Source organism: Elaeis guineensis, chromosome 3 (genome assembly GCF_000442705.2).
Source record: "Elaeis guineensis isolate ETL-2024a chromosome 3, EG11, whole genome shotgun sequence".
NCBI classification, from domain to species: Eukaryota; Viridiplantae; Streptophyta; class Magnoliopsida; order Arecales; family Arecaceae; genus Elaeis; species Elaeis guineensis.
The window spans coordinates 15,459,493-15,531,581 of record NC_025995.2 but is presented as its reverse complement, the minus strand read 5'-3'; the positions used below and the strand labels follow the sequence as shown (position 1 = coordinate 15,531,581).

Here is a 72,089-nt window from a genome sequence, read left to right as displayed (position 1 = left end):
CGATAAAATATAAAGGCTACTATTGATTTATAACAAATTTGATGTGGTATCACCGTTGCAATGAATATTTTTTCGTTTAATTCCAACACAGCAACCCATTCAATCCAAGTATTAGACCGCACCATGTCTTTTCCCTTGGTTGAGTGCTTTATCTCCATGCCAGATCAGATGATAGGGACCACGTCAACAATCCACATTTCCTGCTTCTTGGCCACATCAGTGGTCCATGTGGCCATTTCTCATTTTTGATCCTGTGGAGAGAAAAAAAAAAAAAAGGGAAAAGGATGTTGGCTGGATGGTTCACAGGTGCCTCTTATCTTATTACTAGGAGAGAGGAATATGATCAAGAGGCATTTGAATGGGAAAAGAAAAACCATTGTTAATAGGACAATTTATATGATTTTGTTTGAATAAAAGATATACCCTCTGATCTCGGGGAAAAGGTTAGGAATGAGAAGGCCGAAAGGTTGCTTCCCGATCTTTTCTATATGGGGATTGGATTTTTTATATTGAGCCATGCATAGTATAGTCGGAGTATAAGGTAGTCTGAGGTATGCATATCTGAGGAGCATGGAGCCAGCCCGGATGGGGGGAGGATAAAGGTCATTGTGCATAGCAACTAAAGCGGTGGGAGCAGTTCATAAGGTAAGAAAATATTTTTTTTTGTTTCTCATTAGTTTTTTTTTTTTTTTTTTGGAGGTGGGGGCGCTGGAGGTTGCTGCCTTGGAGGGTGCAACCATCCAATCCCCTATAACATCATATGAGCAAACATGATTTTCTCATTAGTTGCATGGGAGATTGCAACCTGGATTCCACATGTCTTCCACATCCAATTAAGCACATTATTTGAGGGATATGTTGAGCGAGTTGCTGCTTCACACGCAACAGCTTTCCGCTCCAAAGAAAAAAAAAAAAGAAAAGGAAAATGTAAAAAAAATGGTGTGATCCAGGTTCAGGTTGGAGGGAAAGAGGGGAACAAAGAAAAAGGACCGGGAATAAAGGATCTGGATTCAGGTTGAAGGGAAATAGGAGAGGAAAAGAGAAAAAAATCAAATCAAAAATATCATAAACATGTTAACAGATTAAGGCGTTTGAATCATGCAACTATGGGGTTTAGGTTAACAGATTTATGTTAGTGAATATAAGTTATTGGGTGTGGGTTGATGGATGTGGGTTTAAGGATGTGAGTTAATGAGGACGCGATAATGGTTTGTGGGTTAACAGGTCTCGAGTGCATGTTAATGAGTTTGGATTGTTGGGTTAGACAGTTGGGTATTGGGTTAATGGGCAATAAAATTGGATGAGTGGTAGCATTGAAAATGGGTTAGATTTTATCCAATTGTATCCGTATCTGCATCCAATTTAGGTTAGATTTGGACATACTTTGTTAACTCCGATCAGATGTGGATACATAGACAGAAAAATACCTAGATACAGATTCAGATATGGATTTTGCTCATTTTTTCAAATTCAGATCCGGATATCTGCATGATATAATGATATCTTCTGCTCTGCTATTTACATTCGTGAATCCGAAACCTGTTACTAAATAATCTCGTAACTTTCCTTCCCATCACGATATTCCCTCCTTCAGCCTTTCCGCTCTTTGACTTTGAGTCTTTTTTTCCCCATCCTGATGGCTAGTGTTTTGTTTTCCTCCTCCCTACACCACCATAAGGAATCCCGACCAACGACCGACAGTCAGTGATCAGCATCCTTCTCGACAGGTGACTGATAACCAGTCTCTTTTCTAGTCAATGTTTGATGACAAGCATTGTTTCCAAATCCCAACTAGTATTTGACAGCAAGGGTTCTTCTTGGCTTCACTACTACAATAAGGGGCAATGCCAGCTCTTACTACGGCAGCGGTTCCAAAACCACTGCCGTAGTATCTATGGCAGTGGTTAGTGAACCGCTGCCATATATTGGATCTATAGCAGCAATTATAGTAACCACTGCCATAGGTAGCCTATGGCAGTAGTTATTGGTGATCACTATCATAGGTCTAACCTATGGAAGCGGTTAGCGATAACCGCTGTCATAGATTCGAGCTATGGCAGCGGTTCTATCTAGTCGCTGCCATAAGTTCAAGATATGGCAGCGATGGAATCGTGTTACAATATGCGGTTGCGCAACCGCTACTATAGATCCTATAGCAGCGGTTATTCTTCAACTACTGCTATAGAGGCAAAATATAAATTTTTTCTATTTTTCTCTAAATATGCTATAATTTTAAAATTTAAAGTCTATCTTCACTGTTTATTATCTAAATAATTATCGTTAGAGTATCATCACAAAAGACCGTCTCGATCCCACAGTCCTAAGTTTGTCGATCATTAAAATTTGATTTCGACGATCACGAACAACCGCATGATGATCTGATAGATAGAGACCATTGATGGGTCCGAAAATATGCAATGATGATCTTGATGATATTTATATTATACTATCAAAATTTCACTTTAATCGGACATCATTATCATGATCTATTTAGCACGGGATAATTTCAACCGTTAAATAAAAAAATGAGTAATCAAAAGATCAAATTACATCCGATTAAGATGATTTTTTACATAAATGATCTTTGCTACTATTTTAATTATTTATACAGTGATGATCATAAAATTTGAACCACATATATATGAACCATCCACATTAAGCAGATCTTATAAAAGCACAAGTATAATTACTTAAGGACTTTAAGAATGAGAATCAAGAGACATATAGTTTTAGACCATTCATATACACGCGGTTTGAATTTTATGATTACCACCATATAAATAATCAAAGTAGTGATAAAAATTATTTATCTAAAAAATCGTCTTATAATCAAACGCCGTTTGGCCTTTTGATCACTTATTTTTCATTTAACGGCCTAAATCATTCCATGCTAAATTGACCATGATGATGATATCTGATTGAAGTAAAATTTTGATAGTATAATACAAATATTACTGACATCGTCATTGAAAGTTTTTAGATCCATTGGTGATCTCTATCTATCAGATCATCATGCGACTATTTGTAACCGTCGAAATCAAATTTTAACAATCGACATACCTAGGGCTACCGGATCGAGGCGGTCTTTTGTGATAACACTCTAACGATAATTATTTAGATAATGAATGGTGAAGATGAATTTTAAATTTTAAAATTATATCATATTCAGAGAAAAATATGAAAAAAATTATATTCTGCCTCTATAATAGCGGTTATTATTGCATAATAATCACTGCGATAGGTCTATGTCAGTGGTTTACTAATGGCTGTCATATCTCAAACTTATGGCAGTGGTTAGGTATAGTCGCTGCCATATTTCTATCTATGGCAACGGTTATCACCAACTGCCGCCATAGATGACCTACGGTAGCGGTTACCGATAATCGCTGCCATTGATCAGCCTATGGCAGTGGTTACCTATAACCGCTACGATAGGTCTAATATATGGTTGATTGTAATAATCCCACATCGATTGTAGAAAAAATGAATGACCTGTATATAATGACTTAAATAGTCAATTAGCAACAGTTTGGGCTTAAGCATTTTGCGATCTCTCTCTCTCTATCCGAACCCTGCGGCCGTGCTGTGGCTCCACTGCGGCCCCGCCATCCACCGTCACCACCGCGGCTGTGCCGCCACAAGCCGCGGTCGCGCCACCACCCCCTGCCTCACCATCCTCTGCCACGGCCGCTGCATCGCGCAGTCAGGCCCCGCCATTGCCAGCTGCCACCGACAGCCAGTCCACCGACCGATCTCTCTAGTCCCTGCCATATGGCTGCACTTAGATAACCACTGCTATAGCTAATACGATCGCGGTTGGACAACCGCTCAATAGCTTTGCTATAGCAGTGGTTGGACAACCGCTGCTGCCATAGCTTCTATGGCAGCGGTTGTCCAACCACTGCCAACTACTGCCATAGAAACTATGGCAGCGGTTGGACAACCGCTGCGATAATTTTTCTACAGCAGCAGTTACAGAACTGCTGCCATACCTTGTCTATGGTAGCGATTGACCCAACTGCTGCAATAATCGTTGTTATAGACCTATGGCGATGGCCACAGTAGTAGCGATTGTCTAACCACTATCGTAGGCTATGACAGCGATTTTTTAGACTACGGTAGCGATTGTAAACTGCTGTCGTAGCCTCATTTTGTAGTAGTACTTTTTGATTGGCTTTCGATGACAAGATTCCTTTCTGACAGGCATCCAGTAACGAGTATCCTTTCCAACCAGTGGCTAGAACAAAAGTTTGTTAGATTTGTTTTTCATTTGACACAACAAGTATCATCCCCAGATCTCAAGGCTTTTCCCGATTTCTTTTAAAGTTTTTCCTTGATGCATAACTAGATTTCAATCGTCCACATAAAATTAGTCAATTTATTGGTGAATAGTAGGCTATCTTACATACACACATATACGCATTTGAGATTGGGTTTACACACGATATTTTTAAGTTGGCAATTTATGATATCTGTCAAAGCACCCAAAACACACTATCATTGTACAAGTCAAAAGGTTTTGATGCACCTTATATTTGCATCTTTAGCTGGCTGTTGAATCTTCTTCATATATCATAATATGTAAAACAAGATGCAAGTTATAGATTTTTTTTTTTCCAATTTTGACACATCTTAGACCCAATGCATTAATTTTGGCAAAGTGTACATGATGCAAATATCTGGTGAAGCATGATCCAATATTCTATTGAATGTTTACTCATCCACAACAAACTAAGTTGTAGCTAATACGCTGAGAGTAAAGTTTGTAACTGAACAAAAGGTGTGCGGTAGTATGAGTAATAAGATAAGCCAAAAATCTGAAATAGAGATAGGTGGCCTCCATCCGAAGATTTTGCATGATTTTTACAATAGATGCAGATATAAATAAAGAAGCTGCATATAACCTATAATGAGTAACATAAGAGTGCCGAAACAAAAAAGTTGAACAACATTGTTCTGGATAATTAGGTGTAGAATGAAGCATATATTGACCTTCCACTTTGCATACAACCAAGAATGTTGTCAGCAAAGTAATGAGAGAACCAATAGCCCGGTAAATCCACGAACAATGTATAGAACAGGAAAGATCAGAACAAATCAACCTCTATGAAAAGATTTTGGTGCCATATCGATTTCAAAGAACACATGAGAAACATGAGTAATTTTTTTAGTTTCTTCCTATTTCCTAATATCTTTGAGTATAGGTAGTTCTTGCATTGCATTCATACCATCTCTAATCCATCTTATCACCTTAGTTGAATCCCCTTCTAACCAAATATTTTGAGCTTAAATTTCATTAATGTTAGCAGCTTAGTTGTATTAATATGGTTTACATGTGCATGAAGATGCTTTCCTTGCTCGCAGCTTAGTTGTATTAGAGACCTCTTATTGCATAACAATAATATTGTTTGATGTTATTATTTTAATATTGTTACAAAGGGTTTTCTACATGTTCCCATATCTTAGTTCAACCATTCATATTGGCTGTTCTAAAATGATATTGCTTGGAGTACACAGTGAAAGAGCCCGTTGGTGAATTCAAAAACAAGACAAGAATCCAAAAAAATATATATTAGATTTGTCCTTGTGTTTTATGGTTTTTGTTAATGTGTCATATGTACTTTGTGTTCTTCTTAGAATTACATAATTTATTATATTTTATTAGTTAAAAACTTATACATAGATATTTTAATCTTTTTCTAAAAATTACTCTTTGCTTTGTTTGATCACAACTATATGCATAAGATAAATTTTTTGTATTTTTAATGCATGCAGTTATTATACATCATGTCTTCTAGTGGGATAATTGAAGATGTAAATAGTAAATCGGTTGAGCCTACAAATTAAATAGAGAGATAAAAAAAAAGAAAAAGCTAACATCTAAAATTTGAGATGATTTTATAAAGTATAAATTATAAAAAGAAGTAGATGAAAAAATTATTAAAAAAGAAAAGGCAAGATATAATCATTGCAAAAGAATATTTAATGAAGCCAGTAGCCAGGGACAATACATTTACAAAATTATCTTGATAAGTGTCATCCATTTTTGAAGAATGCTATCGCTAAAAGCCAACAAATATTGCAAGCTTCATTGAAAAAAGAGAATGATATATATATATGATGAAAAAGTTAGCCGTAAGAAATTTATACAAATATTTATTATACATGAATATCTATATCTATAGTTGAGCATGATAAATTTATTGAATTTATTAAATTTTTAAGATCATCTTTCACATTAAAAAGTCTCATAACTCTTAGAAAGAGGATTATGGAGGCATATTTAGAGAAAAAAAGTCTATGATATATTTGGTCTATTTTCTTATTGGATAAGTACAACTATAGATCTATAGACTTTTAGACAAAATAAGTTTTATTTGTGTGTGACAGCAATAAAATGATGATTGGAATTTAAAAAAAAAAATAATTAACTTGATGCATATGAGAGGAAGACATGCGAGAGTCAATTTGTGTAATATATTTATTAAAAATATGATATATTGAAATATTGATCATAAGTTATTTGTATTAATATTGAACAATGATCATGTCAATGATGTTTATAATTGAGAAATTATGGAAAGACTTCAAATAGCACTTGTATGTAATAGTCAGTTCTTTCGTGTGAGATATGCGATACATATATATTATTAATTTAGTTGTACAAGATAGACTAAAAAAAAATTAATATGATAACTAACAATATTTAAGAAATGGTGAAGATTGTTTGAAGCTCTCCACTATAATTAGAGGAGCTTGAAAAGAGGGCTAAAGAATGTAATTTGGAGACATGCATGGATTTGTCACTTGATATTTCTACATGGTAGAACTCTATGTATATAATACTTAAGAATGCTTGTTATTATAAGGAGGCTTTCAAGAGAGTGTAGTGTATTGATCGATATAAATTCGATATGTGTCCAACACATGAGTGATAGAAAAAGGTAAAAATATTTTATCAAGCTTTAAAAAGCTTCTATAACATCATCAAACTCCTTTTAAGCACAACATATTCAACTGTAAATCTCTTTTTTAAAAAAATTTATAAAATTTAATTGCAAATTGAATTTTGGTACATAGATCCTAAGAATTAACTTTTTCTCCTTATGGCATTATCAATGAATGAGAAATTTGATAAATATTGACAATAATCAAATCTTATGCTAGCAATAGGCTCATTTCTAGATCCTCATTATAAAATCAAGATAGTAGAATTTTATTACTCCTAAATTCTATTATTTAAATAAAGAAAAAGAGATCAATAATGTTCATAATATCATTTGAAAGCTTTATAGTGAGTATGAAAGAAAATTTTCTTCCTCCTTTATTCTACTTATGATATTGGCTCATTGAGGGATAGCAGATGAGTTCAATCATGAGATGGAATGAAGAAAAAGAAGATTTGCATAATTTATGAAGAAAAATACATAGCAGTAACAAATTAGAACAGATTTGGATATATACATGGAGGAGCCTATTTGGTCATGGGTTGAAGGTGATGTTTTTGATATTTTAGACCGATAGAAATCTGATAATCCAAAGTGTCCTATCTTGTCTCATATTACAAAAGATATTTTGGCAATATCAGTATCTACTATAGCTTCAGAATCAATATTTAGTGCAGGTGGATGAGTGATTGATGTATTCTGAAATTTATTAAATCCTGATATTGTTAAAGTTGTGATTTATTTTCAAGATTGGCTAAAATATGAGAAAAAAGATAACTTATTATTTTTATATAATATTTTTATTAAGCTTAACTTATTTATAAAATTTTACTAATTATTTTTTTATTTTATTTTAAATCTTATTACTTCTGTTGTTCATGATCTCGATTCTCCTATTGCATAAGGTAGCTATTCTATCTCTATTGAAGACTCAAACAAATCAACATCAATTTATATATTATAATTAAATAAATGAATATAACATATAGTTTTAAAAAAATTAGTTATTATTTTTATTTATATACTAATATCATCATTTTTATTTCAAGATAATTGTTGATTGATGTATTGAAGACTGTCACATAATATTATTCAACTAAAATGAACTATTTTACTTGATAGTTTATGAAACTTTTCTAAAGATATTTGAGTTTATGGGGATATAGATATTTATCTTTGAATGAGATTAACTATGGTGGATGATGGTTGTATTTTTGAAACTATTTATGCATTTAAATCTTTACTTTTATATCATTTATCTTATGTAGATTATGCTACTTATTTGAATCATTTATCATTTGAATTCTTGCTCTTTTAATAATTGGATGTTATGGATCTAAAACAATACTATGGTTCTTATTATGATAAAGTCGAAATATAGGAGCTCTATTAAGAAAGTAAGTATATATATATATATATTTGAATATTATTGTTTTGGAATATTGATGCCTCATAATTAATTTTTTTATTTTTTTTATTTGTATTTAGATACTTTTATTATGAGTATGGATAAACATACATTTATATTAACTAAAGAGAGTGTTGGTCACCATTTGGATTCTTAATATAAGGTACATATTATCTCTATTTCTGAATATTTTAGATTTATATGATCTACTTTTTGCTTTCAATAGAGCTTTGGATCATAATTATGTTTCTTGCATATAATTATGATTATCTTGAATTATGATTATGATTATCTTAGATTCTCTATGATCATATCATTATATCTAGTTTTTATTATTTGAATTTTATTTGAAATTTGATTAATATCTAAAATAATATCTAATTTATATTCGTATCTGGATAAATATGGATATGCTTAATATCTGACTTGTATCTGTATCCATTTATAATAAATACAATGCTTAATATTTAATTCATATCTATATCTGTTTATAACAAATATGGATATGCTTGATATCTAATTCATATCTATATCTATTTATAACAAATATGGATATATTTGATATCTGATTCATATCCATATCTATTTAGAACAAATATGGATATTAATTTTGATATCCATTTAATATCTATATTTATATCTATATTCATTAAAAAATATGAATACAAATATGAACACAAATATGAACATACCACTATCTGTTCCATATCCAATCTATTTTTCGTCCTAGTGAGTGGGTTAGAGTTAGGATTGGATTAGGTTGGAGTTAGAATTAGGATGAGGTTGGGTTGGGGTTGGGATTAGAGTTACGGTTAGTATTTAAATAACAGAGGAGATTGTGGTGGAGAAGATGAGCATAAAAGGAAAGAAACTAAAGAAAATTAGTAAGGATAGAAAAAAGGATGAAAAAAATTTAAAAAAAATATCTAAAAACTTACCTATGCATTTGATTAAGATCCATAGCTTAGCTTTTCGAAAATGATCTAAAGCGGAGATGGACATCAGAGATCAAGATCGAAGAAGATGGAGAGAGAAAGAGAGAGAGAAGATTTATGGGGAGGTGGACCGCTGGAGGTGAGGAAGACGGGGAAGAGAAGTGAAGGGAGGAGAGAATTGAAGGAATCGTCGAATGATGGAATGGGTTGGGGGGGAAGAAAAGTGAAGGAAAGGGAGATCAGGGGAAATATGGCCAACCATGAGACTAGAGAGTTGAGTAGGAGAGGAAAAAAATAGAGAAAAAAAGGGAGAGAGAAGATTTGTGATGAGGTGGATGGAGTGGCTAGCTGAATGCTGGAGAGGGGGTAGAGGGAGAAAAGTGAAGGGAAGGGAGATGACGAGAGATATAGCCGACTATGGGACTTAGGTGGGAGAGGGAGAAGACAGAGAGAAAGAGGGAGAGAAAAATGGTAGCAAGGTGGACAATCGATTGCGAGAGAGATGGTGGAGAGAAGCGGAAGGGAGAAGAAATCAGAGAAGGAGAGGTCGAATAGTGGAATTGGGAGGTGGAAGATGGGAGATATTAGGATTTAGATTTTAACATGGGTTGCTAGCTGAATGGTCTGGATTATGATACATATCAGTCAGTAACAATCCGATTTGCATGCAACATAAGAAAATATAGGATCGGGCGTATAGAATAAAAAAAAGGATAATTGTGAGGATATCTTCAAAATTTTTTTATAAGGGATTATACATAGACAAATTATGGGGATGCATGCATAGAAGATAGATTCATTTTTGATGGGGTGATTCCTATATAGTTTTCTATACAGCAAGTTCACATAAATTTTATATAGGGAGCAGATGCATGCAAAAGAAAGTGCTTTTTCTATCGAGCTATTTGCATACCATTTTTTTATAAATCAACTAGTGAAAAAAAGGGAACCATCTTTTTTTTCTCTCTAGATTTGCATGAGAATTAATGGGATTATGTTCCAAAAATTTAGCCCTCATAGTTTGAGTCGATTTGGTATTTTGTGTGGAAAATATTTTGTGATCCTTTTAATTTTTTTATTTGGATACATTTTTATTTATTTTTAAAATAATATATATTTGTATATGAATGAATTTTTTGTGGGTTAAACTGTAATTATAACAATGTTGTTTTTGTATTAGACATCGCTTATATATATAATTTTACATTAGGCTTTGTAAATTTGGTGGCCAATTTGTTTTGTAATGTATTAGATTGATTTATGATTAAATATGATATTATATATGGCTTCTTAACTACATATATGTTTTTTGCCAGATTTTTGTATAAATTATTTGATTTAATTTTAAAAACTATCACATATTACATATCACTACAAAAATAAATAAATAAATCCACACCAGGTGATTTAACTTTGGTGATTTTTTCATATTATTAGTGATATTTTTGTCATAAAGTGGTATATATTGATAATTCCATAAAAATGGTACTTCAATATATATTTTTCATTTTTACAGCATGATAAAAAAGCCGATATCCGAGGAATATTAACATTCAGGTAGATTTCTAAGTCATAATTATAATCCCACAACTTTTCAGTTTAAAAATGATTTATAGTATCCAGATTATTTAATCTATATTTCTTCAGCTCTGTTGCACAGCACAGGTCCCACGCTAGTGATGAGTGATACGGTAGTATCCACACACACACATACACACACATATGTGTATATATGTATGTATGTATATGTATGCATCTTATCAACCAAATACTGCTTGTTTTATTTTTTTGTTTAACCTATCAAAAAAACTGCAGCGTAGTGCAGCCATCTTGTTAGCATATATGAAAATAAAATGGTTTAATCTTGAATTTAAGTTTGAAACTAAGATCTCTTTCTTGATGAGAGAAGGAACCAACCGGTGAATTTTATGGACTACCCAAGGATAATGAGTTTGATACCTACAAGCTCAATAAGTATACAAATGAGTCCACTCAAAATATTAAATTTATATAAGATGGAAACCAAAATTTAGTTTTACTATATGGCATGATAGTTGTTTGAGGAGCTCGAGTAGCTCAAATCAAGCTTGAACTAAGCTCAATTTGAACGAATTCTGATTCAAAGTTGAACTTAGTTCATAAGCACGAAATCAATTTCTAATCAAGCTTAAAAAAATCTAACTCTATCAACTTTGGGTTGACAAGGCGTGAAACTAATACAATACATTATGATATATATTGATAAATATATAATTATATATTAAAATGGAGGCATCAGCCTCCATCCATCATGTGTCAAAATTCCCATCGTCATGTGTTCTAAACTTGATTATCATCAAAAAATTTGGATATCTTTCTGTTTCAAATTGCACAGTTAAGATAGCATTTGGGCCTACTACAAAAGTGCTGCTAATTGGACCAACACCAGTTTTTTAACATTCGACCCCAACCATGGTGATCTGGCCCTTTTCACTTGATTATGGGCCGTTTGCTTCCATGCTCAGCCCATAACTAATTGAATAACATCCTAATTCACCACCATAAGCCCAGACGGGGCCAGAAATTTGATTGGGCCAAGAAAATCTGATTGGGCCAAGACATTGGACCGAGCCAAGTTACAGATATTTCACCAATACAGTAAATAAGTTGCCCTCACTAAGTTTAGAACCGTCCAAATCCGAGTTAATCTAGTCAGGAGATTTACACCGTGCCATCTTTGATAGTTTCTCCTGGCCATCTGAGTAAGTTTGCTCAATTATATATATCAAAATAAAAATTATATATATCAAAAATTTATCAGATAACTTATAATATATGCTATATAAAAAATATAAATTTTTAATTATTTTTAAAATATATATAATGTAATAGATAAATAAAATTAAATATCATTTTAAAAAAAATCACATTTCATGTATTGCATAAGATTATAAGCTAGTATATAATTAAGTTCTAGATTTCCTCCCACGGCTCATCTTTGGTGTAGTTAGCATCAACTATCAATTCACACTTGATTAAGTTTGAAGTGAGCTCCTATCAAGCTTAAATCGTGATTGTTTAAACTTAAACTAGATTTTAACAAAGTTCGAAGGAAGCTCAATCCTTGTCCAATATAAGAGTTGATCTCAACTCAGATGAATGTTATTGAGCTACTAAAATAGGGTCACGTTTTGCTCGATTCAAAATTGAGCTCGAATCCACTCAAATCAAATAATAAACAAGCCAAGCTTAATCTCAATTTTTAAACTCAAATTAATTTCAAATCAAAATTGATCGGGTCTAAATTTATCCAGTTTAGCTCAATTGCATCCCGACTTGCTCTTGATTTTTGATAAAGTGTGTGGGGTAGCGACCATGCTAGCGTACAGCTACGTTGGATTCCATTGGATCTCCATAGCTAAAGTAGGGCTGGCAAAATATGATTCGACCTATCAATCCGATCGGTATTCGATTTGCCATAAATAGATTTGGATTTAGGCTAAATGAATTCGGATCATAAATAGATCGGACCGTTTAATCTGTTTAATAAGTGGGTCGGATATGGATTTTAGATATCTGACCTGTTTAACCTGTTTAATCCGTTTAATATTGAGGTTGGATTGAGTCAGATAACCCATTTAACCTGTTTAACCAATTTCTGACCCATTTAACCCGACTTATTTAATCTGTTTAACTCATTTAAGATCCATTTAATCTATTTAAAATATTTTTAAACTATTTTTAATCCATTTAACTTGACTCGTTTAACCTAATTTGATCTATTTAATAAATAGGTTAAATAGATCGGATCGGATTATCTGTTTAATAAACAGGTCGGGTTCAGATTTGAATTTTTGATCCATTTAATAAACAGATCGAATTTGAGTTGATTATTTTTTGATCCAATCCATTTATGAACCGACTTATGACCAATCCAATCCGTTTGCCATCTCTAAGCCAAAGTGCCTGGAAGTCCTCCTTCTTCCCTCACTAAAAAATATAAAAAAAAAAAAAAAAAAAAAAAAAAATGCTGAGAGACCGAAATCCGCATTGGTTTACAAAGCCGACTATTTCAGACGGGTTTGGATCCGTTAGCGGGTCCTGCCCGACGTTCTCTGCATTCCCTCACGACCAAGAAACCCTTCTTGGCATTCCTTCCTGACCTTCTCTGCATTCCCTCACCAACAAGAAACCCTTCTTGGCATTCGACCTCCCGCAGAGCCCGATCAGCGTGTTCCTCTGATCTCTACTCGTCCCAAACTATTTCCGGCTGCAGGGTTGTGGCGATGAAGCTCGATACTAGCGGTTTCGAATCATTTGCCCCTCTAAGCGGGTCAATCGACGACGTCTGCTCTGATCTCTCAGCGCACCAATTTTTCGATCTCCCTAACTGTTCCGATGTGATTTCTTGGACCATTTTTACTCGTTTTATTTTGTTTTATGGAATATGTTGGAGTGTCAGATGCTAAGAATTGGGTCTTTCTTGGTTGCTTTCGGGTTCAGTTTGATGGATTTCAGAAGAACGCGATTCAGATGGTGAAGCCGGCGAAAGGGACGACTACTCTTGCTTTCGTCTTCAAGGAAGGAGTCATCGTCGCAGCCGATTCTCGAGCTAGCATGGGTGGATATATCTGTGAGTATTACTTTCTTGTAGGCTCTTCTTCTTCTCTTTTTTTCCTTTTTACCCCCTTTTTGGTGCATAATGTTCTTGGTTTTATATTATTGGTGGATGAAAATTAATATTGTGGCGTTGTCTGGTTTGGAGTGACATCCAGAAACTGAAGATGAAATGCTTTCTTCAAATTGTTATCGGTAGTTGAGGAACTTAAAATTGGGCTGTAATGTCAAAAAGAATGTATGGAGTTACTTTATTTTACAAAATTTCAGGTGAAATTGTGTATTCAGATGGAAGGATTAATAGGACATGGAGGGCATAAGATGAAAAGATGATTTTCCTTGTGTGGAATTTAGTTCATCATTGTGGGTTAATATCATCAAAAATAGAATCATTATCTTCCTTGGTGGATTATATTTTTTTAAAAAGACATTGCGGACAGCATAAGCAGATATTTGCCCATGCATTCTTCTGTTAGTTGTCCTTGCACCTCTTGTTTTGATCTTACAAAATCTGTTAATACTACTTTATTTTTTGTTTCTTGTTCAATTTGTCTTGAAGTGGGGCTGTAATCTGGTTGTGGCAATAAACTGTGATGGAACTTGGGATGGGGGGCATTAAAGGAGATGCTTGTGGGGTGCATGATGGAGAGTAGGCTAGGTCATGGTTCTGATTTGCTTTGTTCAAATTGGAAGAGGCTGGGGCAGAGAGAGTAAGCAGCAAGAATAGCTTGTTTTTGGAAATGTGATGGGGAAGAACCTTAGTTGTGTATGGTTGGAAGTGTGAGGGCTAATATGATTTCTAAAGAAAACATGCTTGCAAAGTGGTGATTAGTGGCAAACAATAGATACAAGGTAAAGATGAGAGATCTCCGTAAAGGGTGCTTGTCTTTCCAAAAGGTGTTAAGATTTTCCTTTGTTATTTGATAGGAAAGAACCGAGAATATCTTTTGTACAAATGGGGCATAAAAAGTGATTCATTTCGCTGCAAGCAGAGGAAAAAAAAAATCCCAGACAACTCAAAAAAGCAAATGACTTGGTGTATTAGAAATTTTGATCTTAAATAGGATAGGTTAATTATGGTTGGTAATGATAAAGGACATATTGGTGGAGCTGGAAAAAAAATCCTAATGAGGATTATCTTATGGGGAATAATTTTTTTGGATAAACGTAATGAGAAAAATATGGTGTACAACGATGAAGAAAACTGACTAGATGTAATTTGTTAACAATTTCAAACATGGCGATAGTTAGATACAGGTATTAAAATAAATGAAGGTTACTGTTCAGGCAGTCATAATTTTTGTGGTAACAGATCATGAGGGAAGAATTATCACCAATATTTGTAGAAATTCACTACATAAGCATAGTAAACTATTTGTTTGTTTATCAAGGTGTGGAATAGTAGTCAAAACCAAGTATGATAGCATATTTTTCATAGTGATGTGGTACTGAACTCAAAGTCAAATGTTTTAAGTGTACAATGAGTGGTGTTTGTGAAGGGGTGTAATATGTGAAAATCTTTAGCCTTGGTAGCACTATATCCAAGTATGGGGTAGGTGGTAATGGTGTGCTGACTGACTCTCAATAGGAGGAACTGATATGGCACTATGGCCATCTCACTTGAAATTAAGCTCAAAGTTAAAGTTGCTCAAGACAAAGTAGAAGCTTTCTCCAGTTGGCCATGAAAGAAAAGATAATTCATGTGAGAAATTCATGTTATCACCGATTGGCTAATAAAAAGGGATACATTATGTCAGAAATTTTCATTTATCTGCTAACTTTTATTCTAGGTTTATAATGTGGAATAGCCATCCTCTTATATCCACATGCTGATTACTTTAAGGTTAGGAACAATAGTATAGAGTTTGAAGTTTGTAAGAGTGCTTAAATCACTTGTTATTTCCATTATGCAACTTTGAGCAGGTCTTTGAGGACAACTTTGATGACTTTAGTATCGAAATTTAATGCTGTCTATTAAAAAACAATATTCTGTGCAATCATCTAATGCATTGATGCTTTGACAACACTATCTCATACATTAGTATGTTTATGACCTTGATCCAGAAGCATTGAAACATTTTACTGACACAGAAACTGGAGCCGTGTTAATGAGTTATTTCTTAAGCTTCTCACAAACATTACATGTGACGAAGCGGGGATCATCAATCAAGTGGCAGGGGATGCTTCTATAAAAGGGGCATCGTTGGATACACAACTACTTGGGGATGGCCTGCTATAGTGTTGATATCTATTCCATACATAGAGTGCCAATAATTTCTGTCCATAAACAATCTAGGCCTTGAATCTAAAAAAGTGAATCCTGTCCATCTAACAGATTGTCTCGTCCCAACAATAGACAAAACTAGTTTAATTTCCCAAAGGGTTCCCTGATATAGACAGCTAATCTGTAGCATATCTTTTACCATAAGACTTTGGTTTTCGTTGACTTAGTCTTGGCCATTGAAGCCCCAGTATATAGTCTTCCAATTTAATAAATCTCTGTTGAAAAGTGTTTTTGAACTTTGGATTGAATTAGAAGTATCATGACCATCCAAGCTATCCCAGTTCTTCTCTCACAAGTTGGCTAACCTCCCTTTAGAGTTGCAATCAACTCAACAGCTGGTTTTCCATAGAACTCCATCTCTCTCAATCATGGGGCTGTTTATACTAGGCTATAATGCAAGCTAGAATTTAGAGTTGAAGATATCATTTCCATTTAAAGTGAATCCAATTTTACCACCACAAGCTGTGACATTTCCTATTTGGACTATGACTCCTTACCTCCTTTAATATCCAGTTTCCTTCCTCTCTCTTTTACTCTTGGTTTTGTCTTGTTTTTGGTACCATGATAAACTGGCTAAGACTATGAAAACATGGACTTGAAAGGATCACGGAAACATATAGGTTTTTCTGGATCGTAGATATCAACTGAGCATGGTATTGGTGGATGAGATATATCATTATTTACTACCAAAATTAAATTATGATAGGATAATGCAAAGCCTATCTGAAAGAGAATCTGTAGGTAGGTGTGATATGATTTGGCCTATCTGTTTGCATTAGAGGCTGACCATCTTGCAACCTAGTCATCAGGTTTTCTTTTGCCGCTCTCATGCATGGGAAAGCCTTGGAGGCTAGAGATACATCTCTTACAAGGCCTTGGCATATGGAGCTCAATATTTTTCAAAGGGCTTTAAAATAGTGGAACAAAGAATTAGAAAGATTCTTTCTTTCTCTCTCTCCAGTCTTTTTGACATAAACGCTTGATTGGTTGGATGAATTGGTCTGCAGATTTTATCATTATTACAAGTCTAAGATCACTAATATTCAAAATGATTGATATAATTACATATCAAACTTTCATTTTCAAATGTACAACATTAATATAAACATCTCAAGTAATATAATATAATATTGATGAATTTCATAGCTAGGTGATCGATTAATTATAATTTTTGATTTAATTTCTCCCTTCTATATGTGTATTTGCAAGTGCACCTTTTACGTATGGTCTGCAGTACCGGCCCATACCGCCCAGTAAGGGGCATACCATACCATACCGTGAGGAAATCGGTATGAAACCCCACTTTGAGTTAGTACGAGCCCCACACCGTCTGTACCAAGTTGTACCGCTCCGTACCAAGATACGTACTGCTCCGAATTGAAGCGTACTGATCTATACGGAGGTGTACCAAGATAAAAATTGAGAACAAAGGTTTGGAAGCTATTTTGGCATAGGATGCGTACCATACTATACCGATCGTAATATTCCAACCGTACTATATGAAATCGTTAAGGTACTGATACGGTAACTGGTACCGAGATAGCAGGCCTTGCTTTTATTGGTACCTAGAGAACTGGGAAATCAAGATTTTTGTTCAATTTATTGTCTCATTATCTTATTATTGAGAACAAGGTAGAAAAGGCGTCTTTTGCTGTTTGTTAGGGAAGTAAATGTTTCAAGAAAAATGAATTTTGGTTTACATGTTGACTAATGATTCATGTGAAATGGTTTTGTTGGATTTGTTAGGTCATAAAAAGCGGCCCAATGCTGACCTTAAAATGACATTATACTGTATTATTCAAATAATTGTAGAGTTTTTTTTTGAGATCTAGCATTGATTCTTGATTTGAATGGCTTCTGCAGTCAAGCTATCTAGATCCATATGCGAATTAAATATCATAGATCGTATAAATAGACAGCAAGAATTAGAAAAGTGGTACACAATGCTCTTGAAAGAGAGCTAAAATATAGAAGACTAAGTGAGTAGATGTAGAAGAGTAAGAATTAGAGAGGAAGAAAGGGCAGTAAACTAGCAATAGAGCAGCTGAACCTAATCTTATTCTTTCTCTCTCTCTTGTCTTTTTAATTTCTTTTCCCTCCTTGTCAGATATAGCTTGAGCAGGCCTTTCTTTAAAGATGGTCCTACCTCCCATCTTTTTATGAATGTGGTTGGCAAACAAAGGTACCTGATTGGAGTCCACAATATTTAAAATCAAAATTATATTGTATCACATCTCTGCTGAGGCTGATCACTGAATATCTCAAGTAGTTGAGTTGAAAAAGGACTCCTTGCATGAAAGAAAAAGGAGGCTTTAGTGGATGTCCAAACCCATGACATTACCCGGTCAAAATTTCCCATCTACCTCTCATTGCAAAATAAAGAAAGAGACTGATTGAGAGAAGATGTGGCTGGCCTAACACTAAATTACGCCATTTATTACCCCTTTATTCTTATTAAGGTTAGACCATTACTGGCTCAAGTTTTTTATTTCATCTGAGCCATTCCTTGACTTTTATGATGTAATTGGCTTTGGGGATGTGCAGATCAGCTGGATATGGTCCTAAGACTCTTTTTAGCCTTTACAGTCCAGGGCATAGGGCTGTCTCTGGACTAGGGACTTCACTTGGATGCCTTCTCTGCTGAATCATATGCCCTTGAAATAACAACTTTTGCTTTGTATCAGATGTTCTTTGGCTGATAATTTGACTTCATCAATGTGGACAGGGGCCTAGAATGCCATCTCCACTATATATGATGTACTGTGAGAAGAAAGTCTCATTGGTCCACTTTTCGTAGTTGTGATTTTTTGGTTGGCATATGATCACAGTGCCCTTATGCTGAAATAAACAGGCATTATTGCAGTTGTTATGCTATACATTCTGTCAAGTAATTGGAGGCACTCAAGAAGAATGTAGCAAACTTTGATTGGAAGGACATGATATGATACCTTATCTAATGACCTCTTGGTGGTTGCTAGACATTCTTACGTACCTTGTAGGTTCATGTTGTTTTTGCCGATACCAATTTGCAGGGTTTCAGTGCCAAACTTGGGTGCCATTGGCTTGTGAATTTGAGCTTGTTGATGGCATCGAAAGAGATGAAATCGGTGTAATTGTTGGACTTGATGACCATGGTGCATAGTTAGCCATTGCCTTTGGACTCAAATTTGGAAGATACCTCTTTGCCTCCAATCGTCTATATTCCCCTCAATGTGATAAAAGGAGGTTCAAAAGCACTACAATGGAGCATCTCATTGTCTTCTTTGTTACTAGAATTCTTGTTATCATTATACTCTTTAGTCTCCAAGACAACAACTTCTTTTGTCCTCTGTTTGAGGCTATGAGTTATTTGGGTCTATTGGCTTAGCAGTAGCCAAATCCTTTTCATTCTATTTGATTTTAGCCTATTTTTCGACTTTGCTTCCATCTTGCTTCGTCCACTATATATGCAGACGAGCTCCTAATTGCTGGGTATTGAGACTGTTGGCAACTTTTCTATTTTTTGGTCAGCAAGGCTGTTGATGACCTTGATTTACTCTAATCAACCATGTGGCCATTCATTCGAGAAAAATCTATTCGAAGAGGTCTTTATGACAGGCTTTTTTGTCAATATCGATAGTTTAGTTGGCAATCTGAATTGCAACTACAATGGTGTATAAACTATGAGCTAATAAATTGAACAAGATGGAAGGTACTAGTCCTTGGCGATATATCATGGCATCTTCATTCTACTTATGAGTCTGAAATATACAACCAGTCCGTACATTTGGTGTACTGCTTACAATCAAGCTCCCTTGTGGAAGTTGCATAAAGTGCAGCTCTTTTCATTCATTTGGTTGATGGAACTGTGGGCTTGTCATTGTCTTTATTCTTTATTTGATATGGATGATTGCATCGTAAGTTTATTTATATTTTGTTTGCAACTTGTCACTGTTCCTTTCCATTTGTCCTCTGCGAACATGCAAGCTTCTTATCTGAAAGCTTGTGCCTACGTGCATTAGCTTTCAAGCTTTTTTAAATCCAGGATGGCCTTTGGTTCATGTTTCCATGGAACATGACTACTTTAGTTAAATGCACGATTCATATCTCTCTAGTTTTTAATCATGCAAACATGGGTTGTTGATGGGGCATCAGGGTGTGGATCTAAGGAGGACACATGGCAAAGGAAGATAGCCCAAGTACCACAGGTTTTTCAGCACTAAGACTTTCACTTTTAGAGCCATTGTTGCAAGTTCTGCATGTTAAAATGGTTTTGAGTGTTAGTTATGGATGGTAGCTTGATTGCCATGGAGGTTTTCACTGACGTCATTTACTCTTGTAAGTGGACTGTTTCTGTTTGCTGCCATTAAAATCATGAAGGAACTTTTCAAGTTGATTGTTGAGTTTAGCATCAATGACCATGATGGAACTTTGAGGGAAGAATTAAAGTAAAGGAAGAAGATTAATCTATAATAAAGCTATTTTATATTATTAGGAGACTTCTATCTAGCTTGCTGCTGCTTCAGAATTGCATATCTTTTTATTCCAGAAGCTTTTGAGAGGACGATTTCACAAGAAGTAGTAGCTGATGTAGGACTACTTGGGGATGCCATGCTATAACATTGACAGACCTAATAACAGAAATCCAGGATTTTCCATCAATCTGTTGTCTTGCTTTCTTGCAGCAATCAAGAAGGCAACAATTTTGGTGGTTCGGAGAAAAATGAACAATTTTCAGTTTAGTGAAATAGGTCTTATGCTGTGGCAGGAGACTAAGGTTGATTCTCAATTTGGATGTTGTGTAGAACCAAGGTTGGGCTCAGCAGAGTCTGATCAATAACTAAACAAAGTATCATATATTGAAATTAGTATCAATAAAATGGGCATCCCCCTGCATGAGACTCTTGGCATTGCAGGGTTTAGGATGGGTCAGATGTACACAGCCTTATCCCTGCATGTGGAGAGGCCATTTCTGCATTTCGAACCCATGACACTCAGGTCATGATGGAGCAACCCTACCTTTGTGCCAAGGCCTGTAAGTTCAAATTAATCCCAAATAAAATAGATAGCAGAGACTAAAGAAGACTAGGATTTATGCTTAAAAGGGAATAGGTAAACAACAGAGGTTTAGGAGAACAGAGGGAGCAGAGAGAAGACATACATTCAAAAAAAGAGGACAAGAAGAGTAGCTGAACCTTCATTGCTTTATTTTCTTTTACCATGTTATTAGACCAGGAATAGGTCCAATAACCATCTCTTTGGCCTCCCAATCCCTCTCTTTTTTATTAGCCTAGCTGACTGTACATAATTACCATAATGTGGTTTTTGTATCAATTACAAGATCAGATCATCCAAAAATTGATCCATTTTGAAGCTCAAGTAATATAGCTGAATAGGAACTATTGATGAAAAGGAGAATGGGTGAGATCTATGGAATGTTTCCATATGACTTTTACTTTAGAAACAACATAAAAAGGAAAGGCTGGCCAAACAATAATTGAGTACATCTTCAGAGTTTAGAACTTATACCAACCATTAGATTACTAGTTTTTACTAGGGCTGGAATTGGGCTCGGGCTGGCCCGAAGCCACCGAAAAAAATTGGACCAGGTTTGGGCTAAAGATTTAGAGCCCATTTAATTTTCGGGCCGGGCTCGGATATATCTTTGGCCCGGCCTGAGCTTGGCCTAAACCCGAGTCCGTTCAAGGCCTGATATTGAGCCCGATTGAAATCAAGTGATTTTGGATAATCTCAACCATCTGATCGGATTCCCACGTTAGATACGTGTGGTTTGGGTATTGTGGACGATCGGTTGCAGGCCCTGAGTGTGTGCCACACTGTCTTCGCCCATGGGAGCTCGGGCATTGTTATTTTCGAGGCTAAAGCACGTGGGGGCGGTCCATGTGCTATGATCCCATCTTGCCAAACAACAGCCACGATTCGGTCCATGGCATGCTATCACTTAGATATGATATGTATACTGTTTCCATCATACATCGCTTTCAGCCATAATTGGGGAGAGAGGAAGTGGGAATTGTTTTACGGTGAGAAGGAAGTGGGAATAAAAACCGAGATGGAGTCATGGAGAGCAAGCGGAAACTACAAATGAGATTAAAAAGCAAACAGATATCTCTCTCTTCTCTATTATTTATCTTTATTTTCAGTTCTCCAACAGTGCTTCTCCACTTCTCTCTATCCTTCCCGGGAACCATAAGATTTCCATCCATGGATGAGAGTTGTTTTTTCTTCCTCGTTGCTAAGGATGAAGCAAGGCGGTCGCCATGGAGAGCTCGATTCTTGATTTTCTTTTTTTTTTTTTTTCATGATCTTTTTGAATACAATACATGGAAGATGAGCATTTGGTGGATGTGGGATTGTTGGTGAGGGAGCGATTGGAGCGGACGGCGGAGTTATGGTAAGGGAGAGAAGTGCCTGCAGCGGAGGAGGGGATCCACTGTAGGTAGCGTGGGAGGGCAAGATTGCACATTTTTTTTGGGGGGGCTGGTCCAATCGGGCTCATGCTGGGCTTGGGTTTCAGCTTGGGCCTGGCTCGGGCTTGATTTTTCTAAAAATTTTCGGGCTTAAGCCTGGCCTGAAGTCTGAAAAATAATATCGGGTTGGGCTCGGGTAGGGGCCCGACCTGGGCCGGCCCATTTTCAGTCCTAGTTTTTACTTTACATCTTAGTTATTGTGCTTTAGTTATTGTGCTTATTCTGTTCTTATGAGTTTGGTGAGCTGTGGTGAAGATTGGAAGACGTATTGGGTTTTGGAGGTAGATTAAATGGAAGAAAAACCACCTATTATCTTCACTTTAGCCTACCAAAAGCCAGAAAAATAGACAATTTATTCTGAGGGCGAAGTGCACATTCTAGAAGTTGGTCAAGTTACTTCTCCCACCCAACCTAGAGTAAATTGTTCCATTCTATAGGGTGGAGCGTGGCTATTTCATAGCAAAGTGGGCTAGGAGTAAATTTACTAATTTACTCCAAGTTATTTTATTTCACAACCAAATTCAGCCGTAAAGCAACATCAGCAAATAAAATAAGATATTGGGCCCATAGGGAGGGCCATTATTGAGAAGTGGTGAAAGAAGACAAAGGAATAACCACCTTGTCTCTCTCCCATCCTGGGCATTTGCATGCCCTAGCTTTGAAGCCTTCTCTTTTTGAGAGATGTCTTTTCCATGGGGCTTATAAGTAATCTTAAGAAGCTGGTTTATGATTTTCCTTTGAAGGCTTTTTATGATGTATTTAACTTACAAATGCATGGTTTTATTCTTTGGCCATCCTTGGCATCCCTCCTCTTTCCCCCAACTTATTTTCATGTTATTCTAATTGGCTATTAATTGCTGTTCCTTTCTAGCATTTGCATTGATTTACTTGAATACTTATTTAAATCTACTTTATAAAGACTCTAGTACATAAATGTTGCTTCTCTTGTTTTTCTTTAATTTTCTATCTTATGATATCTTATCTGTTAACAGGTAATAATTTTGTGAACTTTGCATTATAGTGAGAATGGAAACCAAGGTCTGTTATGCTGACCTATACCGCTTGGTACTGATTGTGCCATATTGTACCGGTATGGTACCGAAGTTCGGGTCTGTATATGACTCGAACAAGTCCGTATTGGTTTTAGCCCAGTAGAACTGCTCAGTGTCAACTTGTATTGCCTGATTTCAGGTTGTACCATGGTTGGGAGTGAGAAAAATATTGGAAGCTTGTCTTGGTGTTGGGTGCATATTGCACACCATATTTTATGGAATCGATAGCATACCTGTACAGTTCTCCATACTGGTCTTGCGGATCTTGATGGAAACAAAGATAATATTTTGATTGAGGTTGATAGACAAGAGATCCTACAAAGTGATTTGTTCCGTTATTTAAAATCTATTACGCAAAATAGTGGGATGATGTGGATGAAGATATAGGTAAAAGATTTAGAGCTAGTGCGATGAAGTGGAGAGGTGCATCCGAAGCATTATGTGATTAATGTATATCTTGGAGACATAAGAAAAAAATCCATAGAACAGCAATGATGCCTTATAATGTTATACAGCTCTGAGTGCTGGGTAATAAAGAGAATTCATGAAAACAAGTAGAGTATGACATAAGTGAGAACATCAAATGGATGTGTACAAAACCCATAAACATTAAATTAAGAAATGCATATAGTAGAAGATTTGTACAAAATAAGGACAAAGTGATGGACAATTGATTGAGACGGTTTGGGCATGTGCAATAAAGATTTGAGGAGGCTCCAAAATGGAGAGATACTTTAGTTTGTGTGGAAGGTTGTAAAAAAAGTAGAGAAAGACATAAGGTAATACGGATAAAGGTGTGAGAAAGGATATAGAGAAGCTTGGAAATAATATCAAAAGGCAGCCCTCAATGGGAATCCTTGACAAACAAGGATCCATAAAGTTGATGTTGAATAGTTGGGAAAAGACCAATGGTTACAGTAATCTTGTGATTTTTCCGTGAGATTCTTGCTTTCTGCCTGCTGAAGTTTCACGATGATTTCATTATTTGAGACTTACATCCATCCAGTCCTTGGATCTAAATTCTACAATCCTAGTCAACCTAGATCCACCAATTCTTGTTTCCAATTGCTGGAATATCTGTGGACAGCATGCAGATTCTGGTTTAGTCTTCTTTTATATTATTTCTGACAGTTTACTAGGCCTTCTACTGGTCAGACGAGTCCTAAGCTTGCACTGCATCAGCATGCTCACCACCATACATGTTAAGGTGTTTGTCTTTATGCAGCTCCATTTCAAGAAAATCCAAATTTAAGAAAGGCATGAGCGTAGCTTTATAACTTACTAGCTTACAAGCTTGTGCTATGCACGAGATGCGATTTTTTTATACGAATATTTTATTTTAATAATTTATTAATGTCTATTTTATATATGTTTTAAAAAATAATTAAAATAATAAAAATATATTTTATGTGTAATATAAATTATAAGTTATTTATAAATTATTTTATTTTTTAAATTGAAGATTTTTTCTCTATTTTAATATATATGTTAAATATATTAAATGTCACATTCAAAGCTCGGATCAAGAGTTTCAAATTCAAAATAGGAACCAGTAGTGTTCCTCCCCATGAGACTTCTTTCAACGGCTTGGAGCAGTCGAAATAAGGATTTTTTTAAAGTCTTCCATGGCCTCCTCCTCGATGGCTAGTCTGTCACCATCAAATGCCTCGACCTCCCCTCTTCCTCTCCTCCTTTTTTCTCAATCCAGACATTGCTACTCCCCCATAATCTCAGATGCCTTCGCAGCCTCTCACTCCGTCATCCCTGCCGAGCCCAGTCTCCCGCCGCCACCATGCCATCTTTCTTGTTGTCGTCTCCACCTCCTCCGCCCTCCTCATCATCGTCCTTTTTCTCTCATGGAGGTAAGACCTTTCATTGGAAAAAAAATTAAACACATGACCGACAGAAGTTGAAGCATTCGTTTTAATAAATATATATAATATAGATAGATGTGGTGAGTGATTATCGGATTGGTCCATTGGTCCATTTAGATTTTTTTTGGACCATTCTAGTGGTCCATCTAGTTATTAGACCCTTCGTCTTCTTCTCTGGCTTTTGCCCCTTACTCTCTCTTCATGTGTTTATAGTGGCTATACCTTCACCAAAAAGGAGGACATGCGTTCTTACGATTGCAATCTCTTTTTTTTTAATGCTTTAGTTCCGTTCCCAAATCCCAATCCCTATCTCTTTTCCATCTTCTTCCATCCATCCTATTGCCGTAAAAAATACGGTAGCAGCATTATTTTTTTTCTCCATAGATTCTCTCTGATGATCGTTCAAATCCCACAGATCCTATAAGTGCTCCTCTCGGACCTTCTACTCCGAGCAAGAGAAGCAGCCCATGCTTTACGAGGAGCCGCTTGACGACGGCGATCGCCCGTTGACAAAGATCAGTGAGGACCCGCCGTCGCAGCTTATAAGCTTGTTCCTCTGCAAGCAGCAAGCTTCCAACGTTGATGTGGCCCTCAACATGGACCTTGAGATGGAGGAGCTCAAGAAGCTGTGTCCAACGGCTTTAAGGAGCTCCGCGTCGCCTTCCAGAACCCGTTTGCCAACCCCACCTCCTGCAGCTCCTATCGGTCCACCCCTCCGATGATGACGATAGCGGCCCCTGCTGCCTCAATGCGTCCCATAGCCCCACTGCTTGCGACCTTACCGTCGGCGAGGTTTTTTGCTGCACCTCCAATGCCTCCTTCGTCTCGTCGTCTCTGCCTCCTTTGCCCTCCTTGTCGTCCTCGGCCTTTTCCTTCCCATATTTAACGTAGCCTTACGGACACGTGACAGATGGGCTTTGAGAAAAACTAAACACGTGGCAGACGGAGGTTGATGCCTTCATTTTAATATATATAATATAGATTAGGGCTGAAACTGGATTGGATGCCAGCATATACATACCCATATTTGTTTTATCTAACGAATATAAATATGGATATGGATATTGTTCGGATGCAAAATTCATATCCATATTTATTTTAAATGGATACGGATACAATTCGGATATTAGAAGTATAGATATAATTACGGATATAACTTAGATAATTAAATTTTATGACTACAGAATCAAACATATTACTAAATAGATGATAAATCAAGTTAATAATATATTTATATTATCGTATATTTTTTTAAAAATTAATAATTGCTATATAAAATTATACAGGGTTGCATATAGATTCGGATATTCGGATACGGATTGGATAGTTGTCTATCCATATCCATATCCATTTTTTTTTAACGGATATGGATACGGATACGGATATTAGTCAGATCTTCAAATTTCTATCTATATCCGGATTGATTCGGATATGAAAACAGAGCCGGACGGATAATATCCATACCACTTTCAACCCTAGACTTTATCCTCCAAGATGCATACCTTCTCAAGGGAGATGTGCTATGCATTCCCTGTTGTTCTATTTGAGAGGAATCAGTAAAGAAACTCATGTTGCTTGTCTTGGTGTAGAAAAGACTTATTGAGGAAGTTGGATCAGAGCTTCAATTTAGCTCATTATATCACCCTCAAACATAGGATAAATGGAAGTCTGCTGGCCACTTAGTGAAACAAGCTTGGTGGGGATGGATCTAACAGATAGGCATCTCAAATTTTCGACCTAGTGTTGATTTTAGATGCAATAAGTGAACTGGTTTATGTTGGTTCTGCCCTTGCTTGACTTCTAGTATCACCTACATGCTTTGCATCCTTACCAAAAGCTTCTCGAGATTTCTCTAAATATTATTTCTTTTAGAATGACTTCTTTAAATATTATTTCCTTTAAAATGACACTTACTATCCTGTAAGTGGACTTGTGACCCTTCTACCATTCAGCTGCACCATCATGATGCTTGTCTTTGACAACAATGCCATGTTACTAGAACATATAAGCTATGCTTATTGCTGATAAACTTCGCGAGGAATAAATTTATAATTCTTTGGTGATTCCGCTAGCAAACTGAGAATGTGCTTTGAACAACATGGATGTGAGATTTCATTTTACAGAGCAAGCTTGTTGTGAAGGAAAGGATTATAATCCACATATGTATCTGGTATTTCTTTTGGACTTTATAAGCAGAGGCCTACCTTAAGTGAGGATCCTGTCATAACAAAATTGATGTTATTGATATCAATACGTTGATAATCATCATATGCATATCTTTTATTGAAGCAGTAAAGGTTACTTGTACCTATTTGATTCCTTTATTTTCTTATTTTGTATAATAAGGGCTTTCTTTTTTCTTCTTTCTGTAGAAAGGAAGAAGGGGGGGAGGGGGGGGGGGTGTGCAGAGTGCATAGAGTTTAACTTTTTTTTTTTGGGGGGGGGGGGGTGTTGTGATGCAGAGTGCATAGAGTTTACCTTTGCTCTAGTAACAAAGTGAGCTACTTGATCAAATTAACATGATTAATTTTTTCAACTCATTTTTTCTCATGCCTTGAGACAAGGCTCTCATAAACCCTAAGCCCTAAAATGCCTTAAGTCTTATTGGTACTTCATAAAACAGAGGGTATCACAGGAGGGTTTAACATGACATGTATAACTTGGATCTTTAAGTGATTTCTTGCAGAGGAGGCATTCAATGCATGACTGATTATTTCTGTAACCTTTAATTACTTAAATGGAAAGCATGTCTCTCTGAAGGAAAAAGAATGGCAAGCACCTACAAGGTGGGTGCAGAGCTAGTTTTCTTAAAGATTCTGAAGCATGTATGGTACCCTTGATAGAAGTACCATGCTGCTAATGTTGAAGGAATTAGCTGTTATCTCTTCCATTTTTGCATGACCTTGTAGTGTATTGTGATATATCCTAAACTAACCATTAGGATTCGTCCTCTGAGACATGTGGGAAATGTGATCCAGGCCAAATTATGTTGTTATGTGAAAGAATGATGTCCACAATATTGATGTTATTTTTGGAATTGTTTTTCTTAGATTTTGAACCTTTTAGGAAAATTTTAAGGCTAAAACCTTATTCTCCTATAATTTGTCCGGTTGAGAAATCCATCACACCTCACCTTATGCCACCATCTCGTTTTCCCTTTAATGTTGGTGGTACATGAGACCGACTTCCCGCATATTCCCCCACTCTAGGTAGAGAAGGGAAAAATTATTGGGGATGTTGTTGATTTAGGGGAATGTAGGCAACATGACTACCGTCCATGTCGAAGAATGATTTACCACATTTCTGTGGCCCAAAAAAAAAAAATCTCGAGCAAGATACTACAACAAACCACCCCCCCCCAAAAAAAAAAGGAAAAACCTATAAGCTTATTGTTCGATATTGTTGTTTATGTGGTACTGCCACGAGATCTATTTGATAACTTGTGCAAGATATGTTGCTGCAACCTAAAAGCACAGCATAAAACATTTTTTGGTAAGTTAAATTATTTTAACTGAATTATTCAACGAGTTAAGGAATTTGTATGGTATATGGGACAAGGATTGCCAACTTGAAATCGGATTCTGTGCCGGCTCATCGGTGGTATGATTCGGTATGCCCCCGTATTGGATCATACCGGGCCTGAACCGACATGAAAACAAGGGATGAATCAGGAAGGAAAAGAGAGAAAGAGAGGGGGGAGGAAGGCAGAGGGAGGAAAGAAAAAGGAGGCTGGCGGAGACACTAGTGGTGGCCATCGGAGGGCCACAGAGGTTGTTGGAGGGCTGTCGAGGCCTCCGGGGCTCTCGTTCCTCTGCGAGAGAAAATATGACAAGAGAGAGAGAGATAGAGAGAGGGGAAGGAAGAGAAGAGGAGGGAGCAGAAGGTGGTGGGGAGGCCGCCGGACGGTTGCCATGGCTGTTGGACAGCCCAAAATTGCCCTGTAGCCGCCACAAGTCTGAAACAAGGGTTCATCCTTGTTCTGTCATGTTTTTTAAAAAACATGATACATAGTAAAATCGGCAATGGATTTGTCAGGTTCACCAAACTCATTGCCGGCTTTATTGTGTATTGTGTTTTTTCAAAAAATACGATAAAATAGGGGTGAACCTTTGATTCGAACTTGTGGTGGCCGCGGGGCAAGTTTGGGCCGTCCGACGGCTACGGTGCGCCCTCCCCGCTGCCTTCCTCTCCCTTCTCTTCTTTCATTTCTCTCTTCTTTATTTTCTCGCATCTTGTGGAGGATTGGCGGCCTCAGCTGGCCATTGCTGGCCTTTCCCTTCCCTTCACTTCTGTCTCTCTCTCTCTTTTCCTCTCTTTCCTTCTTTTTTGCTTCGTCTTCGCCAGCGTTCCAAATCGAACATCCGAACTGCACCGATTAGCCACCGGTATGGTTCGGCATGCCGCGAACTGCACGGTTCGGGGCAGTTTGGTGAACCCTATTTGCGGTTCGGGGCAGTTCGGCGAACCCTATTATGGGATGATATCCATCAAGAAAAAGAAGCTTAATAGCGTGGTTTGGGGTGGTTTGGCGAACCCTATTATGGGATAATATCCATCAAGAAAAAGGTGCTTAATAGAATCAAAACATCTGATGTCTTCCTAGAGTTCTCAGTGTGGGAGGAACAGGGGCAAATCTAATAGATGGAACCAAGGTCATTGCCTTCCAAAGAAATTGCGGAGTTTTGTACAGCCAGACAATTTTAGTCAGTCGAATGTTGATTTTTTTTTTTTGTAGTTTTTTGTAGGCTTTCTTATATATACAAGAAAGTGAGAAGTTAGTTGTGGAAAACAAATATAAATATATTGAGGTGCAAATATGCTAGAATTAAGTGGACCGAGGTGACTAGGTGAGTATATTACTGGAAATTTAAAAGCACCAGTTTTGGATATATGGGAAGAAGGGGCACATGATATTAGCAATTTGGCACCAAGTACTGTCAGGTAGTAAAATGCTCTGGTAAAGAGGGCTTATTTTTTAGATATATTGGTAGAAATGTAGGACTAACACTTCGGTACTAATATATCTCGTTTTCATTTCAAAGGTCTTGACCTTGGATAAGAACCAACGATGAAGTGTGTGAGCCATAAAACTGATGCAATGAACATGTTTCTGGTGTTTCTGCATACGTTTACCAAATAACACTATTGTTTTACTCACCATAAAAGAGAATGCCTGCAGTCATTAGGCAGGGGAGGGATGTGAATTCCTTGGTATGATGGTAGAGCCAACTTCCTATGTTCGGCCAACAATGGATGTCTGTGAATACAAATTAGTAAATGATAATAAAGTTAAGGACATTTAAATGTGATTTAGTGAATAGTGACCCCAATTTTATTTGGTAAGACTTGTACTCTTTCATGCGTTTTAGACCCTAATCCACACAATTCATATGATTGCCTAGTTGATCAGTTGTGCTTGGCTGGTTGTGCCACCCGATGTTTAACAAACCTGAGCAGACTAGCATGTTGAACCAGTTGAAACATCAAGCAGTCAAGAGTTCTGGTCCGAATAACCTCCTATCCCATTTCCTTAACAAAACTGCACTATTTTGTGAGAACCACTTGAACCTATTAACTGCTTGAACCATTCTGATTTGGGAAATACCGACTGGTTTCTTAAACTGTATGAATTCTTAATTTCTCCTGTTGGTGCAAAAATCCGCCTGCACCGGAGAAGCTGGAGTTGAGGAAGCTGCGGTCGCCGCCGGGACCTGCAAGGGAAGTCTAAACCGGAGGTGGGGTTGCTCCGGCAAGACCCTCCGACGCTCAAGTCAGTTCTCTGCCTCAACAAGAATGGAGTGCTCGAACGGAGAATTTAGCAGAGTTTTGTGATAAGGCAAAAGAGCTTAAAAAATAACGTATCTGAGTCTCCCCTTTTATAGGCGGGGGAGGCAACGGACTGATGGCGACGTGTGTAACTGCCTGGTAGTGGGCCGCCCATGGTCAGGGGAATTGATTGCGAACGATAATGGAGCAGACACGTGGGTATCACCTCGACTTGCCACGTGGAATCCGTTATGAGGGGTGGAGCAGCGTCCGTCGTCAGGAGAATCGCATGGTATCCGTCGCAGGAGGTGGAGCAGGTCCGTGGCCGTTACTGTGGCCTGCCAGGGGGATAATGGAGCTGTGCGGAGTCCGCCATAGGAAGTGGAGCAGGGTGGCCATGGCTGCTGCGGCTTGTCAGGGAATGATGATACTGCGTGGAGTCCGCCACAGGAGGTGGAGCAGGGTCGCGGCCGTTTTGAGGGCCTGTCAGGGGGCGTGGATCTGTCGATTGAAGCTCGGCAATGGTCGGAGCCGTCGTGAGCGGAGCCCGGCTCCCGTAGGAGTCCGGGCGGAGCTGTGACGATGGCGGCAGAGCCCGGCTCCCGTAGGAGTCCGGGCGAAGCTGTGCTGATGTCGTCGGTGGAGCCCGGCTCCCGTAGGAGTCCGGGCGGAGCTGCGCTGCAAACAAAGTCAAGGGTGAAGTCCGGCTCTGATAGGAGTCCGGATTGAGCTTACCAGCAATTGATATTGAGAGCGGAGCCCGGCTCCCGTAGGAGTCCGGGCGGAGCTGTTCTGATGTCGGCGGCGGAGTCTGCTCCCGTAGGAGTCCGGGCGGAGCAGCGCTTGCTGATGGCGGTGGAGCCCGGCTCCCGTAGGAGTCCGGGCGAAGCTGTGCTGATGTCGTCGGTGGAGCCCGGCTCCCGTAGGAGTCCGGGCGGAGCTGTGCTGATGTCGTCGGTGGAGCCCGGCTCCCGTAGGAGTCCGGGCGGAGCTGCGCTGCAAACAAAGTCAAGGGTGAAGTCCGGCTCTGATAGGAGTCCGGATTGAGCTTACCAGCAATTGATATTGAGAGCGGAGCTCGGCTCCCGTAGGAGTCCGGGCGGAGCTGTTTTGATGTTGGCGGCGGAGCCCGGCTCCCGTAGGAGTCCGGGCGGAGCAGCGCTTGCTGATGGCGGTGGAGCCCGGCTCCCGTAAGAGTCCGGGCGGAGCTGTGCTGATGTCGTCGGTGGAGCCCGGCTCCCGTAGGAGTCCGGGCAGAGCTGCGCTGCAAACAAAGTCAAGGGTGAAGTCCGGCTCTGATAGGAGTCCGGATTGAGCTTACCAGCAATTGATATTGAGAGCGGAGCTCGGCTCCCGTAGGAGTCCGGGCGGAGCTGTTTTGACGTTGGCGACGGAGCCCGGCTCCCGTAGGAGCCGGGCGGAGCAGCGCTTGCTGATGGCGGTGGAGCCCGGCTCCCGTAAGAGTCCGGGCGGAGCTGCGCTTGCTGATGGTGGTTCCGCCGTGGGTTCCGGCTGTGGGTAATTTATACCCAACACCAGTCCCCCTACATCCGAGTTTTGAATTTCAAACGAAGGAAGTACACAGAAGTACAGCCGGAACCGTCCCTTCGAATCCCGTGCCCTGCCGCTCCCAGATATTTTGGCATTAAATGAGCGCGTGCCGGAGTCTTTTCGAATTGGGGCGGTACGAGGGGACGCTTCGAAGACCCCGCAGGTACGCTGTCCTAGGTACGGCGCAATTATGGCCCTGCCAACCGCCAGCCGCCTTCAGCCGTCTGCCACGGAGGGTGGGACACGTGTCGGATGCGGACTGGCCTGGGGGGATTCGAGATCATTATGGCGCCGGATCCCAGGGTCTATTTAAACCCGTCCTCCCCCCTTTCAGGCGTCCCACTCCGCTTCTGATTTCTTGCCGGCGTCTGTCATCTCCCCGAGAGTCTGCTCTAGCGAACACCCTCTCGAGCCGTAGGCGCCTTCCGTTCCTCGCTCCCCAGGCCCCCAGAGCAGGATAGGTTAGTGCCCACCTTCTCCTTCTTACCGCTTAGGGTCCTTTCCTCCTTCCTCTTCTTTCGTGTCCTCTTCTGAGTTGACTTCCGGCGTCCCCCTCCTTTCTCGGCTTGCATTTCTAGGGCCTTTAGGTTCTCCCCCAAAGAAAAATGTCTTCCGATTCTTCTTCCCCCGAAAGCCCTGGGAGTTCTTCTGCTTCAAACCCCCAGGCCCCTGTCTCTGCGGATGAACCCGCGTTTGGGGCAGGGTCTCGCCCGGTCTTCACATCGGGCGCTATTCCTTGTTCGTCGACTCCGGACGAACTTCTCCTGATAAGGGCTCGGTACGGGGTCCCTTCAGAGTACGATCTGGAGCTTTCTGGCCCCTCCGACCGGGCCAGCGCTCCCCCTCCTGGTCGCTTCTGTTTGTACCAGGAGGCATTCCGTGCCGGACTCCGGCTTCCGCTCCCAGCTTTTGTTGCCGCCTTCTTTCGTTTCTTAGACATTTCTCTCGCTTCTGTCGCCCCGAATTCCTTTAGGTTTTTGATAGGGTTTCTCTCCCTCTGTCACATAGCCGAGGTCCAGCCTTCCCTCTCCCTGTTCAGACATTTCTACACTTTCAAACGCCATCCTTCAGCGAAGGATTGGTGGTACTTCTCCCCCCAGTTCGGTAAGAAGGGGTTGCTGAAGGGCGCCCCTTCTTCGATTCACAACTGGAAGGGGAAATTTCTCTTCATTTACTGCCCGACCCTGGAATTGGGCTTGCCCCCTTGGGGGTCTCTGAGGGATTCCGTCCGCCGGGCCCCTGGCCTGGGAGAGGACGACCTTCAGGCCGCCCAGAAGCTCCTGAGTTACCCCGCTCCTTCCCTTCCAAACCTACTGAGGGAGCCGCTTCTCTTCAACATCGGCCTGAGCCCTCAAGATCCAGCAAGTATACATCTTTCCTTTTCTTATCTTCTTCTTCCCTCTCTTCCTTTCTCTCTCCTTTTTCCTCTTTTCTCTTTCTCTTTTTTCTTTCTTCCTCTTCTCTTCTTTTCTCTCTTTTTTTTTTTTTTTTTTTCGGGCTGATTGGTGCTGCTTTTTCCTTCTTCTTTTCTTTTTCCGTTTTTTTTTTTTTTTTTTTTTTTAGCAATGGACGCCGAAGCCACACGGATGCTCGCCAAGGCCATGAGAGCCCAGAAAAGGAAGGGCGCGACGACTTCCGGCTCGGCGAAGAGGGCCAGGGTGGAGGAGACGAGCTTGGCCGTGCCCGTCCAGGCGACCCCGGCGATCGACATTCCTTCGGATGCCGAGCCAGCAGCCCCCCGGGCTCCCCCAGGGAGCCCACCGACTGGGGTCCCTATTCCGGAGGTCCGCCCCGCGGAGGCGCCTGCCGCAGGGAGGAGGAGAAAATCGGTGGCCCGCAGGTCGAGCAGCCACCGAGCCGCTGCGGACGAGTCCGTCTGCTCCGAGGGGGGATCGGAGAACCCCTTCAACGACAAGGCCCTAATCCGCCGGCTGCTCGATGGTTGCATCCTGTCCGATGTCGTGGAGAGGATCGACCGCGCCGATCCCGAGCAGCGGGCCTGGGACACCTTGGGGTCCTTTCTTGAGGTAAGCGGATTTTTACTTGCTCAGTTGCTCGGTCTTTGTTGTAATTCTCTATCTGTCTTTGCAGATCGGGCACCAGCTCTTCGCCTATGTTGAGGCGTCAGGCCGCATGAGAAGGGATCTTCTTCGGGCGGAGGAGCGCTGCCAAGACGAGGTTGCTCGTCTTCAAGCGAAGACGGCCGAGGTGGCCGCCCTCCGGGAGGCTCTGGAGAGAGAGAGACAAGACCGGGAAGAGGAAAGGCGAGTCCGGGAGGAGGAGAGGCGAAGTTTGGAGGAGTCGGCAAGGAAGGCGGAGGCCGAGGTCGCCCATCTGGCCGAGCAAACTCCGGTTCTGGTCTCGGAGGCCAGGACCCTTGCAGTGGAGGAGTTCAAGACCTCCGCGGAGATGAGGGAGCTGAACGTCCAGTTCGGCCTGGAGGCGTTCACCAAGGGGTTCGAGCTCTGCCGAGAGAGGATGGCCAGCAGATGTCCCGACCTTGATCTCGGCTTTTTGGAGGAGTCTGACGACGAGGCCGCCCCTCCGTCCGCCGCCGTCGCAGCCGCGCCCCCCGCGCCGAGCTCTCCACCCCCTGCCCCCGAGGTCTGAGATCTCCGATCTTGTATCTTTCTTTTGTCGCCATATTTTCCTTCCGCTTGTCTTCAAAATTAATCAATAAAGTCGAACTTCTTATTGTGGATGACCTTTCCTTCCCCCTGCTTCTTCTTTACTGCTTTTCTTCTTGTAAAGAGTTGGTCTCTGACATTTGCATCTTCCGCTGGCAGCGTCCTGCCGAAGCACTTCCCTTGCCCCTGGGGGTCCCGCTGAAGTCAACTATCCAACGGCTAAAAAAGGAGGTCCTCCACTTGACGAAGAAGTTGAAAAAGTCGGAGGGCGAGCTCCGCCAGGCGAAAAAATGCTATTCCGAGGCCGCCGCTGAGGCCGCCCACTTCAGGAGTCTCCAAGTGAAGGCAATCATGGACTACAGCCGGAGGAAGGCGAACTTTGCGAAGGAGCTCGAAGAATGCACGAAGAGCGCTAGCGACCGAACTTGGGCTCAAGAAGCCAGGATCAGCGCCCTTAAAGTGGAGCTGTCGGCTGCCAAGAGGAGGATCGGCCAGCTGGAAGGGAACTCACCCCGGCTTACAGCGCGGGATGAGCAGATATGGTCGCAAAAAGTTTCCGACCTCCAGAAGCAGCTTCAAGATGCCGAGATGAGCCACGATGTGCAGCGGGCCAGCTGGCGTCGACAGGTAGAGGAGTACAAGGGGAGATTCCATCGATCGGCGGACGAGGTGGTTCGTCTCCAGAGGCAGCTGGTTACTAGGGCGCAGCTTGCTAACGCCCAAGATAACGAAGAGCTCCAAGCCCTGAGAGGCACTGTCGAAGGGATTTCTGTCTCCCTTGGGGAGAAGACAGCTGAGCTTCGACAAGTAAAAATTCAACTGGGACTTGAGCGGAAGGCCGTCGCGGACGCAGAGGCGGAGTCCGAAGTTTTGCGGAAGTGGCATCGGGAAGCGGAGGCTGAGAGTCGGCGACTTCGTCAGGCGCTCCAGGATATGCTGCAAAAGAAGGAAGAACTAGAGGAAATGGTGGAGACCCTGAGGCAGTCCTGATCGGGGGATGGAGGTGATCACCCTATGTTAGAGGGAGCAGGACCTCCTTAGAGTTCTTTAGTAGTCACCCCCTTTTTGTAGCTGCCCCCCTTTTCTTTTCTTGTCGTTTTGTCCCTCTTTTTCTAGCCGTCCTAGCCCTGCAGCACATATATCGGAAATGAGAAAAAGGCATTTTGTGTTACCTTGTCCGCGCGTAGCACTAATACTGTCGTTCGTTGACCCTTTCTCGTTGTTTGGCCTGTTTGGCTTAGAGGTCGCCGTGGGAAAGGGCTCTTCCCTTCCATCCGATCCCGTCATGTGGCCGAGCCTCGCCACCGTTTTTAACCCTTGCCGGCGAAGTGGCGGATGGAGCCCGGCTTTCTTAGGAGCCCGGGCGAAGTCTTTCTTGGGGGCGGAACCCGGCTCCCGTAGGAGTCCGGGTGAAGCTTTACCTGGCGGCGGAACCCGGCTCCCGTAGGAGTCCGGGTGAAGCTTTACCTTGGCGGCGGAACCCGGCTCCCGTAGGAGTCCGGGTGAAGCTTTACCTGGCGGCGGAACCCGGCTCCCGTAGGAGTCCGGGTGAAGCTTACCTTGGCGGCGGAACCCGGCTCCCGTAGGAGTCCGGGTGAAGCTTTACCTGGCGGCGGAACCCGGCTCCCGTAGGAGTCCGGGTGAAGCTTTACCTTGGCGGCGGAACCCGGCTCCCGTAGGAGTCCGGGTGAAGCTTTACCTTGGCGGCGGAACCCGGCTCCCGTAGGAGTCCGGGTGAAGCTTTACCTTGGCGGCGGAACCCGGCTCCCGCAGGAGTCCGGGTGAAGCTTTACCTAGCGGCGGAACCCGGCTCCCGTAGGAGTCCGGGTGAAGCTTTACCTTGGCGGCGGAATCCGGCTCCCGTAGGAGTCCGGGTGAAGCTTTACCTTGGCGGCGGAACCCGGCTCCCGTAGGAGTCCGGGTCTTCCATTTTGCTTGAGCCGGTCGCGAGGTTCTCGTTATCAGCCTGGCTTGTGGGGGCGCGTTAGGGCGCTGTAAGGCCTCTCCCCCCTCCGGTCTAAAAGAACCGGGCCTTCAACTTTGCTCATGTCAGGACGAGGTTCTCCTCCTGTTCCTGACATGGCTATGGGGGCACATTAGGGCGTTGTAAGGCCTCTCCCCCCATCCGGTCTAAAAGAACCGGGCCTTCGACTTTGCTCAAGTTAGGGCGAGGTTTTTCTCCTGTCCCTAACAGGGCTGTGGGGGCACATTAGGGCGTTGTAAGGCCTCTCCCCCCATCCGGTCTAAAAGAACCGGGCCTTTGACTTTGCTCAAGTTAGGGCGAGGTTTTCCTCCTGTCCCTAACAGGGCTGTGGGGGCACATTAGGGCGTTGTAAGGCCTCTCCCCCCATCCGGTCTAAAAGAACCGGGTCTTTGACTTTGCTCATGTCAGGACGAGGTTCTCCTCCTGTTCCTGACATGGCCGTTGTTTTTTGGAGAGGTCATATCCAGTCATAATACATCCGCGTTAAGCAGGAGGAGTGCGTTAGCTAGAAAGAAAAGTAGATTCAAAACGAAACAGTAAGCAATACATTTACAGTTCTCCCGCTCCTCCTTGAGGCCCTCCGGCGATGGAGTCGATGGTTCCGATAGGAGGCCGGTCCCCGGGCTGTTCCTCCCTCTTCTGCGGTTCGGGCGGTGGGAGGGCTCTTGGCCGGTCTCCTCTACCCTCAGGCCTGCGGCGGATGAATCTGTCGAGCCGACCTCGCCGGATGAGCTCCTCGATCTCGTCCTGGAGCTGGATGCACTCCTCGGTGTCGTGGCCGTGGTCGCGGTGGTAGAGGCAGAACTTGTTGGGGTTGCGCTTCCCGGGGTGCGTGCGCATCCTCTCCGGCCTAGGGATCAGCTCCCTGACCTCCATCAGTACCTGGGCCTTCGAGGCGTTGAGGGGGGCGTAGCTGCGGAACTTCCCTGGCGGGGAACCCCGCCGAAACCTGTTGTCCGGGCTTCTCTGCCTGCGTGCCCGGGGTGGGGTATGGGCGCGCTTGTGCCCAGGAGGGGATCGGGAGCGAGGTCGGGCTTCCCTTGGCCTCTTCTCAACTGCGGGCTTGCCAGAATCTCCCACCTGGCGCTCCCTTGCAGTCTCTTCATCCTTCATTTTGAAGGCCTCTTCCGCTCGGGCGTATCCTTCAGCCCGAGCCAGCAGATCAGCAAAATCCTTGGGGTACTTCTTCTCCAGGGAGTACAAGAGATCATTCTTCTGAAGGCCACCTTTCAGGGCGGCCATGGCCACTGACTGGTCCAAGTTCCGGACCTCCAACGCCGCGATGTTGAAGCGGTTGATGTAGGCCCGTATGGACTCCCCTTCCCTCTGCTTGATGTTGATGAGGGACTCCGAACCTTTCCGGGGACGTCGGCTGCTGACAAAATGGGCCACGAATTGGTGGCTCATTTGGTCGAAGGAGAAGATGGTACCCGGCTTCAGTGCAGAGTACCAATTTCTTGCTGCTCCCTTCAAAGTAGACGGGAAAGCCCGGCACAAGATGGCGTCGGGGGCACCATGAAGCAGCATCATTGTTCGGAAGGCCTCCAGGTGGTCCACCGGGTCCGACGTCCCGTCGTAGCTTTCAAACTGGGGGAGCTTGAAATTCGGCGGGATCGGTTCCTGCATAATCATTTGGGAGAAGGGAGGGTCAGTGCAGATATCCTTACCGTAAGCGGGAGGCGCATGGCGGAGTTCTTCGATCCGCCGGTTCATCTCCTGGAGCCTCCGGTTCAGAAAATCCTCTCGACTTCGAGTTTCGAGGGTCCGTTGGCAGAACGGGGGCAGGGATCTCCCAGGGGTGGAGTCGTGGTCCGACTGAGGGCTCTCCACCCTCGGATTCGCCTTCTCGGGAAGGACGGGGCGGCTAGCCCAGGTGGCCCGCCCCACCGCCGGGTTCTGGCATTCCGGAGATGCCCCTTCCGGATGCGCTGACGCCTGCGGCGGCTGCTGCTGCATCGTCTGTACGGCCTCGACGAGGCCCTTGACCTGCTGCGCCAGCAAGTCAAACTGCTCCGCGCCGACCGCCGTCGCCGGAGGGGGAGGGGCTGGCTGAGACACGGGAGGGGAGGCCGGAGCCTGAGATCTGGCCGCGGAGGCCGTGGACCGCCGGGTGGACGCCCTGCACGGAGGCATCGGGTGTCGATCTCGCGGGGGAGGATTAGGAGTAGATGACGGAGAGATGGCCGGAGGTGGCTCCGTTGAGCGCTCCTTCAAGAACAAGGGTGCTGCGAAGACACAAGACCCTTCCTCTAGCGCCAATCCTGTTGGTGCAAAAATCCGCCTGCGCCGGAGAAGCTGGAGTTGAGGAAGCCGCGGTCGCCGCCGGGACCTGCAAGGGAAGTCTAAATCGGAGGTGGGGTTGCTCCGGCAAGACCTTCCGACGCTCAAGTCAGTTCTCTGTCTCAACAAGAATGGAGTGCTCGAACGGAGAATTTAGCAGAGTTTTGTGATAAGGCAAAAGAGCTTAAAAAATAACGTATCTGAGTCCCCCCTTTTATAGGCGGGGGAGGCAACGGACTGATGGCGACGTGTGTAACTGCCTGGTAGTGGGCCGCCCATGGTCAGGGGAATTGATTGCGAACGATAATGGAGCAGACACGTGGGTATCACCTCGACTTGCCACGTGGAATCCGTTATGAGGGGTGGAGCAGCGTCCGTCGTCAGGAGAATCGCATGGTATCCGTCGCAGGAGGTGGAGCAGGTCCGTGGCCGTTACTGTGGCCTGCCAGGGGGATAATGGAGCTGTGCGGAGTCCGCCATAGGAAGTGGAGCAGGGCGGCCATGGCTGCTGCGGCTTGTCAGGGAATGATGATACTGCGTGGAGTCCGCCACAGGAGGTGGAGCAGGGTCGCGGCCGTTTTGAGGGCCTGTCAGGGGGTGTGGATCTGTCGATTGAAGCTCGGCAATGGTCGGAGCCGTCGTGAGCGGAGCCCGGCTCCCGTAGGAGTCCGGGCGGAGCTGTGACGATGGCGGCAGAGCCCGGCTCCCGTAGGAGTCCGGGCGAAGCTGTGCTGATGTCGTCGGTGGAGCCCGGCTCCCGTAGGAGTCCGGGCGGAGCTGCGCTGCAAACAAAGTCAAGGGTGAAGTCCGGCTCTGATAGGAGTCCGGATTGAGCTTACCAGCAATTGATATTGAGAGCGGAGCCCGGCTCCCGTAGGAGTCCGGGCGGAGCTGTTCTGATGTCGGCGGCGGAGTCCGCTCCCGTAGGAGTCCGGGCGGAGCAGCGCTTGCTGACGGCGGTGGAGCCCGGCTCCCGTAGGAGTCCGGGCGAAGCTGTGTTGATGTCGTCGGTGGAGCCCGGCTCCCGTAGGAGTCCGGGCGGAGCTGTGCTGATGTCGTCGGTGGAGCCCGGCTCCCGTAGGAGTCCGGGCGGAGCTGCGCTGCAAACAAAGTCAAGGGTGAAGTCCGGCTCTGATAGGAGTCCGGATTGAGCTTACCAGCAATTGATATTGAGAGCGGAGCTCGGCTCCCGTAGGAGTCCGGGCGGAGCTGTTTTGACGTTGGCGGCGGAGCCCGGCTCCCGTAGGAGTCCGGGCGGAGCAGCGCTTGCTGATGGCGGTGGAGCCCGGCTCCCGTAAGAGTCCGGGCGGAGCTGTGCTGATGTCGTCGGTGGAGCCCGGCTCCCGTAGGAGTCCGGGCAGAGCTGCGCTGCAAACAAAGTCAAGGGTGAAGTCCGGCTCTGATAGGAGTCCGGATTGAGCTTACCAGCAATTGATATTGAGAGCGGAGCTCGGCTCCCGTAGGAGTCCGGGCGGAGCTGTTTTGACGTTGGCGGCGGAGCCCGGCTCCCGTAGGAGCCGGGCGGAGCAGCGCTTGCTGATGGCGGTGGAGCCCGGCTCCCGTAAGAGTCCGGGCGGAGCTGCGCATGCTGATGGTGGTTCCGCCGTGGGTTCCGGCTGTGGGTAATTTATACCCAACATCTCCAGTGCCAATCTCAGACTCATTAGGGTTGTGCTACCCCACTCATTTTGAGCAAGAGCAAGGACCGGCTCTCTTAGGCTTTGAGCCTATTTAGGTGAGATAAGGTCATGGCCAGGGCTTTCCCTTGAGCCCTCAAAGACCTAGTAGTGTACCACCTCTTGCTTTGCCCTCTAATTGAAATTGGCTAGGGGATGAAGGAATATTTCTTTCAATCTTTCATTAGAGTTGGGACCCAGAAAGGAGATGGGAGGAAAAAGCTAGGGGATACAGGTTTCTTTCTTCCATCTGAATTGGTCTAGAATTGACTTTTTTCTCTTGGAAAAGCATGTAGACTTAACCTTCTAAGGTAGTCATTGAGATGCTAAGTGCTTGATGTTATTTATTAATTTTCAATTTTCATTTTTTGCTGCCATAGTTAAAATTCAAAAGTGTTTGCATTTTAACTTAGTCTGGAATGAATGTTTAATGGGATGTATGCATGTGCAGGAGCTCTTTAAAGGGTTTCTTGACATGTTAAAAAACTTCAAATGTTTGTTATTAGAATCTCAAAATTTAAACATACCATGAACCATGTTTTTTTCCCTTTTATCATCTCTAACTATTGATGATACGGTTATGAATTGTTTGATGCTTTGCATTTATAAATGAATGTCGAAAATTGCAAATAAAGTGCTTAAAAAGTTAAAATTTTACATTTATATTTTTCATTTTATAATTTATTTAAGATTTATTTCATGATGATGTCATGGTTCGTTTGTCATGGACTGAATGGTTATATCGGTGACCTAGAACCCGGTCACCTTTCCAGTTTTGTCAATGATCTGGTTTAAAACATTAGTCTTACCATTGGATACCTATTTTTTTTGCAGCTTCTCAAACTGTCAAAAAAATCATTGAGATAAATCCATACATGATTGGAACAATGGCTGGAGGTGCTGCAGACTGCCAGTTTTGGCATAGGAATTTGGGCATCAAGGCAAGACATATGCTGCTCCCGCCTTTGTTCATTTTTTCTCCATTTTCTCCTTGTTCTAGTATAGGGCTGATTCTTTTGTTCTCATTTCCAAATTCTTAAGTCATTATTATCAGCCAAATTAATAGTCTCAAGTTTAAATTCATCAAACCTCACAAGTTGATTTGATTTTGCTTATGGCCAGTGCCGCTTGCATGAATTGGCAAACAAGCGAAGGATATCGGTAGCAGGTGCTTCAAAGCTGTTGGCCAATATTCTATACTCATATCGTGGAATGGGCCTTTCAGTTGGGACCATGATTGCTGGATGGGATGAGACAGTATGGTTTTTTGTCTATCTATAAACATTGCCTAATCCAGTTCCAATGCTTGACTTTTTGTGCTCCGTCATTTGCTTTTCAGGGACCTGGTTTGTATTATGTTGACAGTGAAGGAGGAAGACTTAAAGGTACACGTTTTTCTGTTGGATCTGGATCACCATATGCATATGGCGTACTGGATAATGGGTAAGTATCTAAACATCTGCATTATTTCGATGCAAAGTTCATTTTTGTCCATTAAATATTTACTATTATTAAATCAGGTATCGGTATGACATGTCAATTGAGGAAGCTGCAGAACTGGCTCGTCGAGCCATCTATCATGCAACCTTTCGTGATGGAGCTAGTGGTGGCGTAGTCAGTGGTATGTGCTCTTAATCATTATTCTAAACCCTAGCTTCTTAAGCAATGATATGCCAATACTAGTTTCAGTTTAAAGTTCTATGTATGCTGTAGTCAGATTGTCTTACCTCTTGAAGACTTTTGTGGCAACTTTTTCAGTTTGCTGAATTCATAAACTTAACAATAATCAAACCAGTATTAGTGTATATAATCTTTTGCAATGAGTTACCGAACTAGATACACTCGTATTTGGTTCCCTTAGAATCTCTACATATTACACATCTCTACGTTTGGAAGCTGCAGGTTTACGTGCTTTTTATCTTAATGGCTGTTTTCCTCATTTTAAATATTGTATTTTTTCAGTGTATTATGTTGGACGTGATGGCTGGAAAAAGCTCTCAGGAGATGATGTGGGGGAGCTTCATTACACATACTACCCAGTTGCCCCAAGTCCTGTTGAACATGAGATGGCTGAGGTCCCACCAGCTTGAGGGCATTATCCCTTAAGAATGCCCTGCCTCTGATATTCAACTTTACCTTTTTTTTTTTAATTTTATTTTTTTAAAGAAAACCGCAAGAGAAGTTCTTATTGCAGTAAATTTATAATCATGCAGCTTTTAGTGCTTAATGTGAAGATTTGTTTGCAAGGTTAAACATTTGAATATTAAGTTTTAGTTTGATGGTTATGATATATGCTGCTCATGCATTCGAATGCATTTCATTTTCAAGTCAAGCAGATTGTAGCATTTTTCATGAGCATATTTGCTTTGCTGCTGTATATGCCTGAGATTTGCATGGAAGCCAGCAAAATTGAACCCAAGCCCCTAGAGCATGATGGTTTTTTTTTCTTTTAATCTCTTTGTAATCTCTTTGTTGGTGTTGGTAAAACTGGTTGCAGGTCATTTAAAGGTAGTTTTTAGTTGATCAATCTAATCTGACAAAATGGAATAAGCAGGTCATGTCCGCTATGGTCACAGAAAATAGCGACACTGCTATATGATCTGTTTATGAGGTGAAGGGTTGTTGTGGAATAAACTCAGGACGGCAGAAATCCAAATATATTCTTTTGAGAAACCAGATCAAGTCAGCCTTCTCTCTCTCTCTCTCTCTCTCTCTCTGTTTCTCTCACGCTCTCTCTCTTATTGATTTTTCAAGGTTGCTCAAAGTTTCAAAGTTCAAGAGGTTCCACTGTTACATTTATCATGCTTGGCAAACCCCCGCCCCCCAGCCGCACCACCGCACCCTGCCCCACGACCCAGAGCCAGACACTTACCACCCCCCAACCCCACGCCCGCACCCGCCGCGGAGTGTTGCTCAGATGGGTCAGAGAGCCTCTCTCTCTCTCTCTCTCTCTCTCTCTCTCTCTCTCTCTCTCTCGCTTTCTCTCACACACACGGACAAGACGGGTTTGTCACTGTGTTGCCTCCTAGGACTTGGTTCACTAGAAGTTCTTTCATTGGTTCCTTTTTCTGGGTCTAAAGTTTTCAAGTTCTTTTTCTATAGAAATGATTTTTCAAAGTTTTTTTTTTTTTTTTTTCCGATGAATGATTTTTCAAAGTAACTCAAGTTTTCAAAGTTCAAAGGTTTCATTGTCACATTTATCATGCTTGGAACAAGTCCCCATTCCATTTATCTTACCATGCATGAAAGTTAAAATATATATCTATCATTATATATATTTAATTAAAATACATATCTCTAGGTGGGTGTAGAAATTTGAGTTTTTATTACATATAACTTAAAAAAAAATATGAGCATCATGAGTAGTATCCTCCTATCTAACGTAACAAAAATAAAATATATATCCAAATCACAATAAGCCATCATATTTTGTATAGGAATTTTGTTTTGGCCTATATGGTATTTGTTTGGAGAAATTTTTACTAGTACATGAATATCATCAATTGCTTCAATACAAGTTTTAAAATAAGGCCATCAGCGATTGCCATCACGGATTTACTTGGAACATAGTTGAACTCTTTATCAATGGGGTTAATAATACTCCTGATCATTTTTAAGATAATATTTAAAATATGGATAAAATATTTACTTACTGTTTCTCTTGAATGTTGAAATCTTTTTTGAACTATTATATTCTCAAACCTATATTCTAAAATTATCAAAAATATGGCTACCAACTCTTTAACAGAAATATTTTTAGAAGCTTTCAAACCATTTCTAACTTTCAATTTTTTGCACAGATTAAGAGCACATGTTTTTCTATTCTGAATTATTGTTGATATCTATCAGCATTGCCTTATAGAATCTCTGATATAAATCTATATCCAATTTGATAAGAGGTCCTCCTACAAGGCTTTTTATTAACATACTTTGTGTAATATTCAATTATTGCACCAGTAGTTGTACTTATGAGTCGTGAATGCATAAAATTCAATATTATCAACTATCTCTTCTTCACTAGAATAATTCTCCTCAGAACTGTTGTCAGTGCTATCCATATCTGTACAGAAAATATTATGTAAAAGATAAAACATCCATAACACAAAAACAAATAATATATAACATCTAGATATAAAATATAAATGACATAAATAATATAAAATATCAATACATAGCACCCATAATATCCATAATATCAACATACTATTATTTGTACTTGCAATATTTTTTTTTCACCATGCACCTGATGCATCTATTGTATTTCTAATAAGATCCCATCCAAGCCGCTATCATTCTTATTCCATTGCTCAAGTTTGCTTTTATGTTATCCCATTTATTTTTAAATTATTTATAGTCATATTGATTTTCAGTCTTCTCATTAAATTTTTTAATTGTATTGGCCCATCCTAGCCTATTGAAATATGTTCTTGAGTGATTACTAGCTTCAATTTCACCAACACACACACACACACACACACACACACACACACACATATATATATATATATATATATATCAATGAACTCTTCCATCAATCTATCATTCCAAATAGTCTTCTTCTTCTTCTTATCATTTTGGGTTGATGGACTAGCAGAGCTATGTTAGCACTTCTTAGACATTTCTTTGTTTTCACAATACAACAACAGAGACATAAAATACTTTATCAATCATAAATCAAGATTTCAACCATAATCATAAGATAATTTGTAAACAAATATAAATATATCTAATTTAAATACATGTGCACATATAATGCATATCCATTTCTTCTGCATAAATAAAATTACTTATGCATTCATAAATATATATAAGTGACATACTTATGTTCATACAATATATACAAATATAATTTATATGTCTAATTTATTTGTTCATACAATATATAAACAAAATTGCTGTCCATCAATGTTCCATTCATATATTTTTTTCTATTTTTTTGTGGTGGTTTATTTGGTAGGTTTCTGTGCACATTGGTTCAGCATCACTTCATAGGCTTCTTTCCTCGTAGCAGTTGCTTGTCGTTTGCAAATTTCTCTATTCCCCTTTCTGGGTTTATGGTAATGTATACTATATTTTTTCCACGAGTTGGGTTTGTAATTACCGTACAGGATAAAGGGCTAAGAGGCTATGGTGTTTTGTTCTTTATTCCTTTCTTCTTCCCACTAGCCTATTAAGCCATTTGGTAATATCCACTACTTGTACTACTTTTAGTTTAGTAATATATATTATCCTTTACTAAAAGAAAAAAAGTCAGATTGAAAGGTCCAAAACCCATAATATGCCTTATATATTATAATACGTATCCTATTAACATGATGCATATAAAAAAAAAAATACTATATTATAATATATATCCCATTAACATGATATATATAAAAAGAAAGAAAAATGAATAACATAAATATAAAATGATGTTAGGAGGGGAGGTGGGGGTGGGGATATATGAGATTATGAGAGAGATGGCAGAGAAGAAGAGTTCTCTCCCATAATATCACTTTATTTAGAAAAAAATATAAATGAAATTAGGAAAGGCACTGGATTATGGGAGAAACGATGGAGAGGAGTTCTCTCCCATAATATCTCTTTATTTAGGGAAAGAAATATGAGCAAAATCAGAAAATTTTAAAAGATATCTAGAATCTTAAGTAATTGAAAAAAAAAGAAATAATATCTTGAATGTGTGAAAATTGAAGGGGCCGAGGTCGATTGAGTTCTTTTTGTGCAGAAATAATATCTTGATCGTATGTGAAGGAAAGAGCTGAGGGCGATTGGAGTTTTTTTTATGCATTAAGATTCTCAAGAATTATTTTATGCATTATAATTTATAGGGATATAAATGTAATTATGAGATTGTTCTATATGTATTTTGATTAGAAAATAAAATTTCATAAGGTTAAAATAGCATTCTGACATGAATCAAAAAGTGTTTTTGGGAGGAAACTTCAAAATGGATCTTCTCTCAAGTAGACACTTTTAGTTTTTTAGTAAAACCAAAATAGTTTTTATACTATTTTATCAAACACCATTATAACTATCCAAAATGCTTTTGAAAGGCTAGAAAGTACTTTCTGATCTTCTAAAAGTTGAGCCAAATGGGGCCTAAACGGGCTGGAGGGTTCCATCATTAGTTTTGCATGCTCGACTCTAATAAGGGTTTATTGAAAAATGAGCCATCCACCACAGAGAAAGAGTGGCATGGGTGGCATCCATTAGTACAAATTGGAGAGTATAGATCATGTGGCCTAGCCAAGAGGGATTTCAAGATTGAGATCAAGTCAAATTTGAAATTTGAAATTTGAGGTGACGGATGAAAACCACATGGCTCACTATCCTCAGCATAGGGTTTGATAATGGATAGACAATATTGATGGTTGCCACATCAGCTAAGTTGACTCATGGAAATGTAGGTTCATCAAGTTGACTCACTCCATGGCTGAGTAACTTATAAGGTTATAGAGATGGATGGAGAGGGAGGAGGGAGAGGCATATCTTGGCTGATGATTTTGAGTTTCAAGCCTAAAACATGTGATGCTTCGGACTGATATTAGAAAGTTGCAACTTCACTTTCCTTGTTTATAAGACTAAAAAGGGTGGAGCAAACCGGCTGATTTACAACAACTTTGGCCTCCATAGGATGGTCATCGAGTTATGAAAGGAGAGAATAGAGGGAGGCACAATTGCTGGAGATGACTCAAGTATTTTCACCTTCACTTTATAGGTACAATCATTGCAAACTATATTCATCTGGTGAGAGATGAAGATGACACTCATGCAAGGAATAGAGAGGGCAATAGAGCTCTGGTAGGATCTATAGTCAAGGGACCAAGAAATTTTTTTTAGAATTCCAAAGCTGGCTACAATCCTTTTGGTGGAAGCAGCATTTTGACATACATAGGGAAGATTAGATATGAATAGTTGTACGAAGAGAAATCATAATCTTTGTTCCTTCCAGGCTAAGGGGCAAGGAAGTGATAGAGAAGTGTGTGGATGTAAAGAGTCTTTTTTATTTAGTCTCAACAACTGCCTAATTAGATGGGAAAAAGATCATGAAGTAGTTTGATTCACAATAACTTGGTCGGGAAGAGGAGATTGTTCCGACCTTTCACAAGTTGATCATAGAAAATGAAATGGTTTTAGACAGTAGATACCTATATAAGGGCAAGATAAAGCGCATCAGGAAGATACTCGCAGATGTCAACTTCTTTAGGTAAGAAGATGGTTGAGGAGCCCTCTCACTGTTGGAGATTTTAGGCAGAGGGGCAAGAAGGGTTTGTGTGAGTGGTGTAGACCCTAAAAGAATTTCCAAATTTATCAGAGGAGAAGCATTGCTGAAGATTTCTATAGGAGCTCTTGAAGTGACCCATCTCTCTGTAATGAAAACATGCCTATATTTTAACATGAGGGGATACTTTTTGAAGAGAGGGAGGTCAAGAAGCGATGATTAGATGAGGCAGGAGGGTGTTAAGGTAGCCCGAATGAGAGGACATCTATCACACCTCCGATCTGAGATCATGAGTCTAGGAGTCATGGCAACTGTTGCATACTCATGGAGAACTCTCTCCACAAACATGCATGACATTCCAAACATGATATCAATGCATTATAGTGAAATTTCAAAATTTGACTAAGTAAAATCAACTTTAATCTTTTATAAAATTTCAACAATATTTGGAACTCTTACATCAATTATACCTCAAATAATAATCCTATAAAAATATAATAATAAATTTATGTTGTCGACTCTCACTTTTTACTCACTCCCAAAGTAGTATCCATATTCATAATTAAAAATTTAAGTTTAAAAAGAAAGAAGAAGTAATGAGTTCGATAGCCCAGTAAGTAATGAATACTTCAATTAAATATTTCAGATATATCCATAAAATATAATGTTTAGAAACAAATATCATGAATATCAGAAGAATATATATGTCATGCAAATCAAATCTTTTCAAATACTCCTATACATAAATAATCATAACTCTAATTCGAAACAAAGCATATATAACTTAATAGCCTTAACTATGACCACACTTATCCCTGTGATAGGATCAGAATAGAATCAATGAGCTCAATCAGAGTGCCAATATACAACTCTTATTGATAGGGTCAAAAATCAATACACAACCCCCTTGGCAAGATAAAAAGAAATGCATAATCTCCATTAGCAGGGTTCAGAACATAGTTAGGCTAGGGGCTTAAATTTGATGCATATCGAAGTATTTTTGTAAAATAACATATATATACCATAATTTCGTAAATGTATATTTCAAATAAAGTAATAAATCATAATATTTCAGAAATATCAAATTTATCACTTTTCATTCAAAATATAGTTTCATAAATTGAAGACTAATTATTTACTTTCTATTCATGGATGATCATGATTAATCATTTGATCATGATTAGAATAGAAATCATGGATGATCAAAGCTAATAGTATCCGACAAAAATTAAAGTGAAGGTCGATTCATCGATTGGCAGTAAGGATTACTTTGATCAAGTAGTTTCATCAAATCATGGTCACTTAAAATATAATGATTTGATAGACATTAACAAGGACCAGATCTCATGATGCCCGATAAAAGCTCGGATGGTGTAGATACATTATTCGACTGGCACAGCAGTTCCAAATATTTTACTAGAATCAACTCAGATTCAAAGCAAAAGGTTGGATTCACTGGGTTCATAAATTATATAGAAAGAATATCAGACGAAAGAGAAATTAACAAGATGGAACATGACTAATCAGATATTATCCGACAATCCTATTAGTCTAATTAAGATGATTTAATTAAATCATGGTTGAATTAGTGTATAGATGATTCAATAAAAATCACAAATAATCAAATCTATTGGTATCCAGATCTAGCAAAGATAGGTGCCAGCATGCTATTCGACGGCTGTAGATTAGGATCCTCTTTACTAAGATCAGATCAATAATCATTGAAAAGAAGTCCTTCATTGGACTAATCCTAGAGAGAAAAAATTTCACAGATAGAGAATAATTCTAAAGAGAAAAAATCTGCAGAGATAAAATAGAGAGAGAAATCGAAACTTTTAGAGAGAGAAAGTGGGGATTCAAACTCAAAGAAGGGAAAAGGAAAGAGAGAGAAACTCTCTTTTTTCTTTTCATTTTTCTCTTCATTTTTCTTTTCTTTTTTTTCTTCTTGGTGGAACAGAGGACTTATGTTCCTCCATTTCCTCTCTAGACAGGGGACCTCCCGTCAGCCATGGCTATGGCTAGCAGTAGCTGAGGCTATAGCGACACAACAGATGGCATCCCATCGATGATTTGCTATGAGAATAGCAGAAAATATTAAAGAAAAAAATGGAAAACAGGGCTTGATCTTGAATTAAAAAAAAAAAAATTGGGAGGAAGAAGATCTGAGGCAATGACTATGGCCTAAAGGAGAGATTGGCTAAATGCTTCGGCAATCAAGGCTGATGGTGCCAACTGCTCGAACAAGTGTAGACGGCTGAGTTTCCGATCAAAAAATAGGAGAAATTGGTAATAAGCAATTTCAAAAGATTTTCGACAAAAAAATCGATAAAAATTCAAACTTAGAACCCATAAAAGATTGAGGAGAAGATAATTGAAGAGATTTACTTGATTTTGGATAGAATTTGATCCAATTTTTGGCAGCCAAACCAAAATTAAACTGGTAGTATATCAAGAAGAATTAAAGAAGAGGAGTAGCCAAACGATAATGATTTTGGTGACAAAAATTTAAGGGATTGAGGTCTTTAAATAGACCTCCAAGGTAAAGAATTAGAATTCAATTTTATCTCAAAATTCTAGTGGATTTAGGATTCACGATCGAAAAAGAACTCCTTTAAGGGGCATTTGGTGATCCGACTTGGATCACTATGGTGATTTAAGATCGTTGGTGATCCAAATTTGGAGGTGATTTAATCTTTAGTGAACTAATATCACTATATTTGGTTTGCCAGAGTGCAATGATTAAAGATCTCTGGGTATGTACAAGCTACTTATTTGGTATGCTACGAGAATTCAAGATTACCAACCATATAATATCAAAAATATCCCTGATAACTTGTTTGGGAGTTGGAATTGAGGATTGAAGTAGAGAAAATTTTAGAATAAAATTAAATAGATTTTTTCTCTTTCTAATCAGTACGACAAGAGAAGGATTGATTTTTTTTCTTCCATAGAGATGATGCTCCAAGTACCCACATGCATTTCTTCTCTTCCATATGGAGAAGACGTCTCAACTATCCACTCTATGCGTGCGGAAAAAAATATCGTGGTAAAAAAAATAATTTTCTCTTTCTGGAAGTCTCTCAATCATGAGGATATTTTGGTTAATATATTTTAATATAAGATCACTGTGATAGAATGATATTGGATATCCATCCTCAAAAGCAGCTTTTCTATCACTGCGTTGGACGGTGATCTGAGAAGCTGGGGTGATTTAAAATCACTGCCATATAAAATTATCATGGTGTAACTAAATATGTTGATCTCATCACCTCCACTCATATTTTTTTTGATTCTGAGTGAATCATCTCATATCAAACACCTCCTGAACTCCTTGTGTATTTTTTGTTTCCCACGTTTTTCTGCATGTGCTGGCGTTAAGAACCTTTCTTCTTTTTTTTTTTTTTAGTTTGGAACCTGCTTTAAGATCTGTGCCATGACCCTAGGGTATCCCAACATCTTAAAAAAAGTAGTCAGGGAGCGGGAGGGGTTTTGGAGGGTTGGCGCAATGGGGTATGATAGCGGATGGCGGACTTGGGGAATGCTAGAGAAGTTAATAGATTCGCTAGGGCCAAGAGGGATCGCTAGTCCCGGTGAGAGTAGGAGGGGGAAGGAGGGTTTGGAGGAGGATGGGAGAGAAGGGTTTTGGTGGAAGGAAGAAGAAGAAATTCCAAATGGCAAGGAGAAAGGATGGCCAGAGGGATTTTGGTGAAAAGGAGGTGCTTTCTTCCTGGAGGAGATGGGTGGGCTTTGGCGAAGTAGTGGAATTCTCCCCCAAGCCTTTCTTCTCCAGTCTCTTCTTCTTCATTCTCTTGTTATCTACCTTGGCCTCCCTTCTTACTCTACCATCCCAAATGTAGGTGTCTCTAGAATTCTGAATTTCTTATATTCAAGGGAGCTTACGGGAAATTGATAATATACAGCTACATAGGAGGTTTTTTTTTTTGACTGTCTATAGAAGGTTTTCAGAATCTTGTGGAATAGATTGTGTTATCTCTAGTTTAAAATCTAGAACTATGTTGTCCTGTGCCCGTGAGGTTGTGGAATAGGTAGCGGGGGAGGGATGTGGGATGGGGTGGGGTGGGTGGAGCATTCGTTGTATTCGTTCCATACCATGCTTGTTTTCTTCACAAAATTACTGCAATTAGCTGCCTATTTTTTAACAATAAGTCCCCATTAAGGGGCATGATCGTTGCATCTAATGAGGTGATCTGCCATTCCCATCCCATAATGTCTAAACATACATATTTTAGACAATTTAGGGCCTGTTTATTATTGCTTTTATTTTCTGTTCTATTTTCAAGAATCCAAGAAGAAAACTAAACTAGCTAGAGTAAACAAATTTGAAGAATGAAATCCTTGTATTTTTAGAATTGTTTGCCAACTTTTTTTTTTCATCAAAAAAAAGAAAAAAAAGAAAAAAGAGAATTGTTTGCCGACATTTAAAGCTTTTGGCAGCAAAGATTTATTGCTTCCAAAAAGATGAAAATAAAAGCAAGCAATGGCAGGATTTCTGTGCAAATGAACAACAATCTCCATGTGATATTTCACATATAAGTGATCGATGATTAATTTTTAAGATAAAGGGTCATAACAGCATTGTTTGTAGCGGCAGGATTTTTTATTTTTTATTTTATTTTTTACCCCACAAGAACAGAAGGGAGAACATTCTCCAGCCCCCAAAAAAACCACACCACCAAAAGAAGACCATCAGGACCATGTGTCTAAATTATGTGCGTATGGTTGGAAAATATCAGGCGAAACTTTTCTCATGCTGTTACCTGGAAAATGTTTTGTTACAATAACAATCCTGAATTGCATGCCACTAAACTTTTTGTTACCGGGGAATGGGAATGTTTTATCACATTCATAAGCCTTAGTATGCCACTAAACCTTGTACATTTGCTTAATTGAATCTTCATCAAATTCAACTGCTAACAAGGTCAACTTTCAAGTCCGTATCTGCAAGAGGCATGCCAATATAAAACACAAACTATACAGTCTTAAGCAAACTGAATTTTTGCCATCACAAAAAAGCCTCTTCACTTGCCAACAGAAAATAAATTCATGCCCAATAACCATCACCTGCTTTCTTAAATGGTTTTAAAAATGTGTAGTCATATTTAAAAAGCATAATTCTTATATAGATGTGGATGGTTTCAACACCTAATGGCTAATGACTTCAATGAGGGAAAATTCATATAGATCCTGTGTAGCTTGATTTCAGAAAATCCACCAATCTATAACGATATCATGTCAAGGAATCTAGTTTATAGGGGCACCCTGTACTACACTAAAGCAATAAGCACGTCAATTGAATTCTTTGCTTCAACTTTCATGGAGAACAAAGACTATTTTCTCCCGGAACCATCAGTCAGCACCCAATCATCTCAAGGGTACAATCAGATACAAATCTCAGAAAGTATGAGTTTCAGTTAAACATCAAAAATACAGACACATCTAAACTAGAATCTCAAGCTCACAAGCAGCTGGCCAAGAGTACACTGAAAAGAAATGAAAAGCAATACAGCATGCTATGCTATCGGTGTCCATGACAGAAGCACTGACCGGAAAGAACCCTGCTCTATCTGATGCGGACTCTGCACACAGAAGAATGAATGAATGGACAAAGGCTGAGATGCGGCTTGCCGATCATACCTGGGTTTCTTCCTTTGTTTCTTCCTCAGATTCCTTCTTAGTTTCTTCCTCGGATTCCTTCTTAGTTTCTTCCTCACTTTCTTCCTTGGTATCTTTATTGTCAGCCTTGTTGTCATCAACTTTGGCAGCAGCCACAGCATCATTGGAGTTCTCTGTCTTCCCCAGCAGTATCTCAATCTACATTCGAAAGCAAAATGGTGAGTTGCAACTCATAGCGCACTTACTTTGATATTTCGAGCAAATTGGAATACGAATCAAGAAAGGGCACACCTTGGCTTTCCGAACAAGGCGGCCCCGGGTCTCATCTTTGGTACCAACAGTTGACGTCAGAATCTCTGCTTCCATTAAAAAAAACCATATGAGAAAATACTATTTGATTTCAGGGTTTACCAGGAGAAGAAGCAGATGCTGTGCTTACTTTTCTCAGTAGCCAGGCCATTGTTCTTCAGTATCTCAGCAACAGTAACAACAGTGCCAATAGCTGAGGACCAAGAAGAAATGATTAAAAAGATCATCAGTGATCATGCCAAGTAGCATTTCTTTCTACATTCAATTAAGTGTAAATCAAGAACATATGACACAGGCTTCAATATTATTTCTATCACAAGAAGATAATCTAGGAAACTATACTGAAGATTCAAAAGGTTCAAGAATGAATGGCAACTAAGAACATAGAATTCGTATAATTAGAAATGTCCAACCAAACCAATCGTTGATATAGCAACTGGATCATGTAAGCCAAGAAGATACAATATTAGTTCAATTATATTTATATCACAAGAGGATAATCTAGAAAGTTATACACAAGAAGATTATTTCTATGTTGAAAGAAATCACAACTAGAAACACAATTTTCATGCATCTAGAACAACACAACAAGGTACTTATAAAAACCTATTATCTCATCAGAGACCACCAATATAACCAACCAGATCACCATTTCATAGAACACAGTGAAAGCACACATCAATTCAAGGAGCCTTGAAAACAATTATTTCAAGAGATTATTTACAGAGATCGGTTCAAGAATGAAAGGAAAGAAGAAAAAGAACCAAATGTATGCATTCTTTAATATTCTATTGTTGTCTTTTGTTCTATTCATGGAATATATGAAGAGAAAATGGAAATGAAATTTATTGAAAAATCAAAGGGCTTCAGGAGGGATCGGATCAAGGAAAAGCCAATACCCATTCCTAGCGCAGAGAGCTCGATCTCATTGTGCTGCTGCATGTACCTCTGCAAATTAATTCCATAAAAATGAAATCAGTGAAAAAAGAATTCTCCACAGAATCAGAATAACGTAAATGAAAATTTTAAAAAAATCCAGATTCCTTAACAGGAAAACAACAGACATCTGAACCCTTCCGTCACAAAAGTTCCAGAGCAAAAAAAATAAAAAGAGAAAAAGATCTAATCACCACGAAAACACCATCCAGGAAAAGAAAGGAAATTCCAACCTAATCGAGCCCCCAAAGAAAGACATTTTCTTGAAACAAATTCATCACAAGAATCTATACATACAGAGCGTTCTTGATGTAATTTGCCAAATCAAGAAATCAAATTAGATCAGGAAACTTAAAAAACTATGTAGAAATCAAATCATATAGATATCTGAACCGTTTCATCTCATCGAAAGAAAAAAGAAAAGCAGAGCAACAAGAAATCAGTAGCAGAATAGGAATCAAACAAAATGAAAGAAAAAACCGAATTCTAGCATTGCCTCCAGAGAGCATTACTTCGGAAAACGATCGTATCTAAAAAATCAACACATAGCTCGAGAAGAAAGAAAGATTACATCAGGGAACTATCAAGAACTCATATCACATCAGAGATTCTTGCTTCAATCCTATAAATCCAAGAAATGACGGACGGGAAAGAGAAAGAAACCCTGATTTCGACAGGGAGAGATACCTTAGCGAGATTGACGTAGAAGTAGAGCGGCTTCTTGTTGGTGGAGACCTGGATTCGGTTCTTCTTCCCCGGCGCCGCCGCCACCGCCGCCGTCGGGTCCTTCAACGCCTCCGCGACCATCACCGCATCCATCTTTCTCCGTCTCTCTCTGTCTGTCTCTCTCCTCTCTGGCGAAGGGGCGCGAAAGAAGAAAGCTCGGGTCTCGCTCTCTCGAAGGGTCAGTGCCGAGAAGCAATCCCAGGGGCAAGGCACGCTTAAATAGGCGCCGTTTCCGGGAGAGAACCCAATGAGAGAGAGCCACGTGTCTTAATACCGTTTGGGGGTTGGTTTTCTTTCTTGGAAGTTACTTGGTGGGCCACACGAGGCGGTTATGTCCGTTATGATTCCGATTGGACGACTTCATTCCCATCTCTCCGCCTTATTTACCGTTCTGCCAAAAAAAAAAAAAGGGTAACCATTTGAGGGGAACTTGGGTTTTATGTAGTCCCAAGTCTCAATTGTGGTTTAGGATTAAGGTGACTTTTATTTTATGTCACAAAGTTTAGTTGCTAGTTCTTTTCAAGGAGGTTAGAGATTGATGTTTTGGGCTTAGAGTAGAGATTGCATTGATTTGTATTTTTTTGGTAAAACATCAACTTGTTTTTTTGGGTAAAACATCAATATGTTTTATTGATCCAAGCTAAATATTGTTTAGAATAAAATGCTCATTGGTGGATAAGTATTAAAAATCCCAAAATTATAAGTTCTCAAACTGGTTGAACCTATGCATCATCACTTTTTGTTTATATCTAAATACCAAGTCTTCTGTGAAAATAGTTGGCTTGGAGGAGCAGATTTTTTTTCTTTCTTTCGTTTATTGAAATGGAGGACATTGCATTACCGTAAAACAGTTATAAAACTAATGACTAAATAAGTAAACATATATAGAAAACAGCAAAATATATAGCATACTAATTTAATAATAGTAGTCCGGGTGATTGGTTTTGGCTTCCTTGTGCTCCCTACTTTGGTGCCTTCCAATCCCTTCTCATTTCCTTAAAGCTCAGATTAAGGATGGACAAGCATAGCTCTCCGAAAGTCTTCACCAGCCTTCCTTCTCATCTGACAACTTTTCCTCCTCGAACTCCATGCTGCTAGCTGGTAATAAGCCATCCCATTCTGGTTTTCCTACTGTCATCAACATCTCCCACTCGTAGTAAATTACAGCGACTTCAAGTAACCAACCATCAAGACCGCAGCAAGTACGGCAAAACTATAGAATTCTCATTAGGGCAAATGTGACTCCCTCGGGTGTTAGAGGACATTTCCCAAGGGCAAGCGATCGAGTTGCAATGTAAGACATTGTAAGAACTTTAATCTAAGATGCAGAAATTAACATACCTCCAACTATTTGTTATTCAAGCCCAATCAAAAAAAAAAAAGGATAAAAAGATTTGTGAAATACCATAAGACGAATCTTATATTATCTACCTTGCTTTTATCTTTCAAAAGAGCGATTTTAGTCTATGCCAGAGGATCTCAAAAATCTATTCTTGATAAAGAGTCATAGGCTATTTATAGGCTAGACTAGGGACTCTTTTAGATTCTTAATGTAACCTCTTCCTTCTATCAAGAAAACACAACCGAAGTAGAGTCTTTATTTTAACTTGAGTTTATCCTTATCTTAAAAGAATTTTAATTATTCACAAATATTATCTTAATTATCTTAAAATATCCTTAACAGTAACGTTGTAAGTGGGCCATATTATACAACATTCTTCCACTTGGCCCACGTGTTACAATCAAGATACCCATTAGATGATAATTAAAACTACAATATGGCCAAAAACCAATTCTAATTAAAAATTTTACTTAAATAAAAAATTTCAATACATGAATCATGGCAGTCATATCCTATAAATTGAATACTTCGTTCTATGTATTACAATACATGATACTTTTATTTAAGCACGTTATACTTTTTTATGAATAAATTCTTATAAGCTATTTAGAGTTCAACTTTATTTATGACATAAACTTCATATGCATAGAATAAAATATATTCTTTATTTCTATGAATAGCATAAATGCTATGCAAGAAATAAATTCAATAAGAATTGAACTAATGATTCCTATATGATCTTTAAACTGTTTGATTGATAATATTTTAGTCATGGGATTTGCAACCATTAATTTGGTACTAATATATTGGATCTCCACTTCTAGCTTCTTGATATGATTTCTAATAACAAGATACTTTATATCGATATGTTTGCTATGACTTCCACATTTATCATTAAAAAAAAAATAGTAGTAGAGTTGTCACAATAAATTCTTAATAACCTTGCAATAGAATTGACATCTTTCAAAATAGATATAAGATTCCTTAACCATATTGCTCGTAATGTAGCCTCATAGCATGCAATGAACTTTACCTTTATTGTAGATGAAGCAACTATGGTTTGCTTATTATTTCTCCAAGATACAATATCTTTAGCCAGAAGAAAAATATATCCTGAAGTAGATTTTTTTGTATCTAGTCATCCATCAAAATCTGAATCCAAATAACCAACTACTTCTAAGTGATCAGTATGTCTATAAATAAGCATATAATGCTTTGTTCCTTATAAATAATGCAAAGCCTTCTTTGCAGCTTTCCAATGATCAAGGTCAGGATTGTTTTGGTATCTATCCAACATTTTTACTATATATGTAATATCAAGTCATATACAGATCTAAGCATATATCAAGCTTTTCACTGTCAATGCATCGGGATATTCTTTATTTGCTTATTTTGTAATTTATTTTGTGAGTACTTATTCTTACTAAATTTATCACCTTTCATAATGGATGCAACTGTAAGAGCACAATCTATCATTTTAAATAATTTTTGAAATCTTTTTGATGTAGGCTCTTTGAGACAAACCTAAAATTCTTTATATTTTATCTTGGTAAATTTCTATGCCGACGACATAAGAAGCTTCACCAATATCCTTCATCTCAAAGCTTTAAAAAAGGAATAGTTTTGTCTCCTTTAGCAAATCTAAATCACTGCTTGCAAATAATATATCATATATATATAAGACCAAAAATATGTACTTAATTTCATAAATCTTAAGATATATATATAAATCCATAATATTTTTTGTAAAATCAAAAGAGCTAATGATATCATGAAATTTTATATACCATTGGCGGAAGGCCTGCTTAAGCTTATATAGTATAGAAACCTTCAGGTTGAGTCATATATATTGTCTTTTCAAGATTGTTATTCAGAAATATTATTTTTACATTCATTTGATGTAACTCTAAAACAAAATGAGCTACTAAAGCTATAATTATTCTTAATGAATTCTTCTTTGAAACTAGAGAGAATGTTTTATAATAATCAATGCTTTTTTTTAGTAAAATCCTTAACTATAAATCTGGCCTTATATCATTTAAATTTACCTAAAGAGTCTCTTTTGGTCTCATAGACTTATTTACAGCTAATGGCTGAAGCACCTTATAGTAATTCAATGAGATTCCATACTTAATTTTTAGTCATATATTCTATCTCATCTTTAATGGTATTATACTAGAGTATAGATTTATTTTCACTCATGGCTCATAAAAATGACTTAAAATCATTATCAAGCCCAACATCAAAGTCAGAATCTTGTAGGTACACAATATAATCTCTAGGAATTATAGATTTTTTTTTCTCTTAAGGATCTTCTTAATCCCACTACTTCATCTATATTTGGAGTATTTCTAGTAGTAGGCTCAATATGAATATTGAGCTTGCTCTCCATGAGGTATAATTGTTCTTCAAATCATTCTTATGGATCTTCTTGAATAACAATAAATTTCATATCTTTCGTGGTTTGATCAATTTGATCCCTTATTTTTTAAATACTTTTTTATGAAGAAAACCACTCCCACTATATTGATAATTCTCAAAAAAATTAGCATTCCTAGTTTCAACTATTTTAAATATGTGGTAAGAATAATAAAATCTATATCCTTTAAAGTTTACTGTATAGCTGATAAAATAGCCACTAACTATTTTAGAGTTCAATTTTTTTTAAGTATGGATTATAAATCTACATCTCTATTAGATATCCCCATATATGTAAGTGATTTAAACTTAGTTTTTATCTTTTCTATGACTCAAAAGGAGTTTTAGATACAGCCTTCAATGGAATCTTATTTAAGACATACATTGCAGTCTTTAATGCTTTACTCCAAAAGAATAAAGGATGATTATAATTATTAATTATGCTCCTTACCATATCCATTAGTGTACAGTTCCTTCTTTCTGCCATACCATTTTATTGTGGTGTTTCTGATATTGTGTATTAGATAATAATATCATCTTCTTCAAGAAACTTAAAAATGGGCCTGCCAACTATCTCCTTTAGTATACCTTCCATAATACTTTCCACCTCTATCAAATCTCACGATCTTTATTTTTTTATCCATTTGTTTCTCAACTTTTGCTGTATAAATTTTAAAGGCATCTAGTGTCCTTCTTTTCAAACAAAAGATAGAGATATATTTATCTAGTATAGTTATCAATAAATGAAATAAAATATCTCTAATCATTATAATAAGAAATAGTAAACGATCTACAGATATCAGTGTGCATAATTTTCAAAATGTTAGAAGTCTTTTTGATGTCTTTAGAGGATTTGCTAATTTGTTTTTTTTTTATGCAATCCAAATAAGTTCTAAAGTCCGTACAACTATCTTTTGAAATACTATCATTTACCAACATCTTTTTTTCTCTTTAAAGAGATATGTGTCAATCTTTTATACCACAAACTTGAAGAGTTCTATTTAATAATATTTCTATTTATGCCAATATTATTACAATGCATAGAAGAATGATTACATTCATAAGTCATATTCAAATCTAATTTATATAAACTATTCATCAAAAAATTAATGCCAACAACACTTTTATTTCTAAAAATGTTAACTACAGAATTCTCAAAATGAAATCTAAAATCAACATTTGTTAACTTTGAAATAGAAACTAAATTATTAAAAAAACTTGAAACATAAAAGGTATTTTAAAGATCCAAAATAAATTTAGAATTTAAAACTAATTTAAAAGTTTCTATAGCATCTACATATGAATAGATCCGATTGTCTGAATAGATATCTTGTTCACTTCCTTTTGAATTTCTTAGATTGAGAAAGTCCTACATGATATCGACAATATGAATTATAATACCAGAATCAATCCACCAAGTATTATTAAGAACATCAAAAAAAAAAAAAAATTCATGACGCACTAGAGATATAACAGTATCTTTCTTTTCAAGCCATTTCTTATACTTTACGTAGTCATTCTTCATGTATCTCTTTTTCTTACAAAGAAGTATGTATTTTTATTGTCATGATGCTTCATTGGCACTATAGCATCCTTTTTTCTCTTAAAAATATCTTTTTTATTTCTTTCCTTATCATGAGTAGTAAGGTTAGCACTTTCATGCTTTATATCTTGCTTCTCTTGTTTCAAATTTTCTTTCTCTTGAACACACATGGTCAAAAGTTTGTTAATGGACTATTTTTTCTTATCTGTATTATAGAAAATCTTGAAAGGGTCATATTTTGCATGTAAAGAATTTAAAATAAAATGAACTAGAAAAGTATTAGAAATCTCAACTTTCAAGGACTTGAGTTGGATAATAATAACTCTTATTTCCATAATATGGACATGCACATTTTTAGAACTGTTAAATCTTATACATGAAAGCCTCTTCATTAGGATACTGACTAATGCCTTATCAGAATTTGCAAACTATTCTTCAATGGCTTTCTTAAAATCTTTGACCTAATTATATTAAGGGATTGAACCTTTGATACTTTTAGGCACTTGAGACTTGATGAGCATCAAACTCAAGTGATTGGATTGCTCCTATTTCTCATTTACTGATATTTATTATGGCGTACTTGAATCTATGGGAATTGATGATTCATCCACACGAAGTGCTAGGTTAAGATTCTTATATCTAAGAGTGAAAGAAACACTATCTTTTCTATCAAAAAATTTATCACCACTTAGCATTGGAATAAGAACAGAAATACTAATATAAGTAGCAGGATTAGCTGAATAATTAATAAATCTAGAAAATTTTAGTGCTATGAAGCATAAATTCTAATCTAAAATAATCAATATTAATTTTGATAGCTTCTAACCTTCCTATGGGCAGAAGTGCATCATACATAAAATTTATTAAAATTTTATTTATAAGACTAGCAACATAGATATAAAAAAAAATAGCAAATTTTCATACCTGTGGGTCTAAAAAAATTTTTATCCTTAATACCTAAATTATCATCTTATTCTAATTAAAACATAAAATAACTACTCATTATGGATCAAGTTAATTATTTCTATGACTTAATTATATTTTCTTATATGCCATTACACTTTATTTTATAGTTTTTATGTGATCTTTACTATATCCAAGATGCTATGGCTACTCCTAAACATAATAAATCTACTAACTTTAATATAGTATTTGAAAATCTCAAATAACTATGTGAAACTTTATTATGATTTTCATTTTGATCATGATCACAAATTTTTAGCAAGTAAATAATAAAGTTAGATTAAGGAACAAAATTCAATTTAGAAGGACCTTTATAGAATAATGAACATTATCAGGGGTTAAATTAAAAAATATCTTATTTAAGAAAATAGATAATCGGATTTCAGATTTTGGATCAAAACCCAAAATCCAAACCTATTTCCCTTATCTTCTTCCTCCTCTTTTCCCGATCACAAGCCAAAGCCTTCATTGTTGGCGATTAATCATCCGTAAATGCCGTCGGTGAGATACAAGCCCTCCCTAGCCATCCATGGCCTACATGAGACCACCATACCGACCATCGGTGAGCCAGTAATGGACAGATCTTTATGGAAGATTGGTGGGGAGAAAGAGAGATGAGCCGGCACTTGTCCTTTCCTAGTCTTGGCTTGCAGCCATTGGAAAACAAAATCAAATGACCATTGTCATTCCCCAAAACCATCAGCTAGTTTCTCGACAAATATATCAATGATAGGTTGGTCTTTTTCCATGGTGAAGAGGGTTTTTGAAAAATATAGCTTCAACCAAAAAATCAATCAATGGCCACCAAAAAAGATCAGATCAGTGGATGCCACCATCTCCATAAGAGTCCGACTAGTTTTCCTACATTATCAAGAGGGAGAACCATCAACAAACTGAGATCCGATGAGTCTTTTCTCTCTTCTCACCAATAATAATTAAACAATCTTTAATATGATATGGCATATACAAAATTTTCATATAATATCACGATCATAAATCCATATGGACTGAACAAAATAGTATAGAGTGTGATCTAAGACCCCTAAATGTATGAAATTTAGTCAAGATGCAGAAATTGACATACATTCAATCATTTGTTGTTCAAGCCCAACAAAGAAATGATCAAAAGATTTGTGAAATACCGGACAATGAATCTTGTGTTCTCTGCCTTGCTTCTTTTCTTCAAAAGAGTGCTTCTAGTCTATGCCAAAAGATCCTAAAAATCTATTCTTGATGGAGAGTCATAGGCTATTTATAGTCTAGACTAGGAACTCTTTTAGATTCTTAACGTAACTTCTTGCTTCCATCAAGGAAGCACAACTGAAATGGAGTCTTTATGTTAACTTGAGTCTATCCTTATCTCAAAAAAAATTAATTATTTATAATTATTATCTTAATTATCTAAAATTATCCTTAACAATAATGTTTTAAGTAGACCATATTAAGTCCCTAATATTTAGGGATGGGTGCAACAGACATCACTATTAACATCAAGTGGAGAAGGAAAGGCCAGCCACTATCTCTCAGTATGGGTTTTCTCAAAAATCAGAGTGATCCGAAGAATCCAAGGAGTGGAACATCAAATCTTCCCAATCATTTTGTTAAACCACATCCAACAAAAGTGAGAATGTGGACCATAGTGATTCCAAGGAAATCACGAGTATGTCCTCAACTCCCATGCCGATATGACCAAATTAACTCAAGCATATCCCCTCTCTAAATGGAAAAAGATCTTATGCATCATAAAAATGGGAGGCACGGCCCACTCTTCAAGGACAATACCATCAGAGGTGAGGGAAATGATCTCTACATCTTACTGATATAACCACTTAAAATGAATGTCCCCTACTAGATCATTCAAACCTACCAAGACCGGCCTTTTAAAATAGGAGCATGCTTCCATTGTGGATCTCTAGGTCATTGAAAAGTTTTCTATAGAGAACCCATCCACTATTTCAAATGCTTTCAGCTAGGTCATTCATCCAAAACCTATGGAGGTGGTAGGGTCCCAACAACATCTAGAACTACATCTCTTAAACCTAGAAAATAGCTCTTACTACACCACTTAATAGCTAACAAAGCCATAAGTCTGCCAGATCCTACACCACAGACCCCCTCCCAAAATCGTCCACTCCTAATGAGGGTCTTCATCCTATACTCAACAGAGATGACATGTATCTTGGAATACTTGGACTATGCAGCATTTGTGCAGAGTTTTGGTAGACGGATTAGGGTCAATGATGTCTCGACGGCACTCACTCACAAAGCAAGAAGGGTGGGATCTTGGACAACAAAAAAGATAGGAGATAAAGAGTTTTTTGTGGCTTGCCTAGATTGGGAGACAGTTCAAAGTCTGATGGTAGAAGGACACATTCAACAGGATGGGTTCACGTAGTTAGTTAACCACCAGAACCCAACTAGAAGAGGGATAAAAAATAAGCTGAAACCCAAGATATAAGCAACCTTGCTGAATCTAACCCTCTTTTGCTAGATAGTAGAGGTGGTAGCCACAATAATCTCAAGCTTTGGTGTACCAAATAGGGTGGGTAGATCGAGTCTTCTATGGGAAGACCTTAATGGGCTTGATATCATCTTCTACTATGAGGAGTTTGATGACATCCGAATACAATCAAGGTAATTGTCGGTCCTTTGACTTATACCGTTTCACTAACAATCAACTATGTGTAAGCTCCTCACTATGAAGAGTCCCCCTCTACATCCAATCAAGGCCAAAACAAAGGCAATAATAATTGGGAGTTCTCGAACAGACCAGCAGAAAGGTCTCCAAACAATGATGCTTGGAGATGCCACTTGTTATGCTTAAAAAGAAGCCGACTAATAGATCATCGAAACCCGATTGGAGGAGGCTGGAGAAACCACAACAAGTAGTTTGAATCAATGTTGGGCAATCCTGATGAGGAAGATTTGCACTCAAGGAAGCTTTTGTGTACTCACCAAAAAAGCGGTAATTAATCGAGAATTAGATTTAATCCTTTGTCCTCCTTTTCCCTAATGTCTGTTCCTCAAGACACTTTAAAATCTGGGTACAAATTCAAAATATGGCTCTGGGATGACCATTGTGACCCCTCATAGGAGGAAATTGAGGAACAAATCATTGCTCCTTGAATCAAGGGGGGAGGTGACTCCAGAATGAGCTATCATTCCTATCAGCCAGGCCTATTTTAGCATCCTCAAGTGTCTCATGGAGACATTGACATCAACCTTTTTCAAGCATGACTGTATCGAAGATAGGTCGTCATCCAGATCTCCCCCCAATTTGGATGCCCATTATAGTCTTAACAAGCTATCGTCAATCCAATCAATAGCTGAACTCCTACCTGACAAAACTCCAACGGTGGGCCACCTTAGCTCTTCAAATAGACCAGCTGAAAAGAAGAGAAGTGCTAGACTTTGAGCCAAAAAGATGGGGGCTTTGGGAATGATTGAGACTGATCTATGCCCTGAAGATATCCTATTCATAAACTCTCTTATAGGTAATGAAGTTTGCGAAATATGCAGGGTGCTCTATCCAAGCATTGAAGACTCGAATGTGGTTGAGCTGAAGGAATTGGAGATTCAAAGAAGAGCCAAATTTCTAGAGAAAATATACTTCACTAATTTTCAGACTGAATATCATTTATCTTTAAAATTGTCAGACAGAGAACTCATCTCTAAGCAAAAAAGGTACATGACACTGACTTTTCTCTCATTCGAGGATGAGTAAAGTTCAAGTTGGTAGGTATGATCAATGCATTAATATGACATAAAAAATATTATAACTTATGTTATTTAATCTTTATGATTTAGTATTTGATACTTCTTATACTCATTTTTAAAAATTATTAATCATTGAAAATTATTTACAAACCAATCAGTAAGGTTCCTAACGAATACATACTATCGGTCCATCACCCACATTTTCATGATCCCCAAGCCCAAGACAAAGTCCAAGTTAGTCTGTCACTATCAATAAGTTTTTAGCCGACGTAAATGCATGATCTAGGCTAGAAGACAGCAACCGCACGGGCCATAGGGATGCATGGCCCAGAGAAAACAAGCACAAAGATGCACGCAGCAAACCCAAAAGAAGCCCATGTGGCGCACAGAGAGCAACCGCACGATCCATGTGCGGCTCATCAGAACAGTGCCGCATGGTGTACAAAATCAGATTAAACTTTCATCTTTGGTGCTTGCGATAGCAACAAAATTTTGGCACCATTGTCGGAGATCATTGGCACGGTTGATTCAACAAAAATAAAATTTAATTTCTAATAATACACCTAGAGACTAATCAAAAGACTTGTGTGGATATCTTGTTTCTTTACATAGCATCTTCATAATTCATCTTAAAGGGCAAAATCCTAAACAAGATAAGGTAGAGATTTCATCATCCTCCTTTGACCCATAAACAAACTCCTTGTATCTTGCATAAACCCTAACCCTAACTAAAATTAACTAAACATTGGTCCTAGGGACATTCGAGTTCAATAGGGCAAGGGAGCCCAAGGGTTGGACCAAGTTCTAACTAATTGATCAATCGGTGTCTAGGCAAGTGGTTTAGAGATCTCAAATCTCGAAGAAAGATGGTTATCTAATTAGGTCTGTTGCAAAAGTATGGAGAATCTTCCATCGATTTTACACTTATCTGGCTGACTTGGTTAGTCAGTTCTAAACTTGGAGTACTCAAAGACTAACTTGAAAGTTAGGAGTTATCTAGATATAGGATAAAACTTAAGAGTTTTTTTTTTGTGCAACCTGTTTGCTAATACATTTATACAAAAATTTAAAAAAAAATCTTCTCATCTATCTCCTAAATCTAGGATCCTCTAGGTTTCTCATCTTTAGAATTCTTCTTTTCTTTTTCATATATATTCCCTAAAATAAAAGAGTGAAATATTCATAGAATAGGGTTATCTTTGAATTGAAATTTTTGGTTGTATGCTGGGTCATAGATCACTACGACCAGAACTACAACCCTTAGATCCTGAAATTGAGAGAACCATAAGAGCAATCCATGCTAAGATCATAGCTACACACAATGAAGCTAACCCACCACGTTAATTGAAGGAGTACTTCACTCTTTCATCATATACCTATTCCCCATGTATCCAAGTGCCTCTTATGGTGGCTACTCAGTATGAAATCAAGTCCAGCATCATCCAAATGCTACCATCTTTTTGTGGACTTAGCAGTGAGGACTCTTACAAATATCTTGATGAATTTTTTGAGACCTGCTCTATGGTCAAGATTCAAAACTTCTTTGATGATGCACTTAGGTTAAAATTGATCCTGTTCTCTCTTAAGGATAAAGTCAAATATTGGCTAAACTCTTTAGACTCGGTAACCATTTCAATCTGGGATCAACCTCAGAGAAAATTTCTTAAGAAGTGCTTCTCCATTGGAAAAATGAATCAAATCAGAAAAGTCATTATCCATTTTTTTCAGATGGATGGAAAAATGTTTCATGAAACTTGAGAGAGGCTCAAAGACCTCATCCGCAAGTGCCCCCACCATATGATACCCAAATGGCAACTAGTCCTATGCTTCTATGATGGACTATCAGAGAAGCACAGGCATATAGTTGATTCCTCCTATGGTGGGACGTTCATGCTCAAAAGCGAACATGAGGCCTGACAGTTGTTCGAGCCCCTTAGCAAAAACTCCTTACACCATATGTTTGCCACCTATAGAGATATTCCTACATTCGAACTAAAAAGAGGTGAAATTTATAAGGTAGGCCATTCAATAGACATCCACAGCAAGATGGATGAACTGCTACAAAAACTCGACCAACTACTACAAGTCGGGCACACCTCCATCCCAGCCACACATGTGTAAGATGTTTGTGCTATTTGTTTGAGTCCAATCTATTCTATGGGTGATTGCCCAGCCACATCAATTTTTTAAGTTTGTGCAGGAGTATATTCATCAGGCCCAAACCCAGATTGCTCCCAAACTGGATAACAATCTGTACTCAAACACTTACAATCTTAGCTGGAGAAATCACCAAAACTTCTCCTGAAAACCACAACATATGATTAATTTGGTTGCACAGAGATCCAACTATCCTGAGATACAGTATCGAAATACATCCTACCTTCAGTACTAGAAAGCCTCACAACCTTCCCCTAGCAACCATAATCTCATTTTTTAGGAGAAGATGCTACAAGCATGGAAAGGGTTAGAGATAAACACTCATCCTCCACTCCCATACTCAATCGATAGCTAAGTTAGAGGCCCAAATAGTTTAACTAGCTATAGCCTTTAACAGGAGAAAGGAGGAAAAACTATTCAGCCAACACATAAGCAACCCGAAGGGGTAGTACATAGCTGAAAGTTCTAACACCCATGAAACCTTTCCCGACCATGCTAAATTGGTAATGACCCTAAGGAATGGAAAAGTCTTAAAATAGTCAAGAAGAACTAACAAGCTAGAAACTCAAGCTACGACCAAACCTGTACCATCTGAAGAGGAAAAATATCTCAAGAAGAGGGATGACCCAACTCCTCTAGCACCCACACCTAAAGTTCTATTTTTGAGTGCTCTAGAATCCCCTGCACTATTCAATAAGAAGAGAAAAAAATTAGACGAAATGATGGAACTATTTAAGTAAGTCCAAATCAATTTCCCCTTTCTCGATGCAATAAAATAGGTTTCAGCCTATATCAAGTTTCTAAAGGATTTGTACACACAAAAATATAAATCTAGGGTATAAATCTCAAAAAAAATTTGCCTCACTGAACAGACCAGTTCAGTCTTCCAACATGCTACCTCCTCTAAGCTTAAGGATCCAAGTGCCCTTATCATCTATTGCATCATAGGGGACCTACATATCGAGAAAGCTCTATTGGATTTAGGGGTCAGTGTAAACCTTTTGTCTAGTTTAATATATGACCTCTTTGGATTTGGCAAGCTGAAATCCATTTCGGTCACTTTGCAATAAGCAGATTAATCCATTAAGATACTGCATGGGATGGTTGAGGATGTGCTAGTGAAGGTAGACAAATTCTATTTTCCTATTGATTTTTTGATCCTAGATATGGAATTGTGTAGCAACCCAAGACAGATTCTCATAATTTTGGGATGATCCTTTCTAGCCACTGTGAATGCTTGCATTAATTATAGGATGGGAGTCATGGATGTTTCGTTTGAAAATAAAAAATTGAGGCTAAACATATTTGGTGCTTCCCAAGGACCACAAATAGATAGCTGTTTCGAAGTTGATATAATTGAAGATCTAACAGAGGAAGCCACTCCCATGATTTTGTCACAAGATTCTTTGAAAGTTTCTTTGGCTCATTTCAGAGTGGACAATTTTGATGTAGATGGGTATATAGCCGAAGTGAATGCCTTATTGAAAATACTCTATTCTAAAACCACTCCGTCATGGACTATAAAGTATGAGCCATTACCCGAGTTAGCCAGCATCCCGATAGCTCCTTCGCTAAAATCACCACCCACTTTAGAACTAAAACCACTTTCTGGCACCTTTAAGTGTGCATTCTTAGGACCCAATGACATCCTTCTGATGATCATTAAATCAGATTTGACTGTTGTCCAAGAAGTCCAGCTCATTGATGTTCTAAAAGAATATAAAGAAGCTATTGGATAGACTATTACCGATCTAAAAGAAATTGACCCCTCCATCTGCATGCATCATATTCACTACGAGCTTGATGCAAGACCGCATAGAGATATGCAGAGTAGATTGAACCCTAATATGAGGGAGGTGGTTAAGAAAAGAGTAGGTTGAGGAGAAACTTTAAGATGCATAAAGTCTGGCAAAAGATTTTAAATTTAGTACTTTTTGGGAGACAACCCAATTTCTTTATCTTAGTTTCTTTAGATTTAAAAATATTGATAAATTGACTCAATTGCATTTGCTTATAGGGACTTGGATTGAAATTTTGAAGGCACCTATTAACTCAAGAGCATACTTATCCTAAGAGACATCGCTTCTTGTTCTTTCTTTTTGCCTATCGCTTTATTTTTCTCACTCTATTGAGGACAATATTATTTAAGTTGGGGGGTTAAGGGATAAATTAATAAATCCTCAAATATGTTAGTATTTAGTATCTATGTACTTGATTATGCTTTAGAGTTGAGGTTAATCATGCATTTTAAGAAAAAATTGATGCACAGCCTAGAAGATTTTTGAAATATTGAGGGATCAAATATTAAGAAACCTAATAGATGGTTAAGTCTAGAATGAAAATCAATTTCTGTATATTTTTAACCCTCCCTATTAACATTAAAGAAGAATCTACTTCTTATATATGCAAGTTTAACATATTGATGTATGCAAAAATTTCTTCAGTAAAAAAAATGAAAAAAAATATGAATTCTATTAAATAATAGCAGATTTTAAATATTTATCACTGAGTAACCAGATCTCTTTACCTAAGTAAGTATTGATGTTCGCATCAAAAGATAGAAAATATAAAGAAATCTTGTTGTATAGTCAGTTTTAATCCGTAGCCTATTTAACTCGAGCTAGTAAGTCCGAGGAGTGTTTTATACCTAATACCTTAAAGCCAACTGATCTGAAAGTCATTGACTTAAAACTTGTTACAAGGATCAAACAAAAAGCTTGAGAGGTTAAGACATTGCACCGACTGTGCTTATAAAAAATAATATATATATATACACACACACACACACACACACACACACACACACACACACACACACACATATATATATATATATAATATATATATATATATATATATATATATATATATATATATATATATATATATATATATATATATATAAAGAGAAGGAACAAATGTGCATGAAGACAATACATCAACACAATTGAAATTAGATGATTTAAACATAGAAGTGGGGACTCGGTCAAGAAAAAGCTCTAAAAAATTTTATGCTCTCTACTTAACCACTCTATTGGATAGTATTAATACCCAATGACATACTTTACTAATTTTCTGACTAAATATCATTTGCTTTCAAAATTATCTGATAGAACACTCATCTCTAAGCAAAGAAGGTATAGGACATCGACTTTTCTCTTACTTAAGGATGAGTAAAGTTCAAGTTGGGGGGTGTGATCAATGCATTAATATGATATAAAAAGTATTAGAACTTATGTCATTTAATCTTTATTATTTAGTATTTGATATTTTTTATATATTTTTTTAAAAATTATTAATCATGAATAATTATTCATAAACCAATTAGCAAGGTTTCCAACAAATACATGCTATCGACCCTATTGAAAATTGTGTCTCAAAGCCAATCATCAGTTTGTTGATGATTGTACTCATTTTTATAAATTATATATAAATTATTATTGATAAAAATTATGTAGCTTTTTTATCACATTTTGTCTATCTTCTTTGAACTCTTGTGTTGTGATGAAGTCCTTACGACTATATTTAATCGATAAAGGAGGATTTATCGTTTAATCTTTAAAATATATTCACGATCAAATAATATACTATTAATAGGATGATAGTAATATCAAGTATAGATTGTTGTGTGCCATATGGGTTGGTTGTCCTATTAACCAAAAAGTATGGAGA

General features: G+C 38.8%; 3 protein-coding genes, 1 non-coding gene and 1 pseudogene across 4 annotated transcripts; 2 read left to right on the top strand and 3 right to left on the bottom strand.

The window, feature by feature from the left end:
• Positions 1-13,406: 13,406 nt before the first annotated feature.
• On the top strand, positions 13,407-43,740 carry LOC105032647 (proteasome subunit beta type-5). The gene is made up of 7 exons (XM_010907147.3): positions 13,407-13,669; positions 13,773-13,902; positions 42,285-42,391; positions 42,573-42,707; positions 42,790-42,893; positions 42,971-43,071; positions 43,413-43,740. Exons 1-7 carry the CDS (start codon positions 13,556-13,558, stop codon positions 43,538-43,540), a joined length of 819 nt encoding a protein of 272 aa, XP_010905449.1. The 5' UTR covers positions 13,407-13,555; the 3' UTR covers positions 43,541-43,740.
• LOC140856005 (uncharacterized) lies at positions 34,449-41,912 on the top strand. Its single transcript, XM_073253191.1, has 4 exons — positions 34,449-34,910; positions 34,975-35,241; positions 41,604-41,685; positions 41,902-41,912. Exons 1-4 carry the CDS (start codon positions 34,449-34,451, stop codon positions 41,910-41,912), a joined length of 822 nt encoding a protein of 273 aa, XP_073109292.1.
• A 233-nt stretch (positions 43,741-43,973) lies between the features above and the next one.
• Positions 43,974-45,508, bottom strand: LOC140856188 (uncharacterized; annotated as a pseudogene).
• An 8,474-nt stretch (positions 45,509-53,982) lies between these two features.
• On the bottom strand, positions 53,983-56,460 carry LOC105032646 (uncharacterized protein At2g34160). The gene is made up of 5 exons (XM_010907145.3): positions 56,239-56,460; positions 55,515-55,563; positions 54,746-54,808; positions 54,598-54,662; positions 53,983-54,504 (listed from the first exon to the last, which is right to left on the bottom strand). The coding sequence occupies exons 1-5, from the start codon at positions 56,368-56,370 to the stop codon at positions 54,322-54,324; spliced, it is 492 nt and encodes a 163-aa protein (XP_010905447.1). The 5' UTR covers positions 56,371-56,460; the 3' UTR covers positions 53,983-54,321.
• An 11,496-nt stretch (positions 56,461-67,956) lies between these two features.
• On the bottom strand, positions 67,957-68,062 carry LOC114912842 (small nucleolar RNA R71). The gene has a single exon (XR_003798764.1). It is a non-coding gene; the product is annotated as a small nucleolar RNA R71 (small nucleolar RNA).
• Between the last annotated feature and the right edge of the window lie 4,027 nt (positions 68,063-72,089).

Coding starts and splice junctions, on each gene's coding strand:
- LOC105032646 (XM_010907145.3), bottom strand. CDS start 56,370: ATGGATGCGGTGATGGTCGCGGAGGCGTTGAAGGACCCGACGGCGGCG. Junction 54,663..54,745: donor TGGCCTGGCTACTGAGAAAA/GTAAGCACAGCA, acceptor TAATGGAAGCAG/AGATTCTGACGTCAACTGTT. Junction 54,505..54,597: donor GCCTTGTTCGGAAAGCCAAG/GTGTGCCCTTTC, acceptor TTTCGAATGTAG/ATTGAGATACTGCTGGGGAA.
- LOC140856005 (XM_073253191.1), top strand. CDS start 34,449: ATGGACGCCGAAGCCACACGGATGCTCGCCAAGGCCATGAGAGCCCAG. Junction 34,911..34,974: donor CCTTGGGGTCCTTTCTTGAG/GTAAGCGGATTT, acceptor CTGTCTTTGCAG/ATCGGGCACCAGCTCTTCGC. Junction 35,242..41,603: donor CCGAGCAAACTCCGGTTCTG/GTCTCGGAGGCC, acceptor GAAATTGGCTAG/GGGATGAAGGAATATTTCTT.
- LOC105032647 (XM_010907147.3), top strand. CDS start 13,556: ATGAAGCTCGATACTAGCGGTTTCGAATCATTTGCCCCTCTAAGCGGG. Junction 42,708..42,789: donor TTGCTGGATGGGATGAGACA/GTATGGTTTTTT, acceptor TTTGCTTTTCAG/GGACCTGGTTTGTATTATGT. Junction 42,894..42,970: donor TATGGCGTACTGGATAATGG/GTAAGTATCTAA, acceptor TTATTAAATCAG/GTATCGGTATGACATGTCAA.